At 41.5% G+C, this 53570-nt stretch overlaps 2 protein-coding genes across 4 annotated transcripts; both read left to right on the top strand.

The window, feature by feature from the left end:
- The first annotated feature begins 22671 nt into the window (after window positions 1-22671).
- nod2 (nucleotide-binding oligomerization domain containing 2) lies at window positions 22672-28034 on the top strand. The gene is made up of 10 exons (XM_030766220.1): window positions 22672-23157; window positions 23389-23515; window positions 23866-25633; window positions 26551-26634; window positions 26735-26818; window positions 26920-27003; window positions 27162-27245; window positions 27379-27462; window positions 27649-27732; window positions 27962-28034. Exons 1-10 carry the CDS (start codon window positions 22672-22674, stop codon window positions 28032-28034), a joined length of 2958 nt encoding a protein of 985 aa, XP_030622080.1.
- A 751-nt stretch (window positions 28035-28785) lies between these two features.
- Window positions 28786-46150, top strand: cyld (cylindromatosis (turban tumor syndrome)). 3 transcript variants are annotated; one of them, XM_030765021.1, is made up of 18 exons: window positions 28786-29087; window positions 31544-32192; window positions 33494-33799; window positions 34645-34750; window positions 34887-34895; window positions 35699-35800; window positions 37045-37161; window positions 38473-38879; window positions 39145-39310; window positions 39630-39771; window positions 40251-40373; window positions 40661-40752; window positions 41020-41086; window positions 41841-41973; window positions 43334-43442; window positions 43742-43860; window positions 44272-44488; window positions 45089-46150. In XM_030765021.1, exons 2-18 carry the CDS (start codon window positions 31701-31703, stop codon window positions 45271-45273), a joined length of 2892 nt encoding a protein of 963 aa, XP_030620881.1. In that variant the 5' UTR covers window positions 28786-29087; window positions 31544-31700; the 3' UTR covers window positions 45274-46150. The 3 variants fall into 3 exon arrangements, with proteins under 3 accessions (XP_030620881.1, XP_030620880.1, XP_030620882.1); XM_030765020.1 differs by lacking the exon at window positions 34887-34895; XM_030765022.1 differs by lacking the exons at window positions 34887-34895; window positions 37045-37161.
- The last annotated feature ends 7420 nt before the right edge of the window (window positions 46151-53570 follow it).

Below are 53570 nucleotides of genomic sequence, written 5' to 3'. Positions count from 1 at the left end.
TGTGTGTGTGTGTGTGTGTGTGCAAGGTCTGCCTCAGCTGCTTCATTCCTCTGGTGCTGGGTGACAGCAGCACCGGCTAGTAGACTCCACTCCACCCATAACTCATCACAACTTAATGCCCAGTGTCATGACAGCTAATGAGCAGTGTGTGTGTGTGTGTGTGTCTTCCAGCTTGTCATATCCTGTTACTGTATCTGTGTCAGGGTCTGTTCTAGTGGTAGTAATATCTCTGGAAAACACACATCCACACAGAACAGTGTAGACCCCTGTTTACCGACTTTCCTACACAGTACACTGAAACAAGCCTGTGAGGGCTCTACTCCACACAGCCAGGTGTGTGAGCATGCTCCCGCCAGGTGTTTCAGACATGAATCTCACTGCTTCTTCTAGATGTTTCTCCAGGAAAGCATTGAATAATTTTTCCCTTTTTTTCCGTCCCGTGGTATGCCAAACATTTTTCGGCAGTAGAATCCTCCGGCATGCCATAACCGCACAGAGACACCGAACTGCACTATCTCCCTTTTTCTCTGACATGCATGGATATACTCAAACCATCCTGGCCATTCCAGCAGGCACCAGTTAGACTGGAATCCCAGAGGGCTCTCTAATGGGAATACAGCTGCTTTGAAACCTCCCCTCAAACCCCTTCTATCGACATCTGCCTAGACAAGCTAAACTTGTCATGCTGTTCTGTTCTTCATTCACCATTACTCTCTCGTGCTCTTCCCACTGGGTTGGACAATGATTTGTTCTATGTGAATCATTAATGAGTGGAAGTGAAGAGATACAAAATGGTAGTTCTGTGATTAACAAGAGTTCCCATAGTCGGCATGGAGGTCTCATTAAGACTGGAGTCTCTGTCGACTGCTTGCTGTCACTCTCTCTCTCTCTGTCTCTCCCACCTCCCTCACTCTCCCTCGTTCTGTCCCTCTCTGAGTGTCATCTCACTGCGTGGAATGTGCTGGGTATTCACCCCACCATTCCTGAGGTATGACCGCGACTCAGAGCTGAAGCTGGAGCCAAGCTCACTAAATTACCCCAGTACACCCTTCTCTACCACATACAAGCAAGATTAATGATGCCATGTGCTGTGTGTCTGTGTGCTGTATGTTTGGTTCAGGTCTCCTGTAAGCGAACGCAGTTGTCATTATAAAAGAATCTTCTGAGCTTTATTTGGAAGTTAGGCCTCATTGTAATGCTTCAAAGCATTACACATTTGGCTTCTGTTCTCAGAATTTAATAGAGATGTTCCACTACCTTGTGCGTACCACCGCTGTGTTCTGTTATTGAAAGATTCATTTATCTGCAATGAAAATGTATTGTAAATATAGCATTTGGATGGACTGCTGAAAGGATAAACCAGTATCTTTTAGAAGGAATATGCGCTATTTATGTTAATTATATGAGTTATCAGTTATATGTTTGCAAAGCTCTCATGCACACTGTTCTTTTTCTACTCATTATAACTGCCTGTGTGTATAAGTGTGCGTGTGTGTGTGTGTGTGTGTGTGGAGGGGGGGTGAGTGTATGTTTGTGTGTGGGCTTTGAAATAAGCAGTGATTTCTCTCTCTTCCTTTCTTTCTCTCTCTCTCTCTCTCTCTCTCTCTCTTTCTCCCTCCACTCTTTCCCATACATTGACCCATACATGCCTGTTTAAGGTGCTTGTTGTAAATGAATAATGCCCACCACTAGCTGTTCTTACTTTATTACTCCAATGCAGTTCTCTTCATTTTGTCTCTTTATCTAATTTCTCTCATGACCTTGTTTAGTTTATGTAGATGGTTTCAATTAATTGCTTTTATTTATTTGATAGCAGATCTGTGCCAAGAGAAATACTCTTTCATTAAAATAATAATAATAAAAAAAAATCCACTTGTTCCTAATGAAATTTCTTTTTATTGTTCCATGTTTGTTGCTTTAATGTGCGTTCGGCTTTGCTATGTTTTGTTTTTAATTGGCGTGGGTCATTTGTTCATGTGCGAGTAGTCCTGGTGATACTGTGTGTGTGTATGTGTATGTGTATGTGCATGTGCGTGCGTGTGTGTGTGTGTGCGTGTGCGTGTGCGTGTGTATGTGCATGTGTGTGTGTGTGCGCATGCGTGTTTGTGCTCGTGTGTGTGTGCATGTGTGTGCGTGTGTGTGTGTGTGCGCGCGCGCGTGTGTGTGTGTGCGTGCGTGTTTGTGCGTGTGTGTGTGTGCGCGTCCGTGTTTGTGCTCGTGTGTGTGTGCGTGTGTATTGAGCATTGCACGCACCTTTCTCCCATCCAAACCTATGAGGAACAGCAGTAGGACTCGGGCCCTCAGCAGCGGTGTGTCTGGATTGCATGTATGCGTGGTGTCTTTGTGTGTATACTTGTGCCTTTGGGTGTCAGTGCGTGGCTCGTATGCTTTCGTGCATGTGTCGAAGTCCGTGCGAGCGAGTGCGTTCGTGTGCTTGAGTTTCACATTTTTTTCAGCTCCCTTCAGCCCTGTTGAGTCTGTGAGGGGTTTTTTTTTTTTTTTGGTCCCAATCAGGTCCAGAACAGCTGCCTGCCTCTCTGCATGTCCCGTCTTTGATATATGACACACACGCTTATCTCAGTCTGGAACAAGCACAGAGTGTCTCTTTTACTCTCTCACACACACCAGACACATCTCTATTGAATCCCTTCCATTCAGAGCCATATTAAAAAAAGCCTTCAGTCTTCATTATCGCACTGCTAACATCCAGCCTGTTCCAGCTCTACCAGCTCACGTTAAATTCAGACATATTCGTCTCACTACAGTACAGTCGTTTATTCAGGCAGCTAAGTGAGTCATACTGGTGTTCTGATCTTTTATGAAGACTGTCCCTGTAATATGCAATTATGATAAAATATTACTTATACCAGTGCTAAGATGATATTTTCCAGCGCTCTTTTCAATCTTAAACATTCCGCTTCCTTTGACCTCTTTCCCCTCCATTAGCTGCAGACAAAACCAACATTTCATATCTATGGGGAATGATCTAAGCTTTAACACATATGGAGCCTATATGTTAATCAGTGTGTGTGTGTGTGTGTGTGTGTGTGTGTGTGCTTATGTGTGTCTTACAGACATAAAGACCCAGATTAGGAACAGTTAATCAGTAATGGATGTGCATTAGCCTAGAGAATAACTGATATATGATAATTATGGGGAAATTTAGCCTTCTGGTATAGTCTGATTATGGCTCCTTGGAGATGTGCTTTATATCGTCAATGCACAGTGCCATTCTGTAAGAGAGAGGAGGAGAAAGTTTATTCCACTGAAAGATTGTTTTTCTATCTCCCTCATAACATCTCTCCAAATGCAGCATGCCATTAAGCAAAACTGAAATATTCCTCAGAAATTCCTTAAAATGTAATGATACAGTTATATTGTTATGTTTTGTGTTTAATATTAGCAAGGAGAAGAACAGTCAGGAATTCAAACTGTCCTTAAACCAAGGTAAACGCACCCACTCCCCAACCCCTCACACGAATGCTCAGAAACACATCTCTCCCTGTCTCTTGTTTCACCTCCTTTTCTCAGGAAACCAAAGATTACTGTGCAAGTCTAACAGGAGCCGCCCGGTACCTTTCTGGGTTGTGCCATGTTGGATTTGTGTTTTGAAAGGGAAGGGGGGAAGTGGGTGGTGATGAACCTTATCTTGTTGCCAAAATACGGGAAGAGAAGCAATGATATTGACTTAAACAGGAGAGAATGAGGAGCTGCCATATGCGTTGCATGCGCTTTGTCTTCAGCAGATCGGCAAAGGGCTTTGAAGTGTGGATTGCCTCAGTGGGGTGCTAGCTTCTGTGAAGAGGAGATGCTAAACGCTAAGGATGAGAGGGACACGAGCTACTCTATTACCAATACAGGAGCAAAGAGAAAAAAGCAAATCCAATGATAATGTACATCTGTTCCAGCGTATTTGTGGGCTTTGAACATTTTTTCATGGAGGATAAGTGGGCCCTTTTTCTTACAGTATCTGCAAACTTCAAAGCAGATTCGCAGGATAATGCAAATGATTGGAATATGCCAGTTTCTGTCGACTCAAGAGCATGAAAAGAGAGAGGGAGAAAAAGAATTAAAGCTAATTGGTGTGGCAGCCTTTTATGTTTGAAAAGAGGGGTAAAAATAAAGCTCTTCTATAATCATCAAGCTCATTGAATTAAAAAAGGAGCTGACGAAGTGCTAAAGTTCAACACGCCCAACCCCGACCGTCACAAGTACACAGCATCACCTCACTGTTGACATTTGCACTGGCCCGTCTTGTTAAGAATCTGATGAGCTAACAATTGGCTGGATTAAACATCGCCTGAGCAATAATGACTGTGTCGCTGCATGTGAAAGGAAGCAGGGCCAGACATAGGGTTACCAGGCCTCTCTGGTCTGAACTTTTAATGTACAGTCACCAGTCATTGAGACGAAAGCCATTTGAATAATGGAACATAAAATTACTGGTTCAAGTATCATCAGCTCTTTGTATGTGATAACACAATTCACGTTGTTGTCGTTAAAGAATCTTACAGAGAGCTTTTATGCATAAGTATTACGTGTGAGTACTACATTTAAATATTACTTGAATGTGATTTAGTTGATTTGTAAAAGCCTTGGCAAAGGCTCATGTCATTTGTCTAGTTGAAAGCGCCCGAAACCAATTAACTTCCTTAACTGGCAGTCCAATTCCCATGGGAATAAGGCCAGTTTTCAAATTCTTTTTCAGATAAACATTGTTATGACTGGACCCTACTTTGAATATTCTGATAAACGTTACCATACACTATTCAAAAACAGAGTACCTTTCAATGCATTCTTAAAATACATTTAACAATATAATCATAAATATTTAATGACCATTTAATGCATTCCTATGGAATATATGTCTTGTAACCATCTTGTGTATGTAGTATGGTTACGAGACATACAAAAAGATTTACCATCAATGTCAGGATGTTAGGGGAAGGGTAAAACACCCCCAATTCATTGGAAATGAGGATATATAGTAATGATTTGACAGTCAAGAACAAAAGGCATACTCAGTGTTACGTGATTTGGGCTCCAGTAGTTCAATGGTGTTTCTGTTCTCTGTGAGGACGCTGATTTTTGTTTCTAGACATACATCGCAAACAAATCCTTTAACAATCCAGCTCGTTTCAAGGCCTCTGTCTAAGATCCCTAGGCTGAAGAGTTGTGTTGTCAGACTTTAGAGTTTCATGTGTGGCTTCAACAGTTTTTCCTTCTCTTGTGTGAATGTTAGGTATTCCTGTGTTTACCTTTCGCCGGTGCAGATCTTAAGTATGCTTAGCGTGCCCCCTCCATCTTCTGTGGTATAAATGACATTTACTGAATCTTCCAGATGGTATGATGAGTTTAGACTTTACATGTAGAGTATAGTTATGTGCGAGAGCCCCGAGGTTATGTGGATCATTGGATACTGGGGTAGTAAAATGATCAGTATTGGTCAGATGGTCAATGTTGCTTTCATGTCACAGACTGCATCTGTAGACTCATCATCTAAACTCTACTGTTTCAGAGGAGGGTGGAGCACCTTTCTCACTTTTGATATGTCTCTTGCAGCTAGTATTTTTTTTTTTTTTATATGCGACTGAATCAAAGTATGCTAGGTTTTGCTAGTTGAGATTCAGCAATACCTCTTAAAGCTCTCTCTCTCTCCAACAAGGTGGTTGCCATTTTCTGACCTGAAACACTGTACTTTTCCCTTTATGTATCTGAACTTGCTCATGTCATTAATGCAGGAAGCAGTATTAAGCCAATGTGGCATTTCTAGCTGAATTGCTCTACTTGCCATGAAGGTAAAAAAAAAAAAAAAAGTTTCTTGTTACGCTGTTACGCCCTTCAAAATCCTTCAAAAGAAATATCTTTTATGTATCTCAACATTAGTGAAATGTGGCGAATGTACATGAGGAAAAATACTTTCTTTATGTACCATGTCAGTCTTTTCCTTGCCAGTTTTCAATCTGTTTGTTTTGTGGATAATATATTGGGATGTGATGTTACTTGGAGCGGAGTTTCCTTGGATACCCAGTATGTTTTAGTTAGCTCTGAAAAGCCCTGTTTTTTCTCCCTCTAATTTGTAAAATTTGTCAGTAAACATATGTGGTATAAAATGAGAGAGTCTACTCTTAGCTTCCCGTCCTCCAAAGTAAATGCAACTTCCTTCATGATGTAGATGTCTCAGGCTTCTAATGTTTTGATTTCTTCTTCTTTTTTTCTGTTTGTTTTTTGAGCATACAGTGGACTTGTCGCAACTTTCAGATTCCTGGCGATAATGATTTGTCCACTTAGTGATTTGAAAGGCTACAGGTAAGTTTGGCCTGTTCTTTTTTCTCTTCAATCTTTCCAGTTCTTTTTCATTTATTAACTAAATTTTTTTCAGAGTATCCTTATGCTCTAGTATCCAAGGAACTGTCATCCTCAGTTTCAATTGGTCTGAAATACTTTCTTGATCAAATGGTCATCCATTATAAAATGGCACTCATGGTTACAGATTTTTTTTTTACTTTAAGATCTCTGCAAAATGAATACCTCATGGTAAACTCAGGAGGTCTCTCTTCCTCTAACTTCCAGAAGGGCCCTGCGCCAGGGATCCATCCTTTGTTTTTCCAAACCCTTGCCAGGATTTATACCTCTTCAGGCATCATCTGCAGGGTTTTGTTTAATGTCAGCATATCTCCATCATGACAGCTTTGTAGCCTCTCGAATCTTGGACGTCCTTTTGGAAACACATATGGAAATGAATGCATTTGTTTGCAGTATAGTTCAGGACTGTCACAATATCAGGCCAAAATAGTAAACCATCCGGTTGTGTCCAACTGCGTGTCAATTTGGTAGGTAAGATAAACAGAGTGAGAAAACCAGTGGGATCATAAATTGAACTCACCATGGACAGGACTCTCCTTCTGGTATGTGGTCACTCTTTTGATGGTAATGTTAAACTTGAAAGCATCACTTTTCACATGTAAGCCTGATGCTCTTTCAGTGGGAAGTTGATCTCTGGCAGTGTTATGCTCCTTTGCTTCTTTAGCTATATTTACCTGTGGAACAAGAGAAAACACAACATAGTTGTGTCATCACCTCAGCCGTCATACCTTCTTTTTAGTGGGAATTAAAATTAAACAATCATCCAGATTTTTTCTTTTTTTTCTTACCCGATTTTCAGTTTTCATGAATATTTCGTCTTCTACAACCACATGGCTTCCTCAGAAAACTACTCCTTTAAATCAGTGTTGTATCGATGGTGGCATTATCATGGTTTGTTCCACCTTGCTCTCCTCCCAGTCGACCACTGACAACCCCTCCCAGCTGTGTTTTTAATACATCGGGCCCATCTCATTGGGAGTTAAGTACTTGGCAAAGGTCCAAGGTCCTTAACCTTTGCTGCAATTGTGCCAGTAAGCTTTGTAAGTTGTTCACAGTAAGTTATTCAAAATCTGTGTTAATTTGAGGTAACAACTGCTTTGAGGTAAGACCATTGCTCTAATCTACCTCCTTTTGGATATTCTCCTCAGTTGCAGGCATTCATACAAACCACAGGAAGATCTATGAACTTATTTCAATGAAGTCGTCGCACTTCCAGACCCGAAAGGATCTGACTTTTAAGAGGCTTGCTGTAGCCCAGTGCTCTTTAACCTCCCACAGTAGACAGCTGGGTCGGTTTTCAGAGTACAAAATAATCAAGCTTCCAGGGTCTAAGAAGGAAATAGTTTTGAAATTTATGTTGCTTTTGACTGATTGTACTTGAACTGGCATAATGGAGAATGCAGATTCTGAGTTACTGGCCCCATGCTGACTAGCAAGAATTGACATCACTGTATTACTGACTGCTTCACTCGACAGTTCCATCTTTTGATCGATATGAAGTGAACAAAGTTAAGTTTTTCCATATGTTGCATGTTAGGCACCATTTGCAATCTGTGGATGTATCTCTTTGTTTGACAACGAAAACAGATGCTCTTCGCCTTTAATGAGCTAACTTTTCCCTAGGCTTATTTTTATTTACCTATTAACATTTTTCAATGCATGGTTACCCCTTGAGGATATACAAGACATTTGTGATTTGCACAATTGCTGTGGTAGAAGGCCTGTTCTACCCATTCTGTTTTGGATACATTTGTGATTAAGCCATTACATGTTGACTTGAGGCTTCATACCAGCTGTATAAGGCTGAGTTTAACCTTAATTTTATTTCTGCTGACACTTGACTCTTTGGCAGTTTCAGCCTGTTTCACAAAGCTCAAAAACACTTACTGAAAAATTGTATGGCTGAAAGTATCCCTGTCAACAACTGTTTAATTTATTGGCAGCAAAGAAGAAATTTGGTGCTTGTTTACCACATTATAAAAAATAATTTACTGGATTTGCTTAATGTGGACATCGGTTCCACATGATTGAAATGTTTTCTGTCAAGGTGAATTACCCTCTTCAGTTTAACTCAGTTTTAATTTGTTAAAGCAACACTATTGGTTCAAGTAAATTAAATGTAATGTTTTCACATTCAGTCAACCCGATCTGTTCAAGAAACATTGGTGAATAATATAGTTTTCCAATTCTACATGACTTTTGAATTGGTGCATGAGTTCACGGAGCCAGGCCACGGAGAATTTTTTCAGGAAGCTGTAACATGCACGCAGGTTCATGCTATGTTCCCCAGATCCATCCGCCACTAATCTAGCACCCCTGTCTAGCCACTGAACTCTGTGAACTCTGCCAGTTGGATCCATGTGGACACCCGACCCAGCGGGAAGCACTGCAACCAGGATATGATTCCAGATCTCTGTGGTAGTGAATTAGCCTCTCTTCTGCTATGCTACCTGCTAGCTCGATGAATGTTTATACCCTTAATCTTATTGTCACTGCCAAAAACGCCTTCTCCTCTTCTATCTTCTTTTTCGTATTAAACATTTTCTTTCATTCAGTTTAAATTTCTCTCATTTCCTGTGCTGGTTAAATTGAACAAATTCAGCTGCTCTTAGCATGATTACAGAGGAGATTTTTCCCTTGCCAAGATTAAACGATTTCTAATAGATTAAGTCATGTTCGGAGGAAGACATGAGTTAATGAACCTCAGCTAAGTAAATTGTATGGCCCTTCATCTCTCTCTTTCTCAGTGCATGAGGGTGACCTGATTTTGTTTGTACATAGTAGATGTTAGGCTTTCCTGCGGTTCAGAAGTTGTTTGTGTGGCGATGAGCTTCCTCTGTAAGATCTCCACAAGTCATTTGAGTGCTACCTCAAGAGCTCTCCTTGGACAGGCTGAAATATACTGACTTCCTCCTAAGCAAGTCATTAAGGTTTTCATGACTTTGCTATTCCTTGATTATGTGAACAAATGTGTATGTGCTCTTTGAGCTGCTTGCTCTGAACTAGTTTTCATGAGAAATCGAACACTTTCTTTTGGACATCACTTGACAATTTCCTCAAAATGTGGGCTCGTGTCATCTGCTGAAGCTGAGTTAGTTTGCTTCTCCTTATAGTGCTGCTGTTTTTGCGGTTGCAGCACCAAAAACTATTTCAAGCTCCAGAGTGTCTTTTTGTTTTATTATTTGCTGCTTTTGTTTGACTAAAACGTGGGGGGGGGGGGGGGGGGGGGGGTTTGGTGCATGTTTCTTCTTGAGTGGTTCAATTATAGCAAAAAATAACAGCCGTTTTCCTCTGCTAAAAGTTAGACCAGTGATGCGGAAGACGCGGCTCAGCTCTTGCCAGACCCGTGACTGAATACTGAGGACACGCTGATGTAAAGCTTCCTATACAGTAATCACTGCAAAGATCTGTGCAAAACTTGTGAACTAATTAAGCACACCATGATACCTCTCAAAATTCTTTTTAACCCAGTGAATGCTGCAATTGACGACCCTGGGTACAATGATGGCATTCATGTTGCAAATGACCTGGTCTATATCCCTTCAATGGCCCAGATATTAAATGTATTAGCTTTAAAGATTTGAAAGAGGACTGTAGTTTTCCAAATCAGAATAAAATTTAGTTAAAAACCGATGAATGTATGTGAATCTTCCCACATTTTTAATAAATGATGATTACTTTTATTGTTTCTCTCTCTTTCTTTCTTTATCTTTTACTGTTTCCATTCAAATGGTAATGTATAGCATTGTTCTATTCTTGTACATGTACAGTGTGTGTCATGTGACTGTATCGCATTAATTGCCTTAGGTTGTGTCATACTGTCGTATATTTTTATATATCATTAACCCAAACTTCTCTTTTCAGGTGATAATTATGAGGCTCATTTTGATCTTTAATGTACTATTATTCTCAAAAATAAAGTCATCAAATTATGATGTTCGATACTGTGATGGAAACAGCTTGAATTAAGTAGTTCAGTTTTAGTAATACATTTATCTTCAGTATATTAAGTCCTGTAAACGCATTTAATGTACCGTTCCATCTCTGGATATCATTTTCTATTTCTCTAAGAGTTGAGGTTAGTTCATTTTATATGCTGTTTCTAATCTGTGCGTTGCTTAGACTCCAAGAAGTTTAATAGATAGCTGTGCCCACCTCCATTTAAAATGTCTTCCAAGTATTTAGTCTCAGTTAGAAACGGGCATAACCTTTATTTAAGCCCAATTAACTGTGAATGTAGAGGTGGAACTACATCTAGCATTAAGAGCATTTAATTATTAACACAGATCTGATAAAAAAAAAAAAAAAAAAGCAGACTATCATCAGCATGAACTGAGATTGAACGATATTCCTTCCCAATTTGAATCCCTGTAAAGTCATTTGACCAATGTATCTTACGGGCAATGGCTTCTATAACAACTGCAAATAGACACAGAGATGAGGAGCATCTGTTTCTTATTCCCGTTGTTAAATTAAAAAGTCTGAATACTTTTGAATAATTTTAATTAAGGCTTTTAGATTGTTACGTATAAGTATCACTCGGTATGAGAAAAAAATACCGGGCAAAAATTAAACTTGATCAGATAATCCTAATCTAAACTTTAAAAACCTTTATCTGTATCAGTTACAACCATTACTTTTGTTCCACTGGAGTCATTTAATATTGATAATACTGAAGTAATAGCATCCTTCAACTACAGTCTGCATGACCTAGTTCAAAAAGTTACAATATTTAATAGACACACATGACAATAAAAACACACACCTTATCAGTTCTTCACCCATTTTTGAGCAGTGAGATAAGAGATGAATTGAGACTCACAGGTGATTTTTGTTTTGGGGTAAATAAGCAAGCTGGTAAGGTTACTTTGGTGGCACAGTGGTTTGGATGTGATCAACCACCCCAAGAATCTGAGTAGTGAATCCAGCTCTCTGTGGTGCTTCTGGCTTGGCTGGGTATCCCCACAAACACAACTGGTGTCGTTTGGGGATGGGAGGCCAGCATCACTCACACTGGTTGATCAGGACTAGCAGATCTAACCATAGTAGGACCTGTGCATGTGTCAGGACTTCCTGATGGATAGAAGTGATAGTTGAGTCCATATGTATCAGATTAGACATGTAGAAGACTGTGCCTTCTCCAGCTTTCAGTGCACGTTGCAGAGGCCAAAGGCAACAGCGTCTATGGTGGAGCCTGGGGCAGAGCTGGGCACAGACTCATTTTCTTCAGTCTGGAAGAAAATGAGTCTGTGCCACAATTAGGATAGATGTGAACAGACTTACTGATCTGGGCCAGATTTCATGATATTTAAGGTGGAACTGGGTCGATTCTGGCCCTTGCTTTTATCAGATAATCAAAGTGGACCCATGCTGGTATTTGGCCCAGTCTGCAAAAAGACACCAGATCTGGGTCGGATTCATCGCTACATTCGGAATAGATCTGGCACAGTGTCCATTTGTTCACTGAGATGTCACAAACAGCAATGATTCCAATTTCAAGAGCGTTGTTTTTGCCTAATTGTGTGGACTTTTTCTTGAATATTCCACGTCATTCTTGATTTATGAGCAGAAATTGCAGCCGTCTTGTTGCGTTGTCTGCAAGGTTGGTTGAGTTCAAACAGTACTGGTTTTAGTTGCCCTTTTTTTTTTCTAAAATCAGTATATAACTGCTGAAATTTTGCACAACAGGTTAAGCAAAAGGAGTATGGCCTAACCATGTTAAAAAAACGAATCCACCCAAGATAGCCGCACCGTCCAACTTCTTCTTCTGGCTCTCACAGACACTTTTGGCCTGTGCAAAATATTTGAGCACAAATGAGAGGATTCATGATGTAAAACAGAATGCAAAAGTATTGAATGTAAATTACAGCTCATACATATGCTTATAAAGGACCTATAAATTCCCTCTCTCCTCCTGCCACATTGTCAAAGAGTCAACAATTAAATCCTTATGTATTCAAATGTGCGTGTGTCTCTAATGGGTCTCTGCATATGCAATGTGGTATCCAGACATCTAAAAAGATTTATCATCAAGGTCAGGATGTGAGGAGAGGAAAAAACACAGAGGAGAATTATGCTCATTTAAACCAATCAGTCCTACAGGCCTGATTGGTGTGGAGAGTGTTTAATCTTTCATGTTACATCTGGCCTCCACCAGTCTGATCCATAAGGACACAGAGATGTTGTTCATGGGAGGAACATGATTGCTAATAAACCATGCTGAATTATTCAGAGTCTGGAGGAGAGAGACCGCAGCTTCAGGGCTTGGATCAGGCAGATATGTGTAATTGTTGCTCTTAAATGGGAAATTACCCTTTGATTACAGAGAAACGTTCAAACAGGTTGTACAGTTCACATCAAAAGATGAGTATAGGCCTGGCTTAGTGAAGCATCGGTACAATTTATTAACCTGTGGTGATGTAAACTGGAGAGTGTTGTTTGAAAACCTAGATAGGTTAAAGCTATAATATGATCTAACCTAATTTACACCCAAACGGATTTATCTGGGAAAAACAGCCTGAGATTCAGTATGGAAGTCTGTATTTTAGTAAGCATAGTGTATTGAAATGGACGAATCACCTGAGTATTATTTGCATCATGCATTTTTAAAGTGTAGCAGAGACAGCCATTGTTGGTTATTGTAAGACAGCTCTCAAAGTTTGGTTTGAAAATGGTTTTTAGGATTGCTACACAAACCGTGGGAGAGGAAGCATGAGACACATACTGGCTCCCATTGGCTCACACAATCACACACCTTACACCCTGTCACCTGCAAAATCCACAATGTTATGTCCTGCTTCAAACAAGTTAGTGTCATTGGAAGCCAAACAAACATTTCCACTCTATGTGGACAGGAAGTTCCTGTTGTCATTAAAACCAATTTAAAAAGTGTGAAAAGGAACTTCAGGAACAGTATTTTCTTTGTGGTGGATGTGTAATGGAAGTGTTTGCCTAAATACCAACACTGATTCACTGCCTTGTTTCAACAGAGCGAAACACACTAACAGAAAGCAATCAACTCACCCGTCCTCCCGGAGAGATTTTGGATTAGAGAGGACAGTTAACCACAAAAGAACATGCCTTTACACCAGAGATATTTTTCCATTTCCAGCCTACACACTTTTTTCATGACTTTAAACTTTTATTTTTGGAACTTTTTATTTTTTTCTTTTGCTGTCACAATGGAAAAACAAAAACACATTTGTCATTTTGCACAAGTAAAAAGAAGTCTGTTCAAAGAGCGGCAAATCATTACATCTCAACAATCCAGAGGAAAACAACTGGTTTAGATTGGTCCCAGATGGTGTGTGTGTGTGTGTGTGTGTGTGTGTGTGTGTGTGTGTACGTGTGCGCGTATGCGCGTGCACGCTTTGGGTATGTGAGGCAAAGGATGAAAATGGAGCAGAGAGAATTTCTATTTGCATAGATTCCATGCTATATCAAGGATCCCAAGAACAGCACCTCATATGCCTGTGTTCAGAGATTAGGTTTTTCATATTGTTGTTTATATAATTACATTATGTTCCCTACTGTTCTAGAAAAGCTAGTCAGATCTGTTTGACTGTGTTTTGGCTGTGAAGCATGCCTACCGACTTCCATCACACTGACAGAGTTTACAATAAACCACTGTTTCAATACCGTACTGTCTTTTGTCCACGGTTTGGAAGAGATAAGTCGACGCAGTCAAAGTGAATAGAGGAGATACATGGGAAAGCAATCCTCTCACTGTTGTTTCATATCTGTATGGACATTCGTGTGCCATGTTTACATCATCCGGCTGTTCTTAAAAAACAGCATCCATCTTATGTAGCCAAAAACATGGGACAAAGTCACCCTAAAAGCAGACCAAGCAGGACCAGTGGGCGGAGACTCAGACAGAAGAAAGCCCTCAGCGGGAGAATGGAGATGAGAGAGAGAGAGTGAGAGAGAGACATAGAGAGAGAGAGAGAGAGAGAGAGAGAGAGAGAGAGAGAGTGAGAGAGAGACAGAGTGAGAGAGAGACAGAGAGAGAGAGAGAGGCTGGCTCCAAAAGTTCCATTGGTTTTTAGTAGATCATTGGGCTCTTTCTTTTTTGCAACATCAAAGGCAGCGGCATGTCTTTGAAGTGGCAGCATGCTGTTTAAGGTACAGCATGAATGGAGGGATGTCAAGCTGTAAGGTGCCTCTGTAGTTTACGCAGAGTGCTGAGCGGCTTCGCAGATGAAAGGAGCAAACAGAGTTTGATAATGAATGTCCAACAAGTAGCACCCATCTCCGCCAGCAGAAGCTCAGCAGGGGCCTGAGCTAACCTTGAACACTGCACCCAAACTCCAGCCGGGCTTTCGCTGAACGCACTCCTGTGGTACCCCCCCCCACCCCACCCCCTAAAAAAAACTCCTTAGATGTGAGCTTTAATCTTCTTGTCAATTAAAACTCGATCAGCACACACACACACACACACACGACCGTACGTGTCCCACCTCCCTCCCCTCTTGAGTCATTCACCCCTTTGACAGTGATTTTAGCTGTTTCTGCTTTTAACAGGAGATTTCTTTTGCCAGCCTCCCAAAGACCTCTGCTAATTGGTTAGCAATTTGACCAGGCTGCCAGTCAATTAGGACCGTGCTTATCAGCTTCTCGCTTTTACTCCTTTGAAGCCATTGTCCACTTCTTCTGTCAAAATGCTTTTGACATCAAAAATGTGCAGACACTTAGCCATGCTGTATCTCTAGTTCACTATTGGCTAAGTTTATTGCATAACAGAAGGTCCTGATTGTCACCTATTATGTAGCCTACTTTAGAGATGCCCGGCCTGAATTTAGCTGCCACTCTTGTGCAGAGAGACTTACAGCCAAGGTCAGAAGTCATGCATTTCTGCAAGCTTTCAGTATCCATGATCCCTTTCTTTGGATGCAGACTAATTCGATGCCTTCTTCAGAAGTCTGACATCTACAGATGTCCAGGTCTTCCCGGGCAAAGACGAACATTTCTGCTGATTCAACATGTTTTTGGAGGCGATCCAAAGGGTCTGCTTGAGATGAAAAAGTTCTTGTCCCATTCTGGATGATTACATCACCCAGCATTAAGTTCACAATCTTGTAAAAACAAACAAATAAAAAAAACAACGAATTATGAATGTGCATGATGAAAACTTGTGTACGTATGATGAAAACACTTATGCTAACTTGTCCCATAGCTTATGAACTATGAAGCTGTGAAAGAGAAGGTGAGCTGTTTATCTCTAATCATATTCTGTCATGGGACACAATGGAACTTGAATTAACCATATGCTCAGTGAAATGATTGTTATCACAAATGACATTTCATCTCAGGAATCTTGTATTAAAGTCTCAAGTTCATTTTCACATGTGTCTCAGATATCGTTAGTAATAAAATGCCTTGATTGGCACAATGCTGCAAGAATGGAACCGCGTCGTTGGTTGATGTTATGCATTATCATAAGTGTTATGAGGTTTTTGCAAAATCATGTGAAACTATGTTTATGAATCGCTGTGAAACAATTTTAGGGTGATTTTGCGAACCGAATTTAGTTCATACGGAGCAGGACTTGATCTTGGCTGTCGAATAAACCACACACCTCTTTTTTATTCAATCTGTTTTTTTGGGGTTTTTTTTCAAGAAAAGCACCAAAAACTGTGAATGTTTGCGCACAGGGGACAGTAAAGGCAGGACATTTAAGGTTTAAATACAGTTTTATTTAAAAATGACTGCCACGTTCATTTTATCAGTGGTATCAAATTTGAATGTACGAAGCCTGAATTTGCAATATCTTGACACTAACTCAGTAATCAATAAAATGGAGCCAAAATTCCTGTGGGACTGAGCTGTAGGGTAATACAAACTAACTGTCAACAGCAAGACATGGCCTCTCAGCAGAAAACCAATATTCAAACTGACACATCTTTGGGAAAAGCAAATTAGAGGGAAAGAATCCAAGTTTCCTTAAACTTGACTATTTGGCAACGCATGGGAATCTGATGCTCCCCCCCCCCCCCCCCCCCCCCCCCCCCCCTTCACTTGCAATTAGTGAACTTAAGTTTCAGCCTTCAAATCTGTCTGTGTGTGGCAAAGCTGTGAAATACATTATTACACCCTTGAGAAAGTATGAAGGAATATTTTCTGACTGCAGTGTGAATGTCCAAAAAATACACTGCCTGGCCAAAAAAAAAAAAAAAAGTTTGGATTTGCAGCCTCTGGAGGCAGGGTTATGATCTGGGGTTGCTTCAATTGGTCAAGTCTAGGCTCAGCAACGTTATGTGGCAATAAAATAAAGTCAGTGCTGAATGACCAGGTTATCCCATCAATGGATTTTTTTCATCCCTGATGGCACAGGCATATTCCAGGACGACAATGCCAAGGTTCATTGGGCTCAAATTGTGCAAGAGTGGTTCAGGGAGCATGAGGAATCATTTTCACACATGAATTGGCCACCGCAGAGCCCTGACCTTAACCCTACTGAAAGTCTTTGGGATGTGCTGGAGAGGACTTTGCGGGGTGGTTCGACTCTCCCGTCGTCAATACATGATCTCGGCCAAAAATGAATGCAACTCCGGACAGAAATAAATGTTGTGACGTTGCATAAGGTTGTCGAAACAATGCCACGGCGAATGCGTGCCCTAATCAAACCTAAAGGCGGTCCAACGAAATATAAGAGTGTGCAACTTTTTTTTTTATTTGGCCGGGAAGTGTACCTCACATGCAAGGGAAAGAATTAGCAGAATGACTCAGGAAAAAAATCTCTCCCAACACCAAGGATAGGACTTTAGCTTAAGGCACCAAATGTGCCATCTCGATGAAATAAGTGACCATTTCCAGAAGAGACTCTAAAACCTCTGAAGCTGGATGCTTAATACTTTTCAAAAGCTCTGGTTGCACCATTCTGCTGTGCAGACAAGGAAAAAAATCAACATGACACAAAGAAATAATTATCTGTTCAGGTATGAAGTTGCAATTGTAGAGTTTCTGTCTGATTAAGACGTGAACGTTAGTCTGTCTCAATCCGCTCTGTGTGACGCCAGTATTGCTGTCAGCATTTGGCTGAAAATGACAATAAAACTTCCAACTCTACTGTATTTCATTACATCTCTCTCTCTCTCTCTCTCGCTCTCTGTCTGTCTGTTTCTGTGTGAAATTTGAGGGGCTTGTGAAATGTGAGACAATAAAAAGCACAATGAACTAATCACAGCACACAGGAGGAAATAATAATGCAATTATCATAAAACAAGAGAAAGAAAAAAAAAACCCCACCACTCCCATTTTTGTTTTTCAGATCAAAGCAAGCTGGAGAGGTAGATGGCAACCTGAATGGACCACATACTCACTGCTGCTTTCTGTTCTGAGTCCTTTCAAGAACACATCAGAAATACAGTGGGCTAAACACACAAACTCTCAGTACCAACAGCTATTTTTGCTTTTCCCTGAAATACAAGTCCTATCTTTGTTCTGTTTGATAACCTTTCTCCTTTTTCTGTCTACAGCTAAACAAAAAAGCAAAAAGCAAAAAACAAAAAAACAAAAAAACAAAAAAACAAAAACAAAAACAAAAACAAAAACAAACAAACAAACGAAGAAAACAGGCATGATTAAAAAAGAGAATCAAATCAAGTGAAGTATTAAAGCACTGACTACCTAAACTTTATTGTTACACCTAGATTGCAGTATTCTCAAGAACTATAACAGTTTAAACAATGTTGTAACTTCTCATTAATAAGTATGACTCACAATAACTTTATACTTATTTGGTATTTGAGTTGAATTGCGAATGCAATGGGGAGGGTGAGATTGATTAAGGGCAGAATGTTACTTGACAATTACATTTCACAATTTGTATAACAGGAATTAGACATTAGAAACTGTTACTGGCAAATGCAAACACATCTGATGCTTTTAAAGAGCAAATTTGCTCTGATCTTTGCTGTGGCTTTTTTTCTTTTTTTTAAATCCTGTCCCTGAAATCGAAGCCTTAGATATCAATAACAGAGTACAAAGAACTGTGTGAAGTGGTCTTTCTTGTAGGCAAGGTCTTTAATTCATGCCATTTCATTTGATGCTATTGCATCCTCTTGTGGCCTGTATTTATAACTGCACCCAAAAGTCACCAAAGTTACGTTCTAAACTAGGGCTGCACAAACATTTTGGCTTGGAAATGTAATAAGTAAGTAAGCAATCAAAAATGTAGATAAATAAATAATAGCGAATAATGAAAAATGTCATATCAATATTATGATAGGTGTGAGTTCTGTTGTGATGGGGGACTTGCGATAGTATGTGTAATTGACATAATGGCAGAAAATTGGCTAAAATTAAAACAAAAAGATTCTCAGCAGCCATCATAAGGCATTTTTTTTGACAAACTTGGCGGTAGAAAACATTTTTCTTTAGTGTGTGAGCTCCTCAGTAAAGTGCTACGTTTTTGACAGGTTAGCGTTCAGGTCATTAGCCTTATTCTTTTGTGCTGACTGCTTACATTGAAGGGTGGCATGGTTTGTGTCATAATGACAGAGAATCTTATACTCTTTCAAGACAACCACAGACTGTTTGCAGAGGAGACAAACAAATAAAGTGGAGCCCTGCTTCTCTCGCTGACCCACTGGGACAGATGGATTACATCAACACAGTTATGACTGATATTATCAGATTACCCCACACGCGACATGGCAGGCACGCTAGACCGCCTGAGCTGAGACGTTCACCGCAAACTCTGTCTCACAGCATACTTACATGTATGACTAAGAAAGAGAGAGAGAGAGAGAGAGAGAGTGTGTGAGAGAGAGAGATAGAAAGAGAGGGAGAGAGAGAGAGAGAGAGAGCGAGAGAGAGAGAGAGAGAGAGAGAGAGAGTGATTTGAGACTCCATTCCTAAACCATCAGGAGATGTAGTGTATGTTGTTCCCTCATTGTTGATAACCTGATAGTTGACTCAGTTTAACCACATTACACAACCAAAAACCTCACCACTCCCATGTGCAGAGTCAATATACACTGCTGTAAATCATGTCTGAAAAAAACGGCCATAATCTTTGACCAGTTTAACAGAAGAGATCCTTTGAACTGAACTATGCTCTCTCACACACACTGTTATTGGTATGAGAAGACAACAATACAATCCTAGTGGATGTTCATCAGCTCCCAACCACACAACAGTCTGTAATATTAATTTAAAAAATAAAAACCAACCAACAAACAAACAAAAAACTTCTTACCCCACTTTTTCATGCACTGGCAAAATTTTTTCATGATAAACAACTAAAATTAGCTCTTACTAGGAAAACATCATATGGACCTGGAAAATGATAGCTTCAGCTCCTTTCCTCCTGTGGAGAAAGACATCTTGTCATCACCTCCTGCTCTGAGGAGTTTGTAAGATACACACCATGTCAAATAACTTCAATGCATGTAAAATTCCCAATAATCAGTGCGTCTCTATATCACAGTGGAGTGCAGAAGGTGCTAAGAAGTACTGAAATATTGGTAAATTGGTTCTGATCACTTCATAAGTAGCATAGTGAACTAATAGATGTAGTTACGGTCCAAATATTGATAGGCCGTATGCTTTTTAAATTTACGCAACATGGTCTCTAAACCGCTCAAACTACTGAGCTATATTTTAAATATCGCAGACCAGCTCAATACATTAATCATCTACTGAAATCTGCTGATTTTACACTCTGCTGATTTCTGCAGCGTAGGTACAAGTAAGTGAGAGATTTGCTTTTCTCTGCAAAATTGAAACATTTTGCTGCCAGGATACTTATTGCAAATATATTTCTAGAAGAAAGAGTACTTAGATTACAGTGGGATTATGTTGTTTGAAGTTTGGTATCTTGTCTAAATCAGATAGTTGGGACAGATGAGAGTGAGTTTGACTTATGGGTGCCTCTGGGTGTGCATCTATTAGCGATGACCACTGTGTTTCTAAGACAATGATTGTGTGCCTGTGTCTGGTTCATGGAAAAGTTACACACACACACACACACACACACACACACACACAATGCTCTACATTACTGACCCATCTGTTAATGGCTAGAGTCACTCACTAAAGTCATTGCTCTAAATCCGTTTCTTTATGCATAAATATTTAACCGCATTGCATTTTTCACCCAATCATCCAATTACTTTGGGAAACCACAATGCCATTCATTCATTGTCTATCATGGTCCCACAGAACACAATTCACCCTGCCAGAATGGTGCATTTAAAGTCCCTTACAATCCATGAAAAAAATTCTTTACGTTACAAAGTTACAGCTTTCTTATGGCATCTTTTCCTTATCAGAAACTGAGTTCATTGTGTTTCCTGTTCACTAATCCATCAACCAATTTTTGTACTCTATGATTAGATTTAGACTTATCATCACTGACATTCTGTGATTCATTCATATTTCTGAGCAAAAACATAACTCCTACTGACAGAAAAAAAAAAAAAAAGTAAAATCAAAGTACTCTTTCTACCCTGCTTAGCCACTTAGCCCCTACCACAATGTACTACACTGGCAGTTGACACCATAGCAGCGAAGTTAGTTTCTCTTTCTGTAGTCATCTGAACGGTTTTCAGAGTTGTAATGTAGGTTACGGAAGCTGAAGTAATAAAAACAGTCCTGGTGCTTCAAATTTGGGAGGGGAACAAGCTCTGACAACAACGAGAAAGATAGGGAAGTTGGTTCCATTAGTTCTCGTGGATACGTGGTCAAGCAGATCATAACTCGGGAGGGACCGATCGCTGAGAGTCACTTTATAGATCACGTGAGTAGCCTGTTAGCTTTCAGGCGGTTTGTTGTCTCAGAATAGGAGCTTTAAGTGTTTCACATGTCATACTGAACAGGTGCATACCGCGACAGCGAAAGCAAGAGCGAACAGCGAACAGATCAGAAGATATGGCTTTCGTTAGATTTTTCAGTTATGCTACATGCTTGGATAGTAGTTTGCCTCACTTGTAAACCGCTTTGGATATCAGCGTCTGCTAAATGAATAAATGTATGTATGAAAATGAGGAGGGAAGAAGACAGAGTAGTGTTCCCCTGTCATATTACAGGTCAGAAGGCTGTTGGAACAAGCGTTTTTCAAAGGTGAACTTAGATTAGGCTACTTAGATGAAGTCCAGGTTACATCTGGAGCTTCTCAGAGGGGGGAGAAGTAACTCTCTACAGGTACTTGATCGCTGATGTTATGAATAATGTATCAGACAGCGGTGTGTCTGTCATGAGAATAGACCATATTCATAAGATAGGTATTTTATATGTATACAAGCACATTTTATTAAGGTAAATGGAGTTTTTAAATGTTTCTTTGAATGTAAAACGGTAGTGTCTGTAAAATGTTGGTGTCCATAAAATATACAGGAAAGACAATTGCAAATAACTTAGATATCAGAGACAGTATCTGAAATAATATGCTGCATCAGAACAAGAACCAGTCATGGTATTTTACATTTACTGTAGGTTTTCAATAATGTAATGTTACATTTGTGAACCTGCGTAACCTTTGCTAAAGGAATAAATGGTAGGTCTACGTGTAATACCTTTATATATGTGTTGTATCAGGTCTGGTATTAATGATCTTCTCTTTTGTCTGCTAACAAAAATTGGACTTTTGAAGTGATTCTTTGTTAACAGAAGGTAGCCTAAAGGATGATAGAGTCTAGTAAGAGTTCATAACCACTGATGCTTCGTAACTCGGATGAAATCTGTTGCAGAGAGTTACGTTAGACATCACATGAGTAGCCATTAGGTTGCAAGTGATTGGTTAACTCTCAGTATTAGAGCTGTAAGTGTTTCAGATTTCCTGCACTGAACGGGTGCATGCCAAAATTGTGAAACCTATAAGAGCATACAGCTCAAAAGTCACAGCGTTTGTCCTGTTTTTTGTTTTTTTTTATTGTGAATGCGTTGTGTCCGGTCCATTATTAGCGGTGTATCCTCCCCCCGTCCCCCCCGAATAAGTAAATATTGACGCTTAAAAATCAATTTGGAAATTATTATTTTATATAGAGATTTCAGACTTAGCACAAAAGAGTTGGTATTTGTTTCAGGGTTTTTTTTTCAGCTGTTTGTCATTCAAAGTTTGCATCACACTTGCAAATGATTTGTCATAAATGTATTTTGTATGATTGCTCCCATTTTTAGATTAGAGAGTAAAACTCAGCTGAAGATCAGACACTCTGCTAAGATGAGGAAATGAAACTAGTTTTAGGAAGTATTCTTCCCAGTGACAACCATTTGCCCGTTTGTGTGGGACTTCACCCTAAGTAAGGCTCTGGGTCTTACAGGCAGCACAACCGCAAGGTGGAAACTTTTAGAGGATGCGGTATGAGTGCGCTACAGCTGGTCCTTAAGCAGAGGCCAGCATTACTGCGAGCACTGTGTTGTGGTGGCACCTCTGAGCCGTTTGAATGTGTGCTGGATTTACTCCTGTCCAGAGGCATACTGGTCTGGGAGGACTACCAGAGTGTGCAAATTCCCACCAGACCACTCACTTCCAATGTCCGTGACCTTCTTGACTTGGTCTACACCAAAGGAGAGGAAGCTTGCAGCTTGTTACTTGCCGCCGTCGGTCAGGTACTTCCTGAGGCCCAGAAAGCTGACCTGTCCTTTGGGAAGTTTAGCTCCATGATACTGGACTCAAGGGGGCCTTCCACCAGAAGCATCCAAACTCTGCTTGCTGACAGGCCTGCGTTGGTGCAGAATTGTAGGGAGCACATTGATGGAGCGTTGGAAGTGCTATTGGAGACAGGCTGCCTCTCCACCAAAGACTGTGATGAGATCCAGCTTCCAGTATATACACCCTCACAACAGGTAATCACACAGAGAAACAGGTTTTCCCATGTAGTAATGTATATCTTTAAACTGTGAGTGAATGAATGATTGATCTGTTTTGATGGACTGCTAATCAGCTCTTGTTAGGTTTGCTGATATTAAAGTGTGAGACTGAATGATTTGACAAACTACCTGTTGTAACACAACTATTGCTATGTATGAAAATGAGGAAGGAAGAAGACAGAGTAGTGTTTCCCTGTTATATTGTAGGTCAGAAGGCTGTTGGACCAAGTGGCTTTCAAAGGTGAACATGCTGTTCAAACGCTGTTACAATACTTAGATCAAGTCCAGGTTACATCAGGAGCTTCTCAGAAAAAGGAGAAGCAACTCTCTGCAGGTACTTGATTGTTGATGTTATGAATAATATATCAGACAGTGGTGTGTCTGTCATGAGAACAGACCACATTCATAAGGTAGGTATTTTATATGTATATACACAATTACATTTTACTAAAGATAAATGGATTTTTATGTTTGTTTAAATATAAAATGTTGGTGTTCATAAAATATACAGGCAATTACTGTTAGATGTCAGAGACAGCAGTTTCCTTCCATTATGACCGTATAAGACAGTAACAAATCTTAGACTATCCTAAAGGCAAAACTGTTAATCTGAAAGAATATGCTGCATCAGAACAATTCTATATTGATCCTGCATAACCTTTGCTGCCTCTTTCTCTGCTGCAGAATGTCTGCAATACCAGAAGAAGCTTCAAAGCTCTATTTTGGCCCAGTCTCATTTTCTCAGTACCTATGGTGGCACTGGAAGGTTCTCCCTGGATGATATCTACACAGATGGTCTCCTTGAGCTAGCACAGGACTGTGGAAAATCACCAGTGACCCTGAGCCTGGAGGATGTTTTGGGACTGGTGGGGACTCTGAACGAGGAAGCGGACACGGTTCTCATCTCAGGGAAGGCTGGTAGCGGAAAGAGCACGTTACTGCAGAGGTTACACCTTCTGTGGGCCAGGGGAACATTTCTGACTGACATCTTACTGGTGTTTCCCTTCAGCTGCCGTAAACTGAACACAGAGCGGAGAAAGCTGTCTCTGAAGGAGCTTCTATTCTTGCACTGCTGTTGGCCTGACTGCGGCCAGGACCAGATCTTTCAGTTCATCCTGGACCACCCAAATTTGGTCCTGTTCACCTTTGATGGCCTGGACGAGTTCAAACACAGTTTTTCAGATGAAGAGAGACACTGCTGCCCCACTCAGCCTGCGTCAGTGCACATGTTACTTTTCAACTTGCTCCAGGGCTCCCTAATGAAAGGAGTAAGGAAGGTAGTAACTAGCCGGACATGGGCAGTTGGACCAGCACTGATGAGATATCTTCGGAAAGAAGTCCTTCTGAAGGGTTTCTCACCGAGAGGGATTGAATGTTTTGTGAGGAAACACCACAACGACCCTAGTATGGCTGACCGTGTTCTAGAATCTCTGCAGAGTAACACAGCCTTACTGGGTTTGTGCCACGTCCCTGTACTCTGCTGGATTGTTTCTAAGTGCTCCAAAGAACTCCTGGACTGTGATAAAGGTAGTCCACAGACCATCACAGATGTTTACCTCATGATTCTACAACATTTCTTCCATCGCCAGAACCTCCAGGTTCAAGGAACTCTAAGAGCAGGCTGGTTAAAGGAACATTTTGATACGGTCATGCATCTTGGCCAGCTGGCCTTGGAAGGTTTGGAGACCTCTTGCTATGTATTTTCAGGTGCAGATCTCCAGAGGAGCAAGGTCACCCAAAAGGATGTCAGTATGGGCTTTCTTATCGTCAGCGAGGGTTTTACAGATGCCTCTAACTGCAACTGCTATGAATTCCTGCATATCACTTTACAGTGTTTTTTTGCTGCACTTTATATTGTCCTCAGTGACAGCATAGACAAATCTACCATCCTCAAGCTTTTTCAGTCCAGCTGTAAGCAGGAATCCAGTCTTAGAAAAGTGTGTCTAAAACACTGTCTGGAGTCCTCCTTAGAGAATAGAACCCTCACAGGAGAAACTCCAAACCTCCAGATCACAGCCAAATTTGTATCAGGGCTTCTTTCTCATCACCATCGTGACTTTCTTCTGCAGTCCTGTGTGCCCCAAACATTTGAGTGGAAGACAAAGCAGGTGACGAAATGTCTGTCCAAAGGTATACAGAAGCACTTTAAGTCCATCCCAAAGCCTGTGGAAGGGGAGAAGAAAAGCATGCACGCCATGCCAGGTTTCATGTGGCTCATTAAGTGCATTTATGAGATGCAAGAGAGCAGCATAGCCAAGGGAGCTGTGGCTAAGCTGGAGGTGGAACATCTGAAGCTAACCTACTGTAACATTGGCCCGGTGGAGTGCACAGCTCTGGCCTATGTTCTGCAGCACCTGCGGACCCCCGTGGGCTTTCAGCTGGACTACAACTCAGTGGGGGATGTGGGTGTCGAGCAACTCCTGCCATGCCTGCACACATGTCACTCCCTTTAGTAAGCACAGAAGTTTTCTGTTTATTGCACATTAATTATCAAGAGCAGTGAGTTTAACCAAAAATTATTTGTATTTATTTATTTATTTTAATTTTTACTACCCAAGTGTTGATTGAGGCAAAAGTTAGCTTTTCACTCACGTAGTTTATGAGCAACATAAGGAAAAAAATGAAAAAAATCGTATGTCTTTTTTATATACACTAAACAAATATTGTTAATTGTTAATGACGTCCTGCCATTACAGACTGTGAACATATTAACGGGGCAGCCATGGCCTAAAGGTAGAGAGGTTAGCTTGGTACCAGAAGGTTGGAAGGAAACCAAGTTAGCTTGGTACCAGAAGGAAAAATGCTGGTGGGGGGTGGATGAACAGTGCTTTCCCCTCCCACAATATGCCCAATATGCTGAAGTGCCTTTGAGCAAGGCACCTAACCCCAACTGCTCCCCAGGCGCTGCGACTGTGGCTGCCTACTGCTCTGTACTGTGTGGGCTCACGGCCCCTAGAGTGTGTGCATGTGTGTGCTTGTGTGTTCACCGCTACCTTGTATGGGTTAAATACAGAGATAAAATTTCCCATTGTGTGGATTAATAAAGGAAACTTAACTTATTAAAACTTTCCATTAAAATATTATATGGTATAGTCATAATAATGTCATGATGTTTATCATCTTACCATGACAGTTACTCCTACTGACAAAACTTACATAAATACAAAACCATTATTCAGAATTAAATATATTATTAAATAGCTGGTGTTGTGGAAGTTGGAAGTTTTTGTTTTTTTTTAATCATTTTTGAGCTACTGAATAATGTTTCAGTTTCATCAAATGATTTTATCGTTATGGGATGTGAAAGCAGTTTTAGCAAAATGTTTCAGCAGATATGGGTAAAATACACACTTCCAACTCTTTCAACAGTTTGAGGAACAATAACATATCAGATGAAGGTGTCCGCAAAATTGTTGAGAGAGGAATCCACTGTGACAATTTTAAGAAGATAGCGTGAGTACAGTCAGTGCTCTAATTTTTACAACATTTCTCCGTGGTTACAAAACATTTTATCTTTATAGGTGGGGCAAATCTTTTTCTTTCTTCTTTTCAGGCTTTTCAACAACAGACTAACTGATGTCTCGACACAGTACTTTGCTCACCTGTTGAAAACGAAGCAGAATTTCTTGTCTCTAAGGTAAATGGCACTTTAGTTATATAATTCATTTGCAGTCATAACACTTTAAGTACACTGTGGCAAACATTCCTATTTATGCCTGGATGACTACTGTTATGCAGACTGGGAAACAACAGCATTACCTCAGAGGGGGCAGAACAGCTGGCTGAGGGACTGAGAAACAGCCAGTCACTGCAGTACCTTGGGTGAGGTCATAAACAGTGGATGCAGTCATTATCAGTACAGTATAAATTATGGCCAGAACATTACAATATACCTGGACACCTACTACTATGTCACCTACAATTCAATCTCATACAATTTAGGAGCCATACATAAATCATATCTCTGTTTACCTTTCCAGGTTATGGGGAAATGAAATAGAGGACAAGGGTGCGGAAGCTCTGGCAAATGCTCTACAGGACAGTACTACACTGCTGTGGCTAAGGTTAAATGTACAATGCCTTGGTTGAATGAATGAACAATTACAATAACATATGATAACAAAACTCAATTTTCTGTGGTCTCTTTCACTTTGCTGCCTTTTTTTATGTTCTTCCTCTGGTCCTGTTTTGCGGTAGTCTGGTGGATAATGGTGTGGGTAATGCAGGAGCAAGGGCTTTGGCTGAGCTCGTCAAAAAAACTCGCACACTAGAAGAGCTATGGTGAGCACTTGTCTAGGACACACCTAAAGTTTGAAGCAGAGATGTCTCTCACTGGAGTGCAGTTTTCTGTAAATGTTCTGAACTTTCATTGACACTGATGCACATATCCACTGTGTCTGTAAAGATGTGGGAATCCATTCTGGAACGGTTTTGGCACAGAGGTTTGTCTGTCTCTTTTTCTCTCAGGTTAAGCAAAAACCGCATCGGCAGGGATGGTGTGGACTGTCTGATTCATGCTTTAAAGATGAACAGCAGCATTAAGTCTGTGTGGTGAGATGTCTAAAGACTACGTTTTATATTAAATAATATTTACCCATGTCTTTATTTAAACAACTTAAACGACGCAGCATGTTTACAGAACTTCACATTCATAATGAATTTAAAGAATAAAACCTGAGCTTTCAACAAAACAATCTTATAGCTCACATGTAAGATAGTTTTCTACAGAAACAACAACAACAACAACAACAACAACGAAACCCTCTCTGTTTTTTTGTAGGTTGCGTGGCAATAACCTTAGTCCTGAGGATGTGGAGGAGTTGACCAAGCAAGAAAGTCGACTAACCTTCTGACTGACAGGGTGCACCACCATTCTCTGGGTCATATGCTCATCTTCACGTTTTTCTTGTTACAAAGTTAGACACATTATTTATTGCAAGCGTCTGGTGTTTTGGATATTTATTTGATGGCTGCTACAATATTTAACCATAGTTTCCTTTAAGGGTATCAGTTCAACCATGCTGAACACTGTTTGAAAATGCCACTTGTTGTATGGTTTTAAGTTGTTAGCTATATAGATTTAATGTCTGATTTGTCCTGAAAACAAGCGAGTATGTCTTTTCAAAAGGTAATTGTATTGTGGATTACATTCCTCATTTGTCATGACTTTTAGAATGGCTGTAACAGACATGGATCTGAGGATTGCTGCACTACATTTTAGTGGGAAAGGGGAAAAAAAATGAATAATTGCTGCAGACGTTTTATGTATTCATTAACATGTACATATTGTAATAAACACAGGAAGCCTTGTACATTCACCATTTGTATGGATTTATTTCTATACACCGCACACCCTATAATAAAATGTTGTCACGTTGTAGTTCCTGCTACTAAACTTCAACCAAACTACTGGAAAGCCCCGCGAGGTGGGGCTTTAGCAACGACAAACATATAGCCCAATCAACTTGTCAATGAAAATATTCCTACCAATAGTCAGAAGGCTTTGAAGTTGTGAACAGGGTAGGCTGGTAACAACGTCCCCGCCCCCAGTAAATAATCTTAATTCGACTCTAAATAAGATACCGTTGCTTTTGTTGTAGTGTAAATTCAGCCTTATCGTGTCACAGCTTCTCTCTGTGCAGGGGTTGAACTGAATGAAGCTGTTAGATATAAACGGTCTGAGTTGCCAGTTACGAGACACTCATTTCAGGGCTTGTCAGATAGTGAGTTAGCCAGGTAGCTGGCTAGGCTAATTTCCGAAGCTGACAGAGGAGCCTGTCATTAAGCCCTTGGGGTTTTGTGTAAACACAGGAAGCTCTGCAAAGTCCGCAGATCACAGCTGTTCATGATGACATTGAAGACAGTCAAGTAATCGTATAAGGGATCATCACACATCAAGCCCCCAGGTAAGAAAGAGAGAGAAACTTACTAGCCAGCTTGTGCCTAGCTGCATGCTAATGTAATCACCTGCTTGCCTCTGTTTTCTAGTGCCATGCATTTCAACAGGAACAAGTCAGCTTAAGTTTTAGCTCGTTCACCATAATGTCAGTTGGCTACGTATTTCGGTAAAAGTACACATGTCTAAGTCAAGTCCATATGATTTTAGCCTGTACAAAATCTTAGCGCTTTTAATATTTCTGTACTCTGTCGGCCATGCATGGCTGGCTAACCAGCTGTCTTGCTAATATACAAATCACATCCAGTCAAGGCCTGTCTGTATTTCCTCTGCAGTGAGCAGTGCTAGCATAGCTAGTTGTCCAAGACATTAACGATAACATCACCGTAGCTTCCAACCCAGACCATTCGTTTTATGTGTTGGACCTCAGTCTATGCATCGGTAACTTAGTGGATGATGTCAGTGTTAATATTATTGCAGTCGATCACAGAACCAGTAATTAACATGAGTCTGTTAATAATATGTCATCCTTAGGCGCATCATTAACGCCTTGTCCAACAGATCAGTATGTCGCCTCATTGTTTTATTGGCCAGTTGAAACAGAATTTGTTGACTGGTGAGACTGGTGTAGGGTACAGTGGCTTGTGTGAGTCATATCTAGTTTACTATTGGATATGAGGAGTGAGAAGACTTGATTATTGAAGGAGCGGTTATCACAGCATTACGTATTGGATACTTGTGATAGGCAGCGATATACACCTTCACTAAAACAATTGAAACGGCACAAAACTCCTCAATCTACATATAATGTCAATCAGGTAAGGGATGACAGGAGAGCCAAAGCTCAGGCAGAGTAGAGTGAAGTGGAATTTGTGAGAAGGAAGCACTATTTGCATTCACTTTAGTTTGTGAATTTCCCCTCACAGTCAAAGCATCCTGTGTTACGCTAGGGGAAACCCAGCTATCCAGATGCAATGAGTCAGTGCGTGCATGTGCCCTGTCTGTTTAAATAAGAGCTGACACCTCTTTCTCTGCAAACTCAGCATGTGCGACACTTCAGTTTATTTTATTAAAGGACAAGGGACAGGAAGACTCTGCTTATGGGGCAGTTTCGGAAGCTAACGTATCACTCTGTGGGTTGTGTTTCTTGTCCTGGGCTATTATAAGTCAGCAAATACTACTGTTGTACCTATGTAAGGCCTTCATAGTAGCATAGTACTCCTTTATGAAAGAAACAGTCCTCATCCTCAGGTTGTTTGTTCGGATGTAAACAATACAAGGTGATAATAAGATGACTGATATCAGCAACATATGATATTTCTTCAAAGGGTTCACCTGACTGATATCATCTTCAAAGCTTTAGTGTCACTTTGTTCTACGTTAATAGATGAGATGTTTTAAAGGTATGACTTTACAAAGGAGTGTAACCTTTTCAGATCGTATCTTCACATAACTTTCCCAGCAGTTAGGCAGTTAGGCAATGTGGCTCACTCAGTTTGGTCTCATAGACATTAAGAATAAAGTCTTGAACTCTCTGGCAAACAGGGTGGTTTCACTACTGTCCATGGAGCAGACAGAGCCACAGAGTAAGTCCGGTCAAACAGAAAAGTCATGGATTTATCCTTTTTAGCTCAAAACTGCAAGCAGAAACTCTAAATGAAATCCTGATAGGTCATGTCAGTGGAAGCCCTCAGAAATGCAGAAGGCCCTTATCTTAAAAATAAATAAATCCATAAATAAAAATAAAGAGAAGACCTGCCTATGACAACTGAAAAACAACTGACAAAAGACCAGACACTGTTGCATCTGTAAGGAATTTGTATCATGAGAAAAGGATTGTTGTTGGAAGTGTAGTTTTTGGCCCGGTTGTTGGTGTTGGTATCATAATGAATGCCAGTGTGATCCAGTCAGCTGTTCTGTATGGGAAAGCAGGGTTTGTAGCCGTCTGGCTCTACTGCATTTCTCCGCACACGGATTTTCAGGAATTTCTGCATAGTAGGTCTGTTTGCTGCTATTATGTTGGAAGATGTTGATGTGTGTACTCCAACATTGTCAAGTACTGTGCTGATTGTTATCATGCAGTGATAAAGCAAAATGCATAGGCTGCATATGTCTACCAGTGGTTTGAAAACGATCGCACATGAACAGTCATCTTCAATGACTGAAATGTGACATTTTCTCCCCCCTCCCCCCTTTCTCCCTTTTTGCAGCGAAATATTGAATTTTAGAATAAATTATTTTCAGCTATTCATTTCATGTTCTATTTGGGTTATAGAAACATATAAATAAATAAATAAATAAATAGATAAATTACCTTTTCTCTGCCTTCAGCCCATGCAGATTTGAGGCACACATCTTAATTAGAGTAGTGAACACATGTTTTCATTTGGAAAATAAGACAGTATGGCAGGCAAGCTGATTTATCATAAATATTCATATCTCTTCTTTTTTGTTCTGCACCCTCAGCTCCTGAAACAAACAACATCCGCTCTACCGTCCAACCCAGATAATGCCCGCTGCCAGCTGAAAGGTCGTGAGAGGTCACCAAACCCTCTGACCTCTCCGTTCTACCCAGCTTTCATTACGGGCACGCTCCCCTACATGCTATGCCCTTGCTCCAATCATGAGCTCTACGTTGTGGAGCCAGGAGAAACCCAGCGGGGGTTACCGTGACGACTGGCGGTTCTACATCGTGGTGAAAGAATGCGTGGTGGAGAAGCCCCCTCAGAAGAGCCAGCGGATCCCTCGCGGGAGCCTGGGTCAGGCGTGCCAGGAGCGGAACAGCCTGGGCCGCACCTTACCGCCCAGCAAGGGCAAACGAAGCCTGCGTATCCTGGACCAGACCAACGTGGTGGTGAGCCTGGACGAGAGAGATGTTCGGGAGCTGGACGAGAAGCTGGCGGAGCTGCTTTTTCCCATCACTAACTGCGAGGAACGCTACGCCCTTCTGTGCAACACGCCCAGACTCGAACGAGCCCGGAACATTGACTGCGGCTCCAAGGTGCGCGTGCAGCTGCGGTCGGGGGACGACCCCCTGCCCGGAGTGGTGCGCTTTAAAGGGGCGCTGCTGCCCGACCGTGCCCTCTCTGGGATATGGTTTGGAGTGGAGCTGCTGGTGAGGGCTGCTTTTTCTACCTGCCTCTCCATTTACTGTTTAGCCGCTGACGCTGAAATAATACCGCTGCAGCTTTAGAACCTGGCGTTGTGGTTGGTTTGCCACATTTTATAGTTGATCTCATAGGCTTGTTTATATATTTACTTATTTGTTTATTTATTTATTTTAAATACCATTTAAACTGAAATGAGATTCATTTGGTTGGCCCCCTCCCAGTGTTCGTTTTAGCCGATCATGGCAGGTTAGTGCTCTTGAAAGTGCTCATTTCAGTTCGCACCATTCGATGCTGTGAACATTTCCTGAGTGCAGGTTCAGAGGAGTTACTCTGGTCTAATCACACAAGCAGCTCTTGACCTCAGGAGGAGCAGCGAGAAAGAGAGAGAGAAAGACAGAGAAACAGAGAGAGAGAGAGAGAGAGAGAGACTGACTGTTCCTGAGAGCACAATGCTTTGTTTATGTGTCTGCTGCTCTGCTGTAGGCTCTCTGAGTGGGTCAGCAGCCTGACCTTTGACCTCCACAACACACCAATGGATTCAAGGGTTTCAGATGAACACGGGCTTTTGTTTCTCTCTGTGACGCTCTGATTTAATTGCACTGCCTGAGGCGTTGCACAAGTTCTCCAGTTTTACAACACAACACTTGAACTGAACATGTCTTATTTTAGGATTCCCAGGAAACTGGTTATTGCCTCACTTTCTGAAATATCTTTTTTTGTATGCATTTATATCCCCGTACGTCAGGAATGCCCCACAGGATTTCAGGAAGAGACTGTGAAAGTTATTTATCACAACTTTTAAGAGATTTGCATTTTATGTTAATGTCAAATTCTCTCTCAGAGCGATAGGGACTACTTCCTGTTGCCTCTAATAGACAAAACTGAGTGTGGATTTCCTCTAGACTTTCAATGAGTAAACCCTCTGCTTTAAAATATTATGCTCTGTTTGACCAGGCTGGCTAAACACCAGTGAATATTGAATATCATGAATATCAGTGAACACTGAGTGTCTGATGAATATGATATTGAACAAACTTAAAGCGTATGTCAAAACTGTAACAACTGTGTTAATAAATTTTACTTATTTACCTGAAGAGGATAACAGAATATATAATATATAACAGAATTTCATGTACCTGGATTTAATGGACTAGGGTTACTCTTTTTGCTTCCAGTCAGAACATTTGAGAATTGTCTGTTTTAAAAAGTAGTTACCGTAGAATTGCACAGACCCATCTGGGATAACCTGTGGTACTTTTGCAGTGGCCTCTAACTGTTTCTCCTGTGTCTTTGTGTCTTTTCTCAGGAGGAGGGTCGCGGACAGGGCTTCACGGAGGGCTCCTACCAGGGTCAGCAGCTCTTCCGCTGTGAGGATGAGTGCGGCGTCTTCGTCGCTCTCGACAAACTGGAGCTGTGGGAGGACGACGACCTTGAGGTCGATCACGTGACACTGGATTCTAACGAGCACGATAACGAGGGCGATTTCCCGCCGTTGGAGATTAACTCTCGCGTTCTGGTGCAAACCACTGAGGGTATTGAACACGGAACCATCATCTTTTGCGATTTGTTGCCTGGCAACGAGAGCCTAGGGTACTTTGTGGGAGTTGATATGGTAAGGGTCAGGCGTGCTCGTCGTTTGTTGTGATTTTTTTTTTTTTTTTTTTCTCGACTGCTGAAAATATAGACGTGTTACAGATCTGTGCTCTTAAATGTGTTGAATATCTTTATAATCTAAAAGACCTCCTCTAAGAAATGGCCTAACATACTTTTAGCAGTAAGGTAATTGGCAGCGTTGACCAGAAAGCTGATGCAACGTGAACACACAGTAATTAATAAGAGGCTGATGTACATACTGAACAAAAATAAACGCTCGTAGAGATGATGCATGAATTAAAAATAGCAATTAGACACCAACTTCAGAGGGAAGTCTCAGAGTAGAGCAGACACGGTCGTGAATAGTGAACTTTGAGAGCCGTCCACAGTAAGCGGCAGTGACTGCCCACTCAGTGCCGGCCTGAAACAAACAGACAGTTATGTGGGGGGTTGAGATAGAGACGGCGCGCTGTGCGAACCCTACCTTGGCGCTCGACCAATGCTTGGACAAGACAACACCACTCTACCCCACCCAGCCTTGCCCTTTTACTGCCTTCCACACAGAGCTAGAGTTGGACAGACACCACACAGATCAGTTAGTGACTGCTGGTGCTTGTGTCAGACTCTTGAGGGGCTAGTTCAGGTGAAGAGCGCATGATGATGAGGTAGAAGAAGAGATGGCGTTTTTGTAGAGTGGTAAACACACAAAGTCCCTGTCGTCCTCTGACTGGTTTTTTTTTTTTGAAGCGTCGGCTCGGTGGAATTGGCTGTGTCGGAGCAGGAAATACAGGCTTTAACTCTCTTTCTTTCTCTTTCTCTTTCTCACTCTCTCTCTCTCTCTCTCTCTCTCTCTCTCTCTCTCAGGACAAACCTATTGGAGACTGGGATGGTGTTTTTGATGGCAAGCTGCTGTGTAATTTCGCCAGCCTCGAACACACTCGTCTTGTTCCCATCTGTGACGTAATGCCAGGTAATTGCTTTTCTTGTTTTTCTGTTTTATATGTTGTTTTCCCTGCTAATCAGTTGTTTTCGACGTGTGTGTGTGTGTGTGTGTGTGTTTGTGTCTGTGTGTGTTTCATGTCAAGTGTTGAGCTGTAAATTATCAGGGCTGAGCAGTACTGGGCTGTGTGTCTGAGTGCTGTTCTGTGTTGGTGTTTTGCTTCAGTGTGAAAACAGAGGCTCTTTTGTGTAGTGCCCTTGTTTTTGAAAGTCCACAGGGAAACGCTTCCACTTTCTCTCTTCTTCTTATCCATTTATTGATTACGGTTCTAGGTGATTGTGCGAGCTTCTGTGTGCTGTGTGTGTGTGTGTGTGTGTGTGTGTGTGTGTGTTTGTGTGTGTGTGTGTGTGTGTCCACCAAAGGGGGTAGATGCGGCATCTAATAACCACTTAAGAAGTGAGCTTGTTAATTTCTTGCTTGCATCACCATGTCTTTGAAAACTCCTTTTACTGTCTGAAAAACCACAGAGTCCCTTAGATTGTTGTCCTCAGCTCTTAAGACTCTGCTCTCAAGGCTTGTTGAAGTCCAGAAAGCTTTCAGTCTGTCCCAATGGAGAATGGAGCCACTTACTCACTGGCATGGGATCAGGTCCTAAATAGATACTCAAGTGAAGAGGTGCAGAATGCGCTGTATTGCTAACAGGCTCTGTGGTTAAGGTTAGCGAATGGCAAACTGCCCACAACTCAACTGCCCATAAGAGATGTTATGGACATTCTGTTCTGTCTTTGTCGTTTTCAGGGGACATTCGTTTGTTTTTATTTTGGAGACATTTAAAATGTTTTTTTTTTTCTTTTTCTTTTTCTTTTTCTTTTTCTTTTCGCGTGCCTCGTGTGACTTTGTTTGAGTAGAGTTCTGTAACTGGTTAGATGTGTATTTCTCAGTCAGTGTGTGTGTGTGGCCTGTTTTTGTCATCCACAGAGTTCTCCATGCAGGACCAGAGGCTCCCCAAACACAGCTTCGCTTCCAGAGGTGGTGGCAGTGACAAGCAGTCCTCCAGCCAGACTAAACCAAAGAGCAAAGGTACCTTAGTTAATGCTCACACACACACACACACACACACACACACACACACACACACAAACACAAACACACACTCTCTCTCTCTTTCTCACACACACACACACTCTCTCTCTCTCTCTCTCACACACACACACACACACACACACGCACACGCACACATATGCATGCATGCTTGTGCTATTGCTTAGATTTTGAGGGGAAAGTGCTGCTAAACAAAACTCCTGATCCCTTCTCACTAATCTTCTGATTTCAGGATCATTACAGTGTGACGTAAGGCAGACGCGTCAGATCTGAAAAGCCTTTTTTTTTTATATTGTAAATTTGAGATTATGTTTTTAAAACTTTATTTCTCTGGTGCCAATTTTTATTTATGACACATCAAACTGAAGTGAATATGAAGATGAATTTTTAAACGTGAATGACGGGACTTTTGAATTTTCTTCAATGTTTTATGAAAAGAAAAGTTGATACGATATGTATTAGTTATATTTTCTTCATCTTTGCAGAAACCTTCTAACCCTTTTTTTCCTCGTTTAAATACGGCTGTGTTTGGAGTTAACAGGCAATGCTGTGTGTTGTATGGTTCTAACACAGATGGACTCTCTTCTTCTCTTTCATTCTCTCTCTTTTTCTTTACCTCCACTGTGCTGAACTTGACTTCTTCCCCCCCTCTCTCTCTTTGATGATGTTCTTGATTGTCAGCATATGAATAATGGAAAAAAATATGACATCACCAGTTGAAAACATGCTAAAAGCCACTGCTTTGGAGAGAAAATTTAAGTTGTTAAATATTTGATAAGAATGTATTTATGTGACAAGTACTGATCATAGACAAATGGTTTAAGAGTTGTCATCAAATGGGTTGAGTGAATCTTTAATGATTGTCTGTAGATATGATATCGTTGGCAGACAGAATATTATAAGAAATACCCTATATTAATACATATTGCTCTTTAGAATACATAGGACTGGATGGCTTTGTAACTTTTCTGTTTGATTTTTTTTTTTACAAAGTTGGTCAGTTAACCCATACATTTAAATGAAATACAGTTAGACTGGAAACCTCATGCAAAGGAATTTCTTACTGAAGGAATGAAAAAGGGAGACAATGTCTTTTTGTAACTTCTGCTACATTTGCACTGCAGTAGTTCTACATTGACACACTGCCATGTACATCCACACACACACACACACACACACACAAACACCCTTTCTCACCCTGTGCTGAACTGTGCTGTTTGCAGGGTTAGGCATGCAGAGTGGAGGTAGAAGCAAATCAGAGTTTTATTACACTTTAAACGGCAGTTCTGTCCATCACCCTGCCCAATCCAAATCCAAAAGCACATGGTACATTGATGAAGGTAATCAATGAATATGATTGTCGAAGATGAAGACTCGAGGGATAAACAGTCTTACTTGGCAAAATGCTGTATTTCTAATCATGATTTCTCTAGTCCTTTTCCTCTATCTCATCTTACATCGATAAAAAAAAAGAAAATCAATTGGCTGCTTAACAAATGACCTTGTTAACATTGTACATTGTATTCATAAACTTGGCCTTCTTATAAGATCCTTTATCCAGAGTCTTAGCCCTTTCATCTCTTTTGTTGGTTCAAATGTGTCATCATTTTGCGTCAGTCAGCATGCAGAAGGCTTTTACCTGCCTAACCCTAGACAAGCAAACTAGATTCGACTCATTGGCGAGAGACTTGTGCTATACATTCTCTTCTATTTAAAAGAGAACCCGCTGAATGTTTGATATATATATATTAATAAAACGAACATCATGAAAATGAAAATTATGAAAGAGTATGACGTTAATTCTACACGTAACGGTTTTTAAGTGCGGTGCGTTTGAGCGCTTGCCGGTGCATGCGGTCGTAAAAGCCTTTTGTGGATGCTGGTGTTTGCAAACTGCAGTTTTTTTTTTCTCACAGTCATGTTCTCCCTTCTCATCTCACGCCGAGCTTGCGTTCGTGTGAACAGGCAGGAACGATCGCTGTTTTTTTTTTTTTGTTTTTTTTTTCATGATTATCATTGATCTCATGGGTGTTTATTGGCTGCTCAGCGCTGCTAGTTTGTGAATGGGTCTTTCTGTACCAGTATCAAGACAAGCAGGGCGTGGCCAATACACTGACTGTTCTGTGATTGGTGGAGGAAATGTTACGTTGCCCAGACTCGTACATATCTGTGGATCTCCTCGCTCATTGACATAATCAGTTCATGCTGGTTTTTCCTTGTCATATCATTGTTTTCACTGTGCTCTGTTTTTCCACACTGTGTCCCTGCCCGTGTCATCATGAATTCACCACAGCTGGTTTTCTCTGATTTGAGACAGTGTTGTCCACGTTTAAAAAAAAAAATTAGCTTTGAAATGTATTTGCTTCTTTCTGCTGTAGAATAAATAGTTTTGAAAAACGGCTCTGTTTTCAATAAAGTGTTACCACACACCACCAAATTAAAATAAATAAATAAATGAAAATGTTACAAAAAAAAGTTACCCATTGGAAAAGAACGCTGAATGATTATTTTAAGGCTAAACATTCATGGAAACACTAGATCTGTCAGTGAAAGCCTGACATTCCACTTTGCTCTCCTGTTTGTTTGTTTTTTTTAAATCCCCCAGCAACCCTGTTACAAATCTCACTGCCTTTCTCCACTCTCCTTCTCAGTTGGGGAGGATCCTGCCAAGTCCTTGACGGACACGCCCCCTGACTTCAACCAACCTTCCCCTCCCTCCAGAGCTCCGCCCGCTGCCTCCCTGTCCAATGACAACAAATTCCACTCACTACCCTTTAGCCTGAGCCGCAAAACGGGGTCCAACGGGAGCATGAGCTATGGTCCGCTCTCCCTGTCTGCCCAATCAGTGATGGGGGAACAGCAGGAGGCCACACCTCCACCCCCACCCCCAGCTGCAACGGCCCCCTCCCCAAGGCCAGCGTCTCCCCAGCGAGGAGGGCAGCCCGGACTAGAAGTTGGCTCTCTGGTTGAGGTGAAAGAGAACCCTCCCCTGTGTGGGGTCATTCGCTGGGTGGGCGTGCCCCCCGGACTACAAGAACCCCTCGCTGGGTTAGAACTGGTGAGTGTGAACAGCAAACAGTAATCCAGGCTAATCTGAATGTATGTTCTGTGGCCTGGATTATTAGACATGAGTTTTTTTTTTTTGTTTTTTTTTTTGGTTTATGTGACTGAACGTCTACCAATACGCTTGTTTAGATCCCACATCAACTATGTGCCGTGACTTGTGACTGCTGAGGTCCGTAATTCGGCACAGGTTCAGTGATTGATTAGCTTAAGGCTCTGTATGAACTCCTGGGCTGTGTGTGGGTTTTTTGTGCGTGCAGGAGGAGGAGTGTGTGGGGTGCACAGACGGCACGTTTAAAGGCACACGTTACTTCACATGCCCTCCTAAGAAAGCTCTGTTCGTCAAACTGAAGTGCTGCAGACCCGACTCGCGCTTCCCCTCTCTGCCCCATTCGCCAAATCCTATAGAGCGCTGCAACTCCATCGGTGAGACACACACACACACACACACACACTCTCAGATGTTCATCTCAGTGACGGAAGATTAGAGGAGGTTGTAGGGAACACTCGTGTGACACATTTGTCTGCTTGATGATTTCAGTTTACAACTTTGATTGTTCAATTTATTTTTAGTTTTTTGCGTGTATGTGTCACAAATGGTTTTCCCCTTGGCCTTGTAATTACTTGACTCAGCTTCTTAGGCTAATGTTTGTAGAACTGGAACGTGACACGTAGGTGTCATAGCTCCGTACATATAAACTGTCTACAGTGTTCGGTTAGTAACGCGGCTGTTTTCACGTTACAGCCTTTGGGGGCTACCTGAGTGAAGTGGTGTATGAAAACACCCCTCCGCGTACAGAGAACGATGGATTGGAAGTGATGGTGGGAAAGAAGAAAGGCATTCAGGGTCATTATAACTCCTGTTACCTGGACTCCACGCTCTTCTGGTGAGTACTCTACCATCAGGAACAGCCTTTCAACAGCACTGAACCATTCCACCAGGAGCCAAAGACTGAGTGGGTTTAAATGAAGCTGAACATTTTGTCGAGACCTACTCAAGGCTTTTTTGTCGCCCCCCCGGTAGAGCAATGCCGTCTTTGTCGTCTATAATTTCCCAGGATGTGAGTAACAGGACTGGCTGTTGTGCAGTTTGCAGAAGGAAGGGCAAGTTCCCGCTGCTTTTAGGGTTTTCCTCTTATATGCCAATAAAAATCTTCCTCTTTTCTGTTCTGTTGTGTGTCGCGCGTCCTAAATGTCGTTGTTTTGATGAAATGTTTCGGGGAAAAAATACTCATGTTCTCTCTTCTTCTTTTTCTTCTCAATCTCTCTCTCTCTCTCTCTCTCACTTATCTCTCTCCCTCTCTCTCTCTCTCTCTCTCTCTCTCTGTGTAGCATTTTTAAACATTTCTGTTGTCTTTTTTCCCAGCCTGTTTGCATTCAGCTCAGTACTGGACACAGTGCTTTTGCGGCCGAGAGCTAAAACCGACGTGGAGTACTATAGAGAAACACAGGAGCTGCTACGAACGGAGATAGTCAACCCACTGCGCATGTGAGTTCAACACACACGCACACGCACACGCACACACACGCACACAGACTTGTTCAGCACAAGTCAACGCACAGCTGAATGGTTTCTTCAGTTTTACTGAAGAACATGTTCTCATACACAAAACACACACACCATGACTCATTTATTCACACTCGTAAAAAAAAAAAATTACATCCACACACAAACATCCATAAACTGTGACACATTCACTCAAATTTAGGTTTTTTTTGTGGACTGCTGTAGCGTTTTCGCAAAAGTGAATGTGTGTATGTGTGTGTGTATTTCAGACACGGTTATGTGTGTGCCACGAAAATTATGAAACTCAGGAGAATTCTGGAGAAGGTGGAGGCAGCGTCTGGCTTTACCTCTGAGGAGAAAGGTGAGAGAGAGAGAGAGAGAGAGAGAGATAGATACTGCGCTGATACTGTGTTGTAGTGCTAAACCTGAGGTCTGCAGGACTGTGTTTGAATATTGGTTTAGTTCAGTACTCGCATCTTTTTTCTTTAATAGTTTACAGTTTTACCAGATTATCACCTCAGCGTTTTCAATATTACCGTCAGCCGCGTGTCACCGTCGACCCTTCTTTCTGTTATAATAATAAACATGATGTTGAGAGAAACTCACTCTGTTTTCCTCTCAACCGTAGATCCTGAAGAGTTCCTGAACATTCTCTTTCACCACATCCTACGAGTGGATCCCTTACTCAAGCTGAGGTGTGTTGTTCTACCCAGTGGCATTCGTCTTATTTTTGGATCAAATGCGTCTGGCTGTATGTTATGTCGTTTGTGTAGATGTGCTTTTAGTGTAAGTTGCCTTTGTTATATCATTAGAAGTCTAAATCAACTTTAAATCAAGCCTGGACAAAGTTGGCCTACAGACAATTTTGTTTTGATCACCTGGACCGTAGACTGTTGCAACTGTCATCTTGTTATAGTGCAATGCTAAACAAACTTAAGTGTTTCTGCGCTAAGGATTTTTTCCGCAATTTTCCTCGACTCCACAAGGAGTCTTTACATTTTGATTAAACTAATTTTTGACTCGCTTCTCAGAATACATTTTCGCTTGCAAGGCCCAAATGTTTGGGTACCTCTGTTTTAAATAGTTCGTAGCATGTAGACCTATCAGATATGACAAAGATATTGTATGTTTATTTTCTGGAGTGCAGGTAGTATAATGTGTTTATAGACCTCTTGGACCATCAGTTTTGTGTGTACCTTGTTCTGTAAACTGTTTAGTGCAGGGAGGATGGCTGCTCGTGCTTGGTCTGTCTCACTGTGGGAGGTCTGTGTTCTGAATATTAAGTTCTGTAGTGTGTGTGAGTGTGTGTGTGTGAGATGACTGAAATGTCAGTTTATTATTGGGAAGATTTTCTATGATGTATAGCCTTACAGTTATGAATCTGGTGTATGGTGTGTAGATAAACTGTACGCGTGTGTGTGCGTGTGTGTGCGTGTGTGTGTCGGGCAGGTCCGCAGGGCAGAAGGTTCAGGACTCGTACTTCTATCAGATCTTCATGGATAAGAATGACAAAGTACTTGTGCCCACAAGTCAGCAGCTACTGGAGTGGTCTTTCATCAACAGTGACCTCAAGTTTGCAGAGGTAAGAGTATACAGCGCACATCATTTTCAGGCGTTTAACTCACATCACATCACACAGCACAGCCGTATCTGTAACCGGCCACACGGTACTGTTTAGAGCCACAGCAGTCTGCGATCACGGAAAAGACCTCGGATCCTAATCCGTAATACTTATGTCGTTTTCATATTTTTTGAAGACAGTTCAAACGTGACCCATGTGTAAGCACACAGGAGTTACAATGCCTGGGCGAATGCAACATATACGCACGCTACCGTTTGTAAATCTGATCACACACATTGTCTGCATACGTGTGCAAGCTTAATGTTCCCAGCCGTGGTTACTGCCTGTATTTAACCATATACAGCTGTTTACGGCCGTTAGTTCTTAATTACATGATTTCATTCGGTCTAATATTTGAAAGGAAAAGAGGCGATAGGCAGTTAAGTAAAAGATGAATTGATAGGAAAATTACAATAACACTTCCATCTCAAGACCAGAGCCTAGGGCAGAGAGTTAGTAAAGAGGTCTGACTCAGACGGACATGTTTGTTTATATCTAACAGAAATAGAACTGAGACAGGAACAGGGGGACAGGGCAGCTGTTAGCAAACTCACGCAGGAAATCCACTTTAACAATAACAACAACAAAAGCCATAGATGGACAGAATCCACACGTGATCAAGACCAGGCAGGTTGAAACCTCTGGCCCTTTTGATGGTTAAAAATCAGCAGTCAGAAAAGCGCTGTCTCTTGGCCAAAGCTCTCCTGAAATGCCAAACCAGCAGTTCAGTCAGATCCATCACCAGTTTGTGTATGTTGAAACAGAATAATTAAAAACAAATGACATAAACACGAAGATGTCACCCATGTGTGTATATATATATATATATATATATATATATATATATATATAACTATATATATACAAAATATATAAACAAATATATATATATTTGTTTACCTGGACTGATTTGTCTGGCTGGAGTAACCAGTAATGACTAAACCTACATGCAAACTGAAAGGTACAGTCCTGTGAATTTTTTTTTTTCTATCCTAAAAATGTGTTATGGCTCTGTATATGTATCTTCCTGTGTGGTTCAGATGTTATAAATACCAGTTTGCCAAATGACCTGAGTTAACCTGACTGAGACGCTGATCTTGTGAAATAGGAGAAAACACCAGTTGATGTCACTACAGCCTATATTCACTGATCAACGTGCTTCCTAGTTATCTCACAAATGAAGAAAATTCTGTCTCTGGTTTTGTTTGGAAATCTTTAACGTGGCTCATAAGACTCCTTCTCTCTCTCTCTCCCTCTCTCTCTCTCTCTCTCTCTCTCTCTCTCTCTCATTTTTCTCTCTTTTCTCTCTGTCTGTCTCTAGGCTCCATCCTGCCTTATAATTCAGATGCCACGCTTTGGGAAAGAGTTCAAGATGTTTAACAAGATCTTCCCCTCTCTGGAGTTGGACATCACAGATCTGCTTGAAGACAGTGAGTAACTCTCATGCAGCCTCCATTGTGTGCCTTCTGCCTTTGTAACAACCCTTAAAGACACAAACAGGGCACATTAGAGAATTGGGACAGGGCTGATATCTCACAACTCCAGAACTGTATTTAACTGTAGTTCCACTTCAGTGATACATGTCCCAGTGAGAAACTAAGGCACAATGAAGTAAGCTAATGATATCTGCATTAGTTTTTGGAAGGTATTTTATGATAGTAGCTTTATTATGTTAGTATTGGGTTGCTCAGATGGTTTGGTAACTGGTCTTTGTGTGTGTGTGTTTAAGCTCCCAGGGAGTGTCGTATTTGTGGAGGTTTAGCTCTGTATGAGTGTAAGGAGTGTTATGAAGATGGTGACATCACCCCGGGCAAGATTAAACAGTTCTGTGAAAAGTGTAACACACAGGTAAGAGCGAGATCCCTGTAGAAATCGCAGTTAAACCGTTAGAAGTTAAGGAGACTGCAATACCACAACGATTCAGTAGAGGGTGCCATATCCTAAAGAATGCTGTTATTTTAATCTGCTCTGAAAGTAACCGTGCCACAGTTGAGACACAAACTCATTTGCACAGGATTCTGCATTATTGATTAAAATATTGAATACATTGTTGTGAAGCTGAGCTTTTCCTCCCACTGTTGTTTCATTAGCGGTGAATGAAGGCACACTTTCATTAAATGAATCTGTACCAACGGCAAAAACGTCGTAAAAATTGTTAACTTACGTGACTTCTTTCTTTCCTTTATGTGTTTCTCTGTCTTTATCTTTTGGCTTCTCTTGCATGCGTGCGTGTGTGTGTCTGCGTGTATATGTGTGTAGGTTCACCTCCACCCTCGGCGGAAGGCCCATCGCCACGGTAAGCTGTCGGTTCCTAAGGAGCTGCAGGAGGGGCTGTGTCGTCAGGGCTCGTTTCCACGGCAGCGGATGGAGTTGTTTGCGGTGTTGTGTATAGAGACTAGTCACTACGTGGCCTTTGTTAAGTATGGATCAGCTGACTCTGCGTGGCTGTTCTTCGACAGCATGGCAGACCGCGACGGTACGGGACAACCCCTCAGAACCCGTGTTCTCATTTTAGGCCCAGCTAGAATGGACCGTGGTGTTCTGTAGCGTTTGACTATTAAAAGACTGGAACATTTGACCCAAATTGGTGTTTAACTTTTGGGAGAGACTATATTTAGTCGGCTCAGTTTAGAAGAACATGGACGAAATTTCACCTGTGTTTAGCACGGGCATGTAGACAAACTTCATGGAAAAATCATTACATTATTTATATAAAAAAAAAATCATCATTTATGTAAATGGGACAAAATTTCAGTGTATGAAATAAAATGCTGACATGTTACTTTCTTTGAAAAATATACCAGGAACTGAAGGGGGAGATAATAATGATGATGATTACTGTTCTTGTTGTTTTAAGTTTTTATATTATTTATTCTTTCTTTTTTAATTCAAAATGTTTTTTTTTTTTTTATAATCAATTCTTCTGTTTTTACTGTCATACCAGTAGAGTATAAGGTCAGTTCTTATTGTCTTTTCATCTCTCTCTCTCTCGCTCTCTCTCTCTCTCTCTCTCTCTCTCTCGTTCTCTCTCTCTCTCTCGCTCTCTCTCTCTCTCTCTCGCTCTCTCTCGCTCTAGGAGGCCAGAATGGCTTTAACATCCCCCAGGTATCTCCGTGTCCTGAGGTGGGAGCGTACCTGAAGATGAGCCCTGAGGAGCTACATGCCCTGGACCCCAAAAACATCCAGGGTTTTGCCCGCCGTCTGCTCTGCGACGCATACATGTGCATGTACCAGAGCCCTACCATGAGCCTGTACAAATAAAAGCCCTGACAGCTAGAGCCAGGGAGAGGGCTACCTCGACCTGACTGTTCATGTGAAAAAAAAAACAAGCAAAAAAAAAAAAAACAACAAAATTCACCCCCTATCCTCATGGCCTAGCTCTCTGAGAGAGAGGGAGAAAGAGAAGGGTGGGGGGAGGGAGAAAGAGAGAGAGAGTTAGAAGTGAAGAAGGAAAAAAAAAAGCTTATTTGCACTGTGCTTAATTTGAAGTGTTGTTTTTATTTTCTTTGTGTTGTCGTCCATCGGTGAACACAAACCCTGAACGCTTGGACAGCAGTCATTGCTGTGGGGACAAGAGCAGAGCTTGGAAAGAAATGATGAATATTCATTCTGAACTGTGAGAGACAGCCAAGACACACACACTCACACACACACACACACACACACACACACACACAACGACACACACGCATCTCTTTGGTGGCTAGATCTCTTAAGCTCAAACAAAGCTCTCCTGTAGTGTGAAAGATGGTTCACTCGTTTACCTACTAAACAGAGTGGGTTAGGATTCTGTCCTCACGGACACTCAAGAGGTCTCCTCTGCGTATGATACCACATAGGAAAGGCAATGCTCCAACACCAACAGAACAATGAACCTTTACATACCTGTTATCTCCTCTGTAGGACTAATGAATGCCAACCTGTCCGCTGTACTTCAAAACTCCCCGTTTCCAGAAGTTTACATATGTGTGGTTACTGGTTTCACCTCCGTATTTTTGCTGTGAATTTCTTTGTTGTTTGTTTTCCTATGGGTGATACCGCTCTTGCTTCTTACAGCAAATCATTGAGCTGGAAGAGTTTTTGTCTGAGTGTTACGGGATATCTCTGCACTGGTGAAAAAAAAAAAAAAAAAGAACTGAAATTGAAATTCATCTTAAAAGCACACTATTTTTTTAATGGACAAACAGTTCGGAAACCAGTCGTAATTTTCAATTCGGGAAAATAACTGCGGTGCCCCTCCAGCTTCGTCACTTAGAAAAGATCTAACATAGAGCAATTTTATAAATAACCCCTCGCTTCTACTAAAGTTGTGTGTGTATACATGCTCCAGTTTAATGATTAACACAATGGCAGCTTGGTGGTTCTTATTCCTAAAGTTTGTCTCTAAACTGGCTGCAGCTAAGTCCAAGTATTTGGCTATAACTGTGGAGTTTTCAAAATCTTAAAAAAAAAACAAAACAAGAAAACAAAGAAACGATGGCCACGTACTGAAATCGAGAAGTATGCCTTCTTTATATTCCCCATAGTTGCTCATGAATAATTGCAGTTATGGCTGAAACTATATTTATTGCTCTCCAAATTGTAATTATGTATGGAGTGGAGATTCTGTAGATAATCTGATGCGGCCTATTCTCTCCATGTGTAGAGACTGCAGAGTTATTGGAGATAAATCGTATCTTTATTGTTAAACACTGAAACCAGCAAAGCTGAGGGAGTGGATGGGTAATCTACTGTAGTGAAGGTTGGTTAGGAGGAGGTTTGATGTGTCTTTTACGTCAGAGCTCGGGTACGGAAGACGCACGATCGCCATGGTAATGACCATAGAGCTCTGTGCGGGGCCTGTGTGTGTTCCAGTGTTGTAGGGTTTTTTTTTTTTTGTCTGTTGGTTGACATGCTCGGTTGGAGACTCTGTAGTACAAACTGACAATGACTTGATTACCTGTATTTGAACGGTGGCAGATGGAGTTTGATATTTCAGTGCTGTCGTCTTAAATGTTAACTAAATTAAAAACCCCATTTTGAAAAAAAAAGAAGTGTGCGTTCCGTAATGATGTAAAATGTTTGTCTTGGGAACGGGAATGTGAATATTTATGGATTTAGGAATGGTAAGCATTATGGGTAAGCACAACTTAAGAGTTTGTGAGTTGGGTGTTTGAAATTTTTTTTTTGTTTTTGTTTTTGGGCTATGTGTCCTGAACACGTTCAGTCTGGAGTGTTGACAGACGTGTTATGGTACTGAAGTGTCCACTTCAGGCAGCACTGTTCTCACCTGTCAATCAGGTGTGTGTCTTATTAGCATGGTGTCACAGCTAGGGCACAGGAGGGTCTCAGCAACCTGTCTCTCTGTCTCAGACACAAACAAACACTCACACACACACACACACACACACAGAGTGCATGGATGGGTCAGATGTGTCCAAAAGGGCTGAGATCCAGTCATGGTTCAGATAAGTCCAACCACAGCCCTCTAACTTTAACTTCGGTCCAGCAGAAGTCCAAGACTCAGGATGTCTACATCATGGGATTACTTGTATGAATGTGTAATGTGTTATTTGGTACCGTTTCACCTCTTTACAGGATTTGAGCGTAGGATACTCGCTAGTATATATGTGAAACGTATTTTTTTTTTTTTTTGTTTGTCAGCTCCTCACAGTGTCAATAGAGTATACAGAGCACATACCATGGCTTATGTGATTGGGTTATTCTCGTTGACCTATCAAGCCAAGCAAATTGTCCTATTAAATCAACCTGTAGCAGCGACATAAAATAAACTGACAGGCTCTAAAGTGGGTTAATCTATCCAAAGTCAAGAAACAAATATGTTGGCTGCCTATCCGTCTTAAGCTCCACGCCGATTACACCGTATTCCTCTGACTCACAGCAACAAAAGGGAGGTTGGCAGTGATAAATCAGAGATGTTTAGCATGCATGTGCCCCTCAGGAGCCCTTTCACACACCTACCTCCATTTAGCATCCCCGTCAAGCCAAAGGAACTCCGCACGCTGACTTTACAAGTGCCACACAAGTATTTGTCAACACAACAGCTGGCACACAATGCCTTCTCCTAGCTTAATACTATGGCATATGCCCGCCACGCCTAGCGCGTTCTAATTTAGCAGAGGCAGACACTGCAGCAGCAGATGGGCTACTGTATTGTTATTCACGCCCCACCTCTGAACCCCCTGGGGTACGTTCACTAAATAAAATTAAAGCAGATGGACCTCTCTTTGGACTGGGTCTTGTTTATCATAAACATGTAGAGCATCTTTATGTTCCGGGAACAGGCTGCAGGGGCTGAAGAGTCAGGGATTAGGGGCTGAATTAGATTTACATAGGTAGAGGAAGGTAGGCAGGAGCAGGTAAGTGCCAAAAATAAAGGAAACATCGAAGTAACTCGAGCGCGCAAGGTGTAACCCGTGCAGTCGCCTACACGCAGGTATGGTGCCCCGAGTTAACTGAGCACTTTGCATCCCACCGCGTTAAGTACAAACATTCTTAACAGGCAGAATGTGCTCATTATTTTGGCCATAGTGACCAGCTGAAGAGATCTCAGCGACTTTGGAAGAGAGGTGGTTAGAGGGGGGGGGGGGGCATGTTTTCAGGAACCTCAATCACAAAAACTCTTTTAACTTGATGTTGATGTTTCATGAAAACGGTTAAATTGTCATAGAAGTCTGGGCGGGGAAAGGAATCAGCAAGGGTCGTTTGAGGTCAAAAGCACCGATTTCTCGAATGCGACGTCCAGTGGAAAGCAGGACAGGTGAGCAACTTGAAATCAGTTGACTACAAATATCAGTCTTGGGCGGAACGGGCAACGTTCTCTGAAATGCAGCCTGTTGAGAACTTTACAGAGAGGAATATTATGACGGGGTTGGAGTACACAAACCCCTTATTGCACCTAAAAATGCACACATGGCAGTAAAACTGTGCCAGAAACACAGACAGTGGTCTACAAAGCAGTAGGAAAATGTTGTATGGTCAGATGAGTCATTCTTCAGGCTATTCTCAACAAACAGGCGAGCGCATATGTGGCACACACCAAAAGAAGCGTTCTGGCCTGAAAGCTTGTTTCCCATGGTGAAGAGTTCTGGAGGCTCTGTTGTGGTGTGAAGTGCATATTTTCTAGCATGATTGAAGTCCACTCAACTCCCATAGTGGCCAGAGTAAGTGTCAATTAGAGCAAAGCACTGCTGAGTTGTCACCTTCATCCCATTGTGAGGCATTTCTACTTGGATGGGAATGATCTTTTTTTTTTTTTTTTTCCCCCAGGATGACACTGCCTCCCGTCCGCAGGCGGTATAAATGATCCGCCGTGACAGTCCGAAGTTTCAGGTCCCAACCCGACTGAACACGTTTGAGAGACTCTGAAACGGGGACTGTCACCGGAGTCTGCGTCAATGTATGTGAAGGCCGCCCTGGTAGCTCAGGGCCCAGGGCCCTATTAAAATGCTGTATGTGTGTGTTTCCTTTATTTTGACAGTTACTAGATACTTACGGTGTTGGTCCCACTGGGTCATTGGTGTGAGGAGAGATTGAAAGTCAGCGGTTGCAATTCTGCATGCCGGGTATTGAGGAACGACTACCTTTTGTGTTCCACAGCTACCTAATGATAGCCGATAAAGAGAAAAATATACCATCAATGCCATGAGCTTTGTCACTGCACAAATAGTATTTTCATAGGAGCCACAAGTCATGAATGGAGATGTGAGTATGGAGTCTCATTTTCTGGCATTCAATAGCATCAAATGAGACTTTGATTAAAAGGCATGGTATCTGAGCAAAACTTCCTACAAATAGTAATTTTTTTTTCTCTCTCTCTCTCTTCAGGGGGGGTGAATAGGGGTTGAGCTCATGCTCAGTGTTAAACTCCAAAAGTGCTTTTCATTTGTTCCCATGGGAAAGACTAGGGTAAACAAAACAAGCCTATCAGACTTCAGGCCAAGGTGAATGTTTTTAAGTCCCCCCTCAGACAACAGGAAAACAGTGATTTCCGACAATACAGATGAAAAAGAAGATGAGAGGGAATCATTTCAAGCCAATCAGTGCTAACTCAATGTACCACTTAGTGGCTGTTTTAACTCTGTCATGATAGCAGCCCTTATTTTGTGCCTTCAAAGAACCAAATGCTCATGTAGAAAACATTTGAATTGATGCTCGCTGATAACATTAAGTAAATTGTTATTCAATCGCCGTTAGCCATTTTCCAAATGTGTGACTTTGTCTCTCTTTCTGAGAATATTGTCCAAAGTTGGTCACTCAGGCCGACGCATGCGCGCTTTTGTTTTAACTTACTTTGTAGTTTCAACTATGAAACTACATTTCGAATACAAATCTCTTTATTGAAGCTTCTCCTTGTCTTAAATTCTTTTGTGCGCTTAGCAAAAGCGTAATACTTTTCGGTCATTCTCAAACTGCACATTTTTACATGCATACTTCGTGATATGCAACATCATTTTAGAAAACAGGATAATAAACCATTACTGAACTGTTAAATGATTTGGGCTTTCAGCATGTCCGTGGTATACGTGGGAAAAAGATACACAGATCCTTGCGTGCTACAGTAATGTTTTGTGTAATTACGGGGGCAGAGATTGTACAGCTCTGAGAATCCACCGTAATTATAAACTGATGTCTTGTGTAGTTTGTTCTGTGGCGGCACTTTGTGCAGCTTTGTGGACAGTGATTGTACAGCTATGTGTAGCGTCATTTCTTTATTGTGACATTTTAGTGATGCTGACCCATATGTAAGAACCTCTTTTTCAGAGAGCGCAAACTGATAAACATACATTACGGACAAACCCACCACAGTTCTAAAAGAATCGTGTAAAAAAAATCCTCTGTAAAACAATGCGGTTGTCATTTCAGTCAGACACTAGTAGTGTGCTTTTTTCTTCTTGATTATTCTTAATTTCAGCATCCCCGTAGTGTTGGTAACGATAGTGTACAGTGCAGCAACATCAGTGTTTTGTTTTCTCTCCAAACTTTTCTGTGTTACATAGCAAACATCATATTCTTTTCATCTGCACATTTACCTGAACCTCCAAGCACCTCACGCACATTTCTTCATTTCCTATTACATTCAGAGGGAGGAGGAGAGTCTGGAAGATGAAGAATTAATGGGCTCTAAAGCAACTACCAACAGATGCTGTTCGCTCCATGTGCCAGGTGTGGGCAGATTACATATGCAGCATATGCGTAAAATATTTAAAGTTATATCTATCACTTGTGCAGAGTGCTTTTATTACCTATCACTGAAGAAGAAGGGGAGGTCTCCAAATCTTCCAATACACACTCACACGCGCACACACACACACACACACACACTCCCTGGTGTTGTTTAAGTGCTAAGAGCAGCGAGAGTTGGGGGGTGTGACTTGTAGTGGGACTGGTATGTTAGACCTGTGCACCTGTGCAGTCTACCTCCAACCCCCCTTGCTCTCGTCTGTCTCCTCTAACACTGCATTATTTACAGGTGCTCTGGATCACAGCGCAAGCTGCTCTCCAGATAGAGTGTGTGTTAGAGAGACAGAGAAAGGAAGAAGAGAGAGAGAGAGGAGTGTGTGTCTGTGTGTGTGTGTGTGTGTGTGTGTGAGTGAGAGAGGGAGAGAGAGAGAGAGAGAGAGAGAGAGAGAGAGTATAAACAAAATAGGGCCTCTCTTCCTCTCTTCTGTTCAGCATATGATGATGAGAGATCTGAAAGTATTTTTTCTCCTTCATCTCATATTTAAATGTTTATTTCTAATAACAATAATATGTAGATCCAAAGAAATTTGGTCAGGACACATACAGCTAAAAAAGTTATTCTACCATTTTTATTCCTCTTTTGACATTTTTTTTTTTGACATTTTTTTTTAGCATCCACTAAATTCAAGGGAGGGGGCACTGTTCCCCAGATCACTGGTCCCTAAAGGAAGACAGAAAACAACCAACACATTCAAAGAGAGAGAGAGAGAGAGAGAGAGAAAGAATCATGTCAAAAAAAAAAAAAAAAAGCTTTCATTTCTCTACAGAGATGAAGCGGGGTCCTACCCTACCGTGCACAGATAAAACTCATAAACACGTCTTGTACCCAGACAAAAGCATCAGACGGGTGTTTCATCAGCTCTATTGTGTGATATGGCAGGCCGCTGCTGGGAATGTATTTATTAGTTTGCGATACATCCTTTTTCCCGTTGTCTGAGGCGCGGAGAAGAATGGCGGTTTTGTGCGAGGCCCAGTGTGTGTGGTGCATGGGGCTGGCAGCTGTCAGGACTGATACCGTGTCCTTTTCGCGTTCCCAGCCCGCTTGCTGAATGGCTAATTAGATTTGCCATTTTCAATCCACTGATTGCCATACGTAACGGCACAAAGAACCTGACAGCGTGTGGTCCGCCAAGTCCAAACTGTAACAATTAATAACGGCGTTCGTTAAAATGCACGTTCGGGCCACCATTGATTATGACATTACCTGACTTAACGTATAACCTGCCCGAGCAATTTCATTAAGGGTTCCAGCTATAGATTGATATTAATAAACTGCTTCCTCCTGTGGAACGGAGGTTATTAATTACTCAAATTAGCGGGTGCCGGGGTAATCAAGTTAAACCCTGTTTCGCTTGTAATAATTGATCTAATTTTTACTGACCGTTCCTGTTAGGCCCTTGTCGGATTGCCCCCCTCCGTGGAAGAGAAATCACCTCATTAGCAAAAGTTTAATCCTAATCATAGTTTATGAATCGCCCCACTTTAAGGTCATATCTGAATGTCAGAATCATTCGAAATTGATTGGTGTTAAATTGAATCAATGTGACGTTTGAAAAGAACAATATCAGTTAATGGATGAGACGGGAAGCATTCAAAACAAACATGTTTGTGAAGCAGTGGGGCTCACTCATAATTCATCTGATCTGATGAGACGTCAAGATGGGGGTAATTAGCAGCGTCACCTGTTAGCTTCCGCAATGAGGAGGGGGGGGGGAGAGAGAGAGAGAGAGAGAGAGAGAGAGAGAGAGAGAGAGAGAGAGAGAGAGAGAGGCGGGGGGGGGGGGGGGGGGGGGGGGGGGGTTGGGGGGGGGGGGGGGATCTGTATTGTAAAGACTAAGTAGCAGAACAGCTACGCTGCAACTCTTCGTTAATGTCAAGAGGCTTTATTTTTTTTCTTTTTATATATTCATTTATTAATTCTTTTTGAATTCATTAAAAACAAACTACTCTAAAATGAGCATTTTTGTTTTTCTGTACAACTCCGGTGTCATTACTGCTTCCCTAATGCAATTTCTCTGTTTCCCCCAAAAGGGCTGTGTGGGAAATTTCCACTGATTTGGGACTGCACTTGTACATGGCATAATTACTATATTCTTGAGTTTTTGTACCCTCTCTCTCTTCCTCATTCTGTATTTCTTTCTCTCCCTTCTCTCTCTTTGTTTCAGGTGACTGGAAGTTTGCCAGCTGCTACAAATCCTCCTGATCCTTACAAAGCTGGAGAACATGCAGAGAAAGGCCAGTTTCCATCTCTCCTGACCCACTGTGGAGACTACACAATCAACCTGGCCTCTCTCTCTCTCTCTCTCTCTCTCTCT

Source organism: Chanos chanos, chromosome 2 (genome assembly GCF_902362185.1).
Source record: "Chanos chanos chromosome 2, fChaCha1.1, whole genome shotgun sequence".
Taxonomy (NCBI): domain Eukaryota; kingdom Metazoa; phylum Chordata; class Actinopteri; order Gonorynchiformes; family Chanidae; genus Chanos; species Chanos chanos.
Note: the sequence above shows the minus strand (reverse complement) of the source record. Positions and strands in the feature narration are given on the sequence as shown.

Bases quoted from the DNA above. Each gene is read 5' to 3' on its own strand.
- nod2 (XM_030766220.1), top strand. From the start codon at position 22,672: ATGAGTGCGCTACAGCTGGTCCTTAAGCAGAGGCCAGCATTACTGCGA. The intron at 27,004-27,161 runs GTGAGGTCATAA...TTACCTTTCCAG, and splicing joins CAGTCACTGCAGTACCTTGG to GTTATGGGGAAATGAAATAG. The intron at 27,246-27,378 runs GTTAAATGTACA...GTTTTGCGGTAG, and splicing joins ACTACACTGCTGTGGCTAAG to TCTGGTGGATAATGGTGTGG.
- cyld (XM_030765021.1), top strand. From the start codon at position 31,701: ATGAGCTCTACGTTGTGGAGCCAGGAGAAACCCAGCGGGGGTTACCGT. The intron at 41,087-41,840 runs GTGTGTTGTTCT...TGTGTCGGGCAG, and splicing joins GATCCCTTACTCAAGCTGAG to GTCCGCAGGGCAGAAGGTTC. The intron at 41,974-43,333 runs GTAAGAGTATAC...GTCTGTCTCTAG, and splicing joins GTGACCTCAAGTTTGCAGAG to GCTCCATCCTGCCTTATAAT.